At 42.0% G+C, this 70,486-nt stretch overlaps 5 protein-coding genes and 1 long non-coding RNA gene across 16 annotated transcripts in view; 2 read left to right on the plus strand and 4 right to left on the minus strand.

The window, feature by feature from the left end:
* LOC105033450 (eukaryotic translation initiation factor 4E-1) overlaps positions 1-6,900 on the plus strand; it is an 11,285-nt gene extending 4,385 nt beyond the window's left edge. For 2 of the 6 annotated variants that reach the window (XR_012134536.1, XR_012134538.1), the window contains exons 6-11: positions 1-60; positions 5,248-5,413; positions 5,529-5,654; positions 5,814-6,399; positions 6,472-6,537; positions 6,635-6,900. The exon at positions 1-60 is cut by the window's left edge and continues 97 nt beyond it. Coding sequence is in view for 2 of the 6 variants with exons in the window: in XM_029261331.2 (XP_029117164.1) it covers positions 1-60; positions 5,248-5,413; positions 5,529-5,654; positions 6,472-6,537; positions 6,635-6,685 (469 nt within the window). In the remaining 4 variants the exon portion in view is untranslated. Of the gene's footprint in view, positions 61-343; positions 489-616; positions 723-811; positions 1,135-5,247; positions 5,414-5,528; positions 5,655-5,813; positions 6,400-6,471; positions 6,538-6,634 lie in introns of those variants that run through there. The other 4 variants (XR_003798916.2, XR_003798917.2, XM_029261331.2 and 1 more) reach the window with 4 other exon arrangements.
* A 1,384-nt stretch (positions 6,901-8,284) lies between these two features.
* LOC105033451 (uncharacterized) lies at positions 8,285-15,277 on the minus strand. Of its 2 annotated transcripts, XM_010908275.4 has the most exons (5): positions 15,097-15,277; positions 12,502-12,554; positions 10,123-10,296; positions 8,759-8,839; positions 8,285-8,676 (listed from the first exon to the last, which is right to left on the minus strand). In XM_010908275.4, the coding sequence occupies exons 1-5, from the start codon at positions 15,145-15,147 to the stop codon at positions 8,505-8,507; spliced, it is 531 nt and encodes a 176-aa protein (XP_010906577.1). In that variant the 5' UTR covers positions 15,148-15,277; the 3' UTR covers positions 8,285-8,504. The 2 variants fall into 2 exon arrangements, with proteins under 2 accessions (XP_010906577.1, XP_010906575.1); XM_010908273.4 differs by lacking the exons at positions 12,502-12,554; positions 15,097-15,277 and adding an exon at positions 12,020-12,240.
* Positions 15,278-17,576: 2,299 nt separating this feature from the next.
* Positions 17,577-21,822, plus strand: LOC105033452 (PTI1-like tyrosine-protein kinase At3g15890). Its single transcript, XM_010908276.3, has 4 exons — positions 17,577-17,851; positions 17,970-18,120; positions 20,544-20,806; positions 20,908-21,822. Exons 1-4 carry the CDS (start codon positions 17,808-17,810, stop codon positions 21,524-21,526), a joined length of 1,077 nt encoding a protein of 358 aa, XP_010906578.1. The 5' UTR covers positions 17,577-17,807; the 3' UTR covers positions 21,527-21,822.
* Positions 21,823-23,627: 1,805 nt separating this feature from the next.
* Positions 23,628-37,575, minus strand: LOC105033453 (pre-mRNA-processing-splicing factor 8A). Of its 3 annotated transcripts, XM_010908277.4 has the most exons (26): positions 37,076-37,574; positions 36,032-36,155; positions 35,843-35,935; positions 35,071-35,461; positions 34,243-34,732; positions 33,332-34,122; positions 33,090-33,175; positions 32,834-33,016; positions 31,937-32,251; positions 31,541-31,845; positions 31,006-31,460; positions 30,737-30,863; positions 29,796-30,037; positions 29,574-29,697; positions 29,275-29,464; positions 29,076-29,183; positions 27,387-27,640; positions 26,557-27,173; positions 26,362-26,468; positions 26,011-26,265; positions 25,443-25,916; positions 25,197-25,358; positions 24,926-25,123; positions 24,562-24,840; positions 24,133-24,375; positions 23,628-24,016 (listed from the first exon to the last, which is right to left on the minus strand). In XM_010908277.4, the coding sequence occupies exons 1-26, from the start codon at positions 37,360-37,362 to the stop codon at positions 23,825-23,827; spliced, it is 7,092 nt and encodes a 2,363-aa protein (XP_010906579.2). In that variant the 5' UTR covers positions 37,363-37,574; the 3' UTR covers positions 23,628-23,824. The 3 variants fall into 3 exon arrangements, with proteins under 3 accessions (XP_010906579.2, XP_073100065.1, XP_073100070.1); XM_073243964.1 differs by having other exon boundaries at positions 25,197-25,916; positions 37,076-37,575; XM_073243969.1 differs by lacking the exon at positions 37,076-37,574 and adding an exon at positions 36,906-36,930 and having other exon boundaries at positions 25,197-25,916.
* A 2,526-nt stretch (positions 37,576-40,101) lies between these two features.
* LOC105033454 (pentatricopeptide repeat-containing protein At3g16610-like) lies at positions 40,102-43,834 on the minus strand. Its single transcript, XM_010908278.4, has one exon. The coding sequence runs from the start codon at positions 43,338-43,340 to the stop codon at positions 40,872-40,874; it is 2,469 nt and encodes an 822-aa protein (XP_010906580.1). The 5' UTR covers positions 43,341-43,834; the 3' UTR covers positions 40,102-40,871.
* An 886-nt stretch (positions 43,835-44,720) lies between these two features.
* LOC105033459 (uncharacterized) lies at positions 44,721-47,400 on the minus strand. 3 transcript variants are annotated; one of them, XR_012134557.1, is made up of 7 exons: positions 46,583-47,400; positions 46,322-46,501; positions 46,055-46,226; positions 45,829-45,915; positions 45,558-45,670; positions 45,312-45,463; positions 44,721-45,224 (listed from the first exon to the last, which is right to left on the minus strand). It is a non-coding gene; the product is annotated as an uncharacterized lncRNA (long non-coding RNA). The 3 variants fall into 3 exon arrangements; XR_012134558.1 differs by having other exon boundaries at positions 45,312-45,485; XR_012134561.1 differs by having other exon boundaries at positions 45,558-45,692.
* Positions 47,401-70,486: the final 23,086 nt, after the last annotated feature.

The raw sequence follows: 70,486 nt of genomic DNA on the forward strand, positions 1-70,486 counted from the left end.
TGATTGGAAGGAAGGATGGCCTCCTAATTTGCAAACATGTGACTTCTCATCTCAGCAGAGGTAATTCTACACTCTTCCTTTGTTTTTCTTTTTTTTTTTTTTTTTTTTTTAATGTCATGACTAGATTTGGTTGGTTAGTGTTTCATTCTTCATCTACATGATATGCCTTGAACTCCTTATCGGGTGCATATAAGAGTATCCCCAACGGCAACATTTTTTTATTAATCTGCCAGTAATCTCATCATTGGATCTTCTTTGAAATACTAATTCCCTCTGCTTGGGTCTGCTTTTATATGGTGAGTTCCTGACTGTTTAACTATATGAATGATGTCATTGTATCCAGGACAAGATACTCATGGGCCTCATCAGAAATTGAGGAGGCAGAGAGAGCAACACTGCTTTTAGCTGCTGATGTAATTTATAGTGATGAGCTCACTGACTCATTATTCAGCATTCTAGAGAGGTTAATGTCACGGGGCTCTGAAAAGGTAATAGTCGAATGACATTGCATGCAAAAATAATGACCAGTTGGCGGGAAAATAAAATGCAAATAGATGCTTGTGAGCGATGCCTTAAATGATGGTTTTTTTTTTTTTTTTTTGGACTCTGGTTTTAGGTTTTATACTTGGCTATGGAAAAGAGGTACAATTTTAGTCTAGAGGAACTTGATGTCGTTGCTAATGGGTATGCACACTTTCGAAGCTTTTTGAATGGTGATGAAGGTATGCTTCTTCAGACTGAAGGTTTGTCAAATTTAACAATGGTGTCGCATTGGGAGTATCTCACTCTTCTTTCCTTTCTGGTGGACCAGAGTATGAAGGGCATGATGATGCATTGCTACCATGTTTTGTGGGCGAGCTGATCGATCTTGGTCAGATCCCCCAGTACATAAGAGAATATGAAAGAGGAAAAGATCTAGAAATATGGAAGATCACATATTGCTTAAAGAGACTCAAGTAATGTTATTATAATGAAATCCATGTGTGGGACTTCGATACTAGATTTTGTTCACTTGAGCAGCCCACTCGAATGATCTCTGATTGGTAAGGGTATTTTCAGCATTGTAATTTAAAACAAGTGGTGCAGTGATGAAAGTAAGTTTTTTTATGTAATCCAAAATATGTCCCTTTTTCACTTGCTTGGTGATGATACTGCACTATGAATAAATGTCAAAGAGGCAAACCTGATTGGAGGGCGGTTTGTCTGGATATAAGCTTATCATCCACCTTTGAGAGGGATATTGCGGCAGCTCTCTGTTATGCCCCTAAATGATCAGATCTTTTAAGAATTGAAGAAGCCAAAAATGTACTCTTACAATTGAGAAACGCAAACACGATCGTCCAATCCAATTTTGGTCGAGATGGCTTCCCAGAGATGTTTTTAGAGAAAAAAAAAGGCCTGGATCAAGATCTTATTCTACCTTTGATATAATTAGCAAGCATGTTAAGAGTATGCTTTTCTTTTGGCAGTCTGCAGTGTTTTTTGCTCTGGCAACCATATTGTCCAGAGTAGTGAAAGCAATGAATTGAATTGAGTGGCTTCTTGGGGTAACATGGGGCATACTTTATATCATGATTCATGGAGCTACATCCTAATTCATCTTCAGGGCAATAAACAAAGGTAAAAGGGTGGATATAAATTATGGAATTAGACTGACGATGGTGGTATTAATCATCCGCATGGTAGTATGCTGTAGATTTTTTTGGATAGCAAAGATATATTTGATTGGAGAGAGTTAGACTCTAGAATGAGAATAAGAATGGATAACTTCTATTTGAGTGGAGAGTTCTATTCTCATTTTAGTTTCAAGAGCAAATGAAAATGTCTCAATCCCTTTAAAATAGGATCTTATCTTTTTTTTAGTATTCAAATTTCATGCTGGCATCGATTCTAATTTCAATCAAGAATCAAACAGATTAGAGGGTGTGGACATTCTGATTCCTATCAATTTCGATTCCAATTCTAATTTTGGCCTTGCCTTTAAGGGATTGAGATTGCAAAAGTAAATTCCCATTTTTTTAGGGATAATTAAGCTGATTTAAGAGGTGATTTTGTTTTATTTCTTGAACTGGAGAGGGAAGGCAGAGTTTCTGAAACCGGGAAGAAATGTCCTACCGCTTCTCTCTTTGGATGCTTTGTTAAGGAATCCGCCGATATATGACAGGGGCGGGTAGAGGGTAACGGGAATCACCTTTCAAAGGGAATCCAACGACTTTCATTGGATGCCATTCACAAAACCCTCTAATTACGTGAATTATTCTTATACATGGCTAACTAGATCTGTTTTTTCTTCTTTTTTTTTTTTAAGTTTTTACCAAAAAAAAAAACCTGAATAATTGGTTCCGGCATCTCAATCAAACGAGTATTGCTTCGAGCAAGATTAGAGGTCAAAAACCGGCAAACTTCAAAACGTCGTTAAAAGATGAATCAAGGTCCAAAACAAATTGGCTCGATCATCAATTGATGGGTAGTTACCATTATTGGATCCCGCCCGGCGCGGTGGGTCCGATAACAAGCCCTCTCCGGTCTCGGTGGGTAGGGTTCGAATTTGAAATTGGAGCTCCAGAAACAGAGAGGGCGGCGAAGCGATGGTTTTGGAGGAGGAGGAGGAGAGAGAAGGCGGCGAAATGGGCAGGGGGGCTCCGGCGATGGAAGAGGTGGAGGAAGGGGAGATCATGGCGGATCCGAATCTATCGGAGGTGGAGGAGGGACCGCAGCGGCTGCAGCAGAGGCATCCTCTGGAGCACTCGTGGACCTTCTGGTTCGACAATCCCTCCGCCAAATCCAAGCAGGCCGCTTGGGGCAGCTCCATTCGCCCCGTCCACACCTTCTCCACCGTCGAAGATTTCTGGGGGTAGGGTGATCCCTCTCTTCTTCTCCCTTTGTTCTTCTCTGTTCTGTATTTATCATGACGGAGCGAGGTTTTTTCCTGAGATAATTTATATTGGTTAATGGATTTGTAGTTTGTTTATTTTGTTGTGGTTGGTCGAAAAGAGTTTTTAAGCTTTAATATTGTTAGGGTTCATGATAACTAAAGTGCCGTTTCCTGTTAAATTGAACCTGTGAGCTACGGTGATTTTTTTTTTTGGTTTCTTGTCGTTAAAGGATATATTGTAAAAATTCGTAACTGTTGGTTTTTCCTTAGCGCTGCTTTGTCTTAGGTGGGTCTGGATTTTTTTTTTTCTTAGAGATTGTGATTAAGAAACACATACCATTTTATTGTTTAATTGCAGTCTAATGTTTCTGACATTCGAGCTCGCGTGTCCACAAAGTTAAGCTTAAATCTAGGCTGTCCAAAGTTTTGCAACTAGCAATTTAGGCAAACTGCTTCATTTATTTGCTTATTTTTTTTTATCTTGGACATTTGTCAACTGTTTTTATTAGTTTGTAACATCTCTAAACAAATAACATACATATACTTCGTAATATTGCATTATCTCAAGTAATTTGTCATATAGAATAACGCTATGTTTATGCAACTACATTCGCTCATCATGACACAAAGAGTTATCTACCATTGAAGGAAGGACATATAACTAAGTTTGCAAAACAACATAGTATGATGGTAAGCATGGGACCAATTGCATGGAACTGGTACAGTGGGAGGTGGTGTTCGTAGGTGGATATAGTTATATTCTCTCTTTCACTGCTAACGTATTTACGGAAGGACAAAAGGGGGTTTCTGTTGGTTTTCCCTACCAATATGAACTTCCCCAATCCCCATAATTAAAACTATGCCATGAGGAGAGTGTGTTCAGGTTGCTTTCTTCCTATGGGCACTCTTACTCAACAAACTAGGATTTAAACTCAGGATTAAGCAGTTCTCTGTTTGAACACGTAACCATGTTGGCTCAAGGACTGTGTATGATTTCTAAACTTCTAGAATTCATTTTGAAGAAACAAAGAAGTTAGGAATATATTATTGATCATTCAGCTTCAGCTCTCACTGATCTTGTAGAGCATAATGGCAATTTCTTTTGAATTTTAGCAGTTATTGAAATGCATGTTTGCATCTTGAGGTGTTCTTAATAAACTCATCTTTCCATGTGTCTCAGAATGAAAGTTCTTTCTTTTAAGAAAGTAGAAGTTATCTTTTTTTTTCCAGGAAACAAGTAGAAGATATCATTCATAAACTATTGTCGTTATGTATTCCATTTTGCACAGCTTTTCTGGTTGATTGATTTCTTGTTTTGCCTGCAGCAATTACTTACTTACAGATTAGAGTATTTCTATGACCTTTCAGACCATTTTTGTATTTTTCTTTTGAAGATCCACTCAGGTAAAATAGTGATGACTTTATCCATTATGTACTATGCAAAATAATCATCCATAGCATCAATCTGATCTGAAAATATATCGTAATTCAATTTCCTAAGGAATCTGATATTTTATGCTGTACCCATTCCTGAGACCACAAAAATTATGATTGTGGTCAGTGAAAGTATCTTGCTGCAGTTTTTTCCAGTGAGTTTGTTCAGTTTTTCACGTTCAGGACTATTGTTCTAGAGAATCCCTGGTCCCCACTCTCTTTCTTATTACTTAATTGGATAAGACTGGAGCAGCTTAGCTGGTTCCCTTTGGTTATGTTTTCATTCCTTCTAACTAGGGTGTATCACCTGTTATTCCTTGGGACAACCATATTGCTGAAAGAAGAGAATTACTGGTTATGTTCCTTCAATAAACAAAACTTCTGCTTTTAGTCATGGTCTCCTCTACCTCCCTGGTTTATAAAAGGTATTATTCTCCATGATGGTCCTGTATATCTAATGCAATCCATGGGTGAGTATTTTAAAACGTTTTAAAAAGATTGTAGGTCAGAGATTGCACCGATAGCTTCTTGAATATGAGAGGTGAGGATTTTGAGTTATCTTTTATTTGCTGTTTGGCCTTTTATATGTCTATATCTGTTGGAAGTCATATTACAGACAAGCTGGTTAAAATTTTCTCCTGAAAATATACTTTGAATCCTGGTTCATTTTCTAAGAGGTCCTGTCCATCTCTATCATAAATTAAGTGCATGGTCCTGTTATTATTAATGATTTGAAAGTTGTCTATCATTTAATAAAGTTGTGCTTGTTTGTTTTTGTGAATAGTCTCTTTGTTTGACTTGTTTTTGTGTGCTTTATTTTAAATGACTCATACTTTTTTGTGTTCTGTGATTTTAGTTCGTTACACACTTGATTACTCTTTTATACTGATGAAGCAGTGATTACTGATGATCTGTTTGTGAACCCTTTTTCTTGCCAGTCTTTACAATAATATACATCGACCAAGCAAATTGGCAGTTGGAGCGGATTTCTCCTGTTTCAAACACAAGATAGAGCCAAAATGGGAGGACCCAGTCTGTGCGAATGGAGGAAAATGGACCATAAGCTGCTCTAGGGGGAAGGTTGATACTTGGTGGTTATACACAGTATGCTTCTATTCTCATTTCTTTTCATTATTATTGTTATTATTGCAATACAACATGGAGACGTAGCCTGTTGAAGAATTTTCCATTCTTTTTTCATTTTTATTTTTTCTGCTAGTTGTTAGCTATGCTTGGGGAGCAGTTTGATCATGGTGAAGAAATATGTGGGGCAGTCGTCAATGTACGAGCAAAACAAGAAAAGATTTCTATCTGGACAAAAAATGGTTTGGATGAAGCTGCTCAGGTAACCACTGAAGCATGTATTTTAACCGTCCAACTATGGAACAGTTGATCTTAGATGCTAATTTCCAATATGGAGTTATATTACATGTACTTCTGTGGCATACAAATATGTAGGTGTTATTGATTTAGAAGGTTGAGTATTTCATTTCATATCTTTCAGACATTTGTTGTCCTTGACTTCCTAAATTGCTTTTGTGACTGGCATGCTCAAAGATGTGTAGATCTACCATCCACAAAGTTAGTTATAGGCAACAATATACGTGATAAACATATCCTGCCAGCATGGAATCGATGAGGTAGGTTTTTTTATATCTTCTGACTGGCCTAATACGTTTCATTGGATATCCTCTTTGGTTCAAAGTTGCCTTGGCCAAGAATTTTAGAGACCAATTTGGGGTTGGCATCAGGTATAAAGCCAACGGTGATACACTCGTGCACCTTCATGCTTCATGCCTTAATTCAACAGCTGATCCTCTTATAAAATGGGATGACTCTGTGGTTTGAGGCTAATTGATGCATGGCTTCTGCTAGTATCCTGTTGTTTCTAGTTGGTCAGAGGCAAACTGTGAGTCAACTGGGTTGTCTGCATTTTTTATTCTGGGTGCTTCTGGAAGTCAGCCTGATGGAAAGCTGATCGTATCAACACCAAGTGCCATTTGGATCGATCAAATGTCATGCACCATCTGACGTGGATCATGACTAAACATGGCTTGCTGTGTTTCAATTTCTCACAGATCACTCAATGTGTATGCCGAATGACTTTTTGAAGTATATTATTTCTTTTCTTTTCTTTTTCTTTAAAGAAGTATGTTCTACAGGTGAGCATTGGGAAACAATGGAAGGCGATCCTGGATTACAATGACACTATTGGTTTTATACTGCATGTAAGTTCTGTTTTTATTCATCGAAATACTTGAACTCTGTGCTTGCTGGAGAGATTTTTCACCATGTACTTATCCGCACTATTCTTTTTGATTACAGGATGATGCAAAGAAGCATGACAGATTCGCCAAGAGCCGATATCAAATATGATCTTGTTATGTTAACAAGTAGCATGAACCTATGAATTCCTCTTTCTAGCAGCTAACTAGAAGCAAGTGGTGATGGTATATAAATAGTGTATGGTTTCCTTTTTTAGGGTATTTTCGGTGGATACCGACTATTTATTTCTTTTAGTGGTCTCATTCCTTCTTGATCCCTGTATAGCTTTTTCTGATGTCAATCTACCTGCTAACCTCTTTTAAACAGCTGATCTCTCTCTCTCTCTTTTTTTTTTTTTTGTTGCTATTTTCTTAAAGTAATGTTGACTTGATGCTTCATTTGTGCGGTTAATTTTCCTCTTGTTATGTGTTTACCGTGAAGCCTGACGCACTCTGGTCTAGGCATTGAAGTACAAAAGCTCTTCTATTGGCATTGTTAAACACCACTGATGCGCGTACTGATGAGGGAAAAAAAAAAAAAAAAAGAATCGCCTCTGGTGCCTTCTTGTGAAAATGCAAGTAGCAGGAACGATGGAGTTGTTTCAACTAGACGCGGCTTATCTGTGAGGGTTGTTGGGGCTTGGCCTACTTCTTTCTTGGCATCTTGAAACACTGGTGGACGAGCGGATGAGAGAGAGGCTTTGGAACAGTGCTGGCAATCAGGTCTGGTCAGATTGGGTTAGATACGGATCAGCGTGTAGGTCAAAATTCCATCAACCCGAATCCAACATCTTTATTGGACCGATTAAAAATCCAATTCTGAACCTGACAACTTTATTAAAGAAGTGACCAAATCGACCACAACGGTTTGGATTAAGGTAAATGGCTGAAACAGGTTAAGTATTGTCACCCCTATTTCAGAGATATCCGCTGAGTCATGATGACAGTTGTTCACTGGTTATAGAGGCTAAATGAAGAGGTGACACGGGTCTGTTATCAGTTTCAGGCTCTTGGTAGAGAGGAATCCTCCGTCTAGGGTCACAGACTCCCATCACCAAGAATTTTTTAAGTATGATTGACACTCTTGATGCATCCATTTATTCAGATTTCATAATCTCGCCTCGTATCATCATATGCTTGCAAAAACTATTGTTCCTCACAAAACCACCCTATTAGCTTCATATTTAATTAGAAGAAAATCATAGAACCACTTTCCTTGATGTTTACCAAATGACCCTGCTTGTTCCAGAGAATTTATATGTTCCTGTTCAAACTTGCTACTGATGCAAAAGGTAATTTTATCCCTGATTTAACTTGTATAACTCAGTTTTTAATCAGAAAAACTTCATACAAATATGCCATTTTAATAAACTTCCATGCACAAAAAAAAAAGGATTAAATTAATTGGTACAAGTGAAGAGTAGAACCATCTTTTTTGACACCCATTATCAGTGAAATCATAACACAACCATATTTCGTTGTTAAGTCAAGGTAAGGTTCGAAAGGTGCTTTCTTTGATTTATTATTGGTTTTCCTGGGACATTATGTGAATAACAAGGTGATTGTTTGCAAATGTATAATAATGCAGTGTTAAATGCACAAAGGCCTTTTGAAAAAATTCTGCCCTTAAGAAGGCTCGCAATCCCTCTGCACTTAGATTGAACCTATCTTTCTTGCAACAAAGCTAACCTCATCATTTCAAAGGCTCACAGCAGCTAAATACCCTTGTTTAGATTTCAAAATTTCATGGCGTTCATAAATTAACCACACAAGACATGCTACAATGCTAACTCTCAACGCCCTGTGGCAATCAAGCTTTAGATACATATTCCAAAAACCCATAGCAAGTGAACTATATAGTGATGGTGCTTGCAAATTAGAACTTTCAGGGATTTCCAGGAAGGAGCCACGGCCCAAGAGATGGTACACATTCAACTCTTGCTAAATAAGCTGCCTTGTGAGGAAAGGAGGCGCAGTGCCTGATTCGCATTTTTCAGAATGGAAGTTGATCTGGAGACCTGCATCTTTCTCCTCTTAAGAAACCCCATGGAATTCTCCAAGCATTGGGCAGGAGGGATGTCTTTTAAAATAACTGTTTCAGGCCTGTCAAAAAATAGCAGCTGGTTAATAGGAGTTTCACATGTTCTGCATGCTTTTCTAGGAAAATAGGACACGGAATGAGTACCCAGAGGACTTCTGCTTTTTCTTTCTTGTGGTAGGTTTATGATTTATGATCTCTTCCTCTGAGTCTGATGAGAAGGTTTGCCTGCATACAATAGGTCAGTGTTACTTCTATTCTTTGCATATTATTAGTCGGGTATCCAACATATTGGAAGCAAATTATTTTTCCGCATACATCTAGCAATTCAATAATATAATAGAAGAAAAATTGAACTTAATAAAGAGTAGCATGCTATGAGAATTAAGTGCTCAGATACATACATGTATCAGTTATCTGTTCAACATCTTGATATAATATAATACAGTTTGAGTAATGGGACCCTAACCAGGAACTAACTTCTTAATTGGAAGCCATATTAACAGGCTAATGGCCTCTTTACAACAAGAAAGGAGCTAATCCATGGATTCTTTTAAAAAAAAAGAAAAGAAAAAAAATAAAATTCCAAACATCTTAGCCTTGAGATTTTTGACCAGATGTATCTCACTTTCATGCCATTGGATATTCCAAGGACAGAGGCCAGCAAAGAGAGGAGATTATGTGCTTACCATGAAAGTCCAAAAGGATGATAGTTTCATGAAGTGACTAATGTGATACAATGACAGTTTCATTCACTAATAGATTAAATGAAAAAAGAAAATAAATAAAATGATAACCTATACTTGGTATGCTGCTACCAGAGCCTAGCGTTACAGAACTCAATAAACATGCCTTGACAAAGATTTCTATAATGCATAGCAACTTGCTCATCTTCCCAAGTTTTAGACAATATTCCATGGCATTGAAACTCATATTATTATTCATAACTGTTTTATTTTTTATAATAGGTTTTGTTTTATCAAGCCCCACAAGAGGAGGGGAGAAGTAGAAACAAAAGCAGCACAGCCACTAATAAGATGGTGATACTGGTTAAAAATTACTAACGTGTAGAGAAAAATGAGCCACTGAATTGGAAAAAAAAATCATGTAGTCACCACCCTCTAAACAAGGAACTAGCCTTTGCACTATTAAACTAATATTGCACCGGCTTGCATCAACACAAAAGCTACAACCATTGAAGATCCTTGGGATTCTCTTCACACCTCCCACCATGCTGCACAATATTCCAATCTTTTTAAATTTCAAGACCATGTAATTTACCAGGATTCCACATCAGAAGTCACCAAGGTGTACATAACTCCAGAACTAATAACTCAGACATTGCAGGTAGAGATGATCGACAGGAACTAATAAACTTGCAATGGCTCTGTTTCAATTCAGATCCTAACAAAACAAAAATTGAAACAATAGCAACCATCTAAAGCTTAAAATGTCAAGCAAGCCAACAAGCTCAAACAAAGCCATTGATCAAGGAAATAAAGGGAACATACTTCTCGCGGGCTGCAAGAGCTTCAACAATATTGCTTGGAAGCATTCCTGGTATATAGGGTGCCTCCTGCTGTTGCTCCATCTCTTTAATTTCTGCAGTGTGCTCCTTGCTTGATTTTGGTTGAGCCTTTCTTTGTGCCCACTGCCGCCTCCGTTCCTTGCCTTCCCGAGCCACCCTACAAGAACAAGCTCATCCATGTAAAACAATACATCCAACCATTGATATAAGTGCTGGTCTCATGAAAAGTGCCACTTCGGGCTATAGTACGAGAATTTCAAATTAAAAGTAGCACTAGAGTTATATATTCAAAAGTGCCCATCGACTCTGCGGACGTATAGTAGCACTACAGTTTTCCTGACTCCTTATAAGTCACATTTAAGGTACTGAAATACCCCTCAAGGTATCCATTATCATTTAATGTTGCATGAAATATCTCAATCTCTCTATCTATAATATGCTGCAATTAGCATAAAATTGAATTACCTATACGCAAAGCTAATTGCATATTTGTAGCAACATGCCCATGTAAGACAGATATGCTTTCTATGTCAGATATTATTTCATGATTAGCTTAGAAAGTTGGGTCAAAGATCTAGCTCCATTGAGATTTAGGGCATTTGGCACTGGTTAAAAAGAGCTTTTATGACTTTTCAAGCACAAAAACCGAGAAAAATAAGTGTTTGGTCATATTATATGAAAAGTGCTACAATAAGAAAAGTATAAAAATGTGCTTCTAGAAGAATCTAGAAAACCTAGCTTTTGGCTTCTCCTTCTCTTTTTATAAAGCAGAAGCAACACCAAACACACTCTTAAATTGGATAGCTTACTAAACAAGCCTTCCAATAGCTTAAAAATCATGCATATCATAGTTCAATCAAAGAACTTCTGGCCTTTTCTGCGAAGGGACTCTTTAGCTAAATGTTGCTGCTAAAACTGCTGATATATGCACTTCTGCCATCCAGTGGCTGGTCTGACCGAAACCTGAGCTTTAATTCTCTAGGCTGTTTTGTTATCTACTTGGACAGGTTATTACAAGCTAGTGGATTTTTCAGTCTTGTTCCTTCTTTTTTTTTTCATAGTCATGAATCCTAAACAGATAAATTGGACAGCATGATTCCTAAAACTATTAACAATGAAACATTCTATAAACATTCATGTACTGTTTTTTGACTCAAACAATGAATAGATATTTTGGTTTGAATGCTCTCTTGAGTGTGCTTCTTGGTGGTTTGACTTCATCGTGGATACAGTATGAATCCATATTGCCTTGACCAAACCGCAAGTTTCCCTTCTTCTGGTTTGACACCAGAGAAGCCTCACATGACTACCAATTGTGATTCTAGTTTGTGCACAGGAAGCCCTAGAGAAGGCCAATGCGACTCCAGTCTGATTATCCTAGCTTTAGTTTGTTTTTCCTCGCATGAAACTTCAAAAGCCATGAAACAAGTTTGCTTCTTTCTTCATAGCACCTGCCTTACTTTTGTTGCTCAGCAGCTTTCACCAATTCTTACCCCATAATTCTTACCTTTATTTTATCTGTGTTTTGATTTCCTATAGGTTGCTTTCTTCAGTTACTTGTGTTTGCACTTACTGATCTATCATGCAAAATCTAAAAATCCATGCTGTTTGTGAACCCCATGATTTTGCTAGCACTACCTTCCCCATTGATGCCTAAGTAACTTATATAACACTAGCCTTCAAATATTTCCCATGTAAAATACTACTACAAATTCCAGGACCCAAAAGCTACCCTGGATCTGAGAAGAACATCAAACATCCTTATATTCATCATTTGTAACTTTTGCACCGCCTGAACTGTGGTGCATTGACATCCTGATTAGCAGTAACAAGCTTTATATAAATAAAATGTATTAAGAAAATGTATATGGATAGTTTACTTGATCGAAGATGGAAGACGAAAGCCATGAGAGCAATTTTGCAACAACTCAGGCGACGAGTAGTTTGTGTGGTTGGAGAGCAGTTTGAGTGAGATAGTCATCAGCATATACATAGGGAAAATAGAAGATCAATAAGCCAATATAGCATGTTTGCTATCATCAATTTGATGATAGAGGCAGTCTTATTTTTTATTTAGTAGAAACCACGGAATCTATTTCTAAGGAAAATATACAACCAGACAAGGAAAAAAGTTTTTGCAGCAATGATATTAAAAGTTGAACTTCCCAACCAAAAAAGAGCTGAAATGGAAACTCAACATCGCACTGTAAGTAAAAAGGCAGTTCGAAAACTTTGAAACAATATATGGTGCAGATTCATAAGTGGCATATCTCATGAAAAACAACAATGCAGAACTACCGTGAATAAACAAATTTTGGCAAAGAAAAAGTAATGACATCAAATTACACATGGAACAAGATACCTTCTTATATTCTCTCTTCGGACTTTTTGAATTTCTTCATCTTGCTTAATACCCTGGAAAGAAGCATCATCAATTAGCATGAATCCTATCAGGATCATGTTGCATTAAAGAAATGGAAGAAGAAAGAACAAGGGCAGAATATTAGAATGTGTATATAGAAGAGTTCGATACGTAATGAAACCAAATTCCAGGAAACCAAGTGAAAGTTCCAGAGCATCCATTTATAGCTTACTAAAATGACACAGAATATCATTTTGCTGATACTCAATTGACTTCTGTATCCTTAGAAGAAAGGAAATTCCAGATAGCCTATTTAACCAACAGCTGGTAGCTCAGCTGGTTGGTCCTTATCTCTCTCTAGTATCCACAGCCTATTTGTAATCCATATTTCTTTAGGACTACTACATAGTCCGAAGTGGAGTTCGTTCTTTCAATATTTGTAAAGAGCTTTTATGATTGAGAACTCAGAGTGCACATCTCTAGATCCTAATACTAAGAAAGAATCATGAACTCAAAGATCAAACTAAAACCAGAGGCGCGAATATAAGCTTTATAGACATATAAATTGAAGATTCTACATATATCTACTTTGGAGAAAAATAAGCTCACATGACATATATAAGTCATGCATTGTGTCATCAACTTGGCTAAAGTGCACAAAGTATTGCAGCAAGCAACAATGCCACTTACAACTGCTCATGTTTGTCCAGCAAGCTCCAACAAGAAAAACTAACCTTGAGGAACTCTGATTATATATGGAATTGGAGTATCAAAATTACGATGTAAGCTTGTGAAAACCCAAGTGATGAGATTTCTAAACCATAAAGACATTGGAAAAAGTACAGATGATAAATTATCATTTTTATGATATTCACTTCATAACAGATTGCGCAAAGACTTTCAATAAAGCAAGCAAAAAATAAAAAAAAAGTAGTCAAACATGCTTCATGCTTGCACAGGGCAAGATAACTACATTAGATATCAATGTTAGATTCAGAAATCTTGCAACTAAACTAGCTCATTATCTATTTCAATTTGTTTGGGCAGCAAGACTTCATGGTCATTGTGTTCCACTTCTGCTTCTCGCCAAAATGAACATCTAGTCATCCTAGACTGAAATATTAAGTGCCTTACTGCTACAATCTGAACCCCAAATCACATTCCGCTGCCTGACCCCTCATTCCCACATCACACCCTACGCCCAACCAACCTTTAAAACATTCCACACAGGTCCAAAGTAACTAAATAATGTGAGAATTGCAGGTATACAATCACCAAATTACAGCAAAATAAAACAAATAGTTTGATTACGTAGCTATTAATGTAAATATAGCCTAGGCATAAGCATCAATAAGCAAACAAATTTTAGCAAATATGTTATATCTTTTACTAGGACAAATCAAAACAAGTAAATTCACCAAAGATAGTTTTTATAGCCTGCAATGATCAAAACTTTGAGTAAAGCCATTCCATGGATCTCCATATGTTTGGAGGTTTTTACCACTCCATAAGCATGTCCATGTGTCAGTGGAACCTCTCGCCACTTGAAGAATGAATGGCCACCATAGTAGGCCTAGACATCCTCACTGTGGTAGGTGTACTAGTGTGATGCCAACAATCTCGAAATATGTGGCGAATGTTTGATATTTTCGAGAAAAATCTAGACTTTGGGATTGAAATGGACCTCAAGTCCAGCTGAAAGAAAATGAAAACAGCCCATGTTTTCATCTTTTAGCCAGTTGATTGGCCAAAACTACCAAAATCCAATGAGAAATGAGCAATTTGCGCCTCTCAACCTTAGATTTGCAAGATTACACTGGAATCTTGCAAGATTGCACTTCAATCTATCAATTGCAATGATTAATTACTTAAACTGGACACCTAAGTCAACTCAAAAGCTCAGGTTAACTTTACACTTCCACACAACTATTTAACTATTCCCGATATCCCATAAAGATTGATGCAGAGAGGTGTTTTGGTATACAGGAAAAAGCATAATATCACTCACTGATTAACAGAACAAAGAATGTATATCTTCAGTAAACAAATTCACCTACTTTATTCACATACATACATTACCATAACCATACCCATCAAACCTTCTTCAAACTATTTTCGATCGTACATCTGAATCCTCTTTCAGTAGTCATTCACCAATCGTTCCTATTAAGAGCCATCTCTAGGGTTGTCAGAAGATTCTCCTTTCTCACAAATTCCACCCACGTTGTTTATAAACATATCCTCAGAAAAATCCAAAAACTTGGACAAGGAATACCACAGCGAACCATATAACATATAATCTAAGGAGACTCTAACTGCAATCATCGGTAGTTTTTTCCTTTATTTTTCAAAAAAAAAAAAAAAAACCTGTGCAACACTCGAAAAAACCCATCGATACAAGTAAGAAGAATATCTTAAAAAAGCCTTTTGCTTCCACGCGATCGAAAACTAAATCTCCAAAAGGATCTACGAAATCAACCCAAGTTACCATGACCTATTTACGGGAGGAAGAAAGAAAACCTTCCAGCAGCGCTTAAGCTGAGAAAGGAAAAGGCAAAAAGAGGAAAACAATAGCTCGCGATGATAAGAACGGACCTCCTCCGCGGTGATCTCCTCCGGCGCGTCGGAATCGCTGCCGGCTTCCATCTTCTCCCTCTTCTCTCACAGAACGTATCAAAACAGACGTACGCCCCGAGCCGTCCCGCTCCCCCGGGGGATTAATCCCCCCACGAGACGGGAATCCGCCGAACGCGTTGGTTCGTCTCCTAGGTTGTGTTGTCCATACCGTTCGATTAGGGATCTACGGTTTGGATTGCTAATCAAGGGAGCCCGGTCCAAAGAAAACCAAACCCACGAAAAAACGAGCCCAAGCCGCCAAAGACCGTGTTGGGCTACACCGGTGGTCCATGGCCTAGTATTACTGGGCCCACCAATTCGAAAAACAAGAGGGATCCAGCAGGACTACAGAGGATAGATGCGGAGACACCGGGAAAAATGAGTGCCGCTACTGATCACCCGCTAATGATCACGACGGGACGGTGATGGATAAGAGAATTTGAAAGCGATCGAGCACCAGTTTTTCTTCGTATCATCAAAAAAAAAAAAAAAAAAAGAAAGAAAAAAGAAGAAGAAGAAGACGGAGTTATTCTTCTCGTGCCCGACCCGACTTGCCCATCATTAGTGGAGCCTCCCATTGTCAACCAGGAACAAACACTGTGCCTCCACCGCAGCGCAGCACCGCCACCTTTGAGGGAGGGGCACAATTTTAAATTCTTTGCCTCCTTTTACTTGTCAGATAACCGCGCGAGAGCTGAGCAGTCAATCCCAACTCATTATTAGGCGGCTTTGACAATAAAAGGCAGGACTGGCAAATGTAGCGGTAGTACGCTCAGCACGGATGCGTCTAGATGCAATGTTTGCACAAGTCCGATATAATGCCCGATCCTTACCATCCAAAATAGACGGCCATCAACTAAGATAGTGCGCCACTGTTAATATTCATCCATCTTATGTTAGCCATTTCAGCCCATTTGCATAACACACTAAAATGCAAATTATGCACCATAAGGGATCCTGTATTCTAAAAAGAATGTATGTGAGCCATGGTGTGTAAATCTCGATTGAGTGTATGACTATACATCTATTTATTTGCTTGTAAATTTTAATTTTGTGGGAAGATTACTGGTATATTGCGACAGTACAGATAAATTTCGGCTGCATTAGCTAGTGATGGATGCAGAAAAGTTTTTTTTTTTTTTTTTTTAATGCATAGAGGTGAATTATGCATTGGGAAATCCTATCGAACTATTAATTTTGCCAAAAGAAAAGATATTTTTGCAAAATCATATGTATTTAAAGTTCTATGGACAATTTTGTATGTATACGATTTATAAATAAAAATTTAATTTTTTTGCAAATCAATATTTAATTAAGGATGCGTTTGGTTAGCCATTAAAAGATTATTTTTTTTTATTTTTTAATTTTTAAAAAATAAAAATTAAAAAATAATATTTGATAATATCATGAAAAGTAAAAAGTAAAAATTAAAATAATTACTTTATATGTAAAGCAAAAATTTTTTATTTTTCAAAACTTACTTTTCTATTTTTTTGCTTCCGCACATTTAAAACGTCAAATCAAAAAGTAAAGAGTCTGAATCTTTTTTTCTCGTTGAGCTCTTTATCTCTTCACCCCCTTCTTCCTTCCTTCCTAAACCATTCTCCCTCGTCGAGTTCTTCACCTGCCGTCTTTAAATATTACTTTTTGTTTTATAGCAACGTAGTTATCAAACATATATTTTACCTTTTTACTTTTACTCAATGATAAAAATTTAAAAAAATAAAAAATATTTTTTATAAATTAAAAATCAAAAATCAAAAAGTGCAACCAAATGATCTTCACTGTACTGATTCTTGCAAGCCATTGAGATAAAAAAATTGTAAGAGCACCATAAAAAGAAGTTAGGAAATGATACTAGTAATGGCTAAACAACCGATGAGTTCTATCAACATAAAAATTCAGTAAAATCTTAGTTCAATCTATAAAGATATATTTAATTGGGAGAATTAGACTCTAAAGTAGGAATGAGAATGATTGATTTTCATTCTTACCATTTCATTAAGAAAAATTTTATTCTTATTTTGATTTTAAGAGATATGAAAATATACTGATCCTCCAAAATTCAATTGCTACCATTTCTTAGAATTTCATTTGGATTTGAATTATACATGAAGCACATGCTACTCTGATTTTTTTTTTTTCCACTCTTTCCGATTTTGATTTAGTTTTGAGATTCCGATTTCGAATCCGGATTTTGATTGCTAACCAGCCGCACCCTCAGAGTCCGACACTGGGAATGGGATGGAAGGCGCACTGCTCTCACCAAGCAATGTGACGTCACCCCCAAATCCAATGAACAAGTATCCGTTACCGGTGCCACCAACAAACCAATCACAACGAACCAGGTAGCATGCTCTTGTATCTCCTAAAGTTCTCTCGCGATCGACCAGACCACAGACCCGTCCCCGTTTGGTATTGAAATGGAAAGGAAGCCGTCACCATAAAGAAGGCAGCTTGGCTCTCTCTCTCTTTAAAAAAAAAAAAAAAACTCTCCTCTCTCTCTAAATCTCTCTTTCTCCCATCTCTCTCTTCTCTCTCTAGCTCTATGCCATGTTCATTGCCGCAATGGTGGACTAGGTGGAGATTCCGTTGAAGTCCACTCTGTCGTTCTCTCGCTAGAGAGATAAGAAGGATCGGAGAAGGAAGTGATTGGCATTTGGGTTGGAGGATTTCTTAGTGGGCGGAGGATGGCGTTCCGCTCCTTTTTTTGCTGCGGAAAGGCTTCGAACGGGTATGTTTCTAATTTAATTTTGGGGGGAATAGGGGAAGGAAAAGAGGGAATGGTTAAAGATTGAATTTTTGAGGATTTAGATTGGTCGATGACATAAAGGCGGTGTTTTTGATGTAAGAAAGGAGAAGGGAAAGAAGAGTGCACCAACGTGGAGGGTTTTTTCTCTCAAGGAACTGCAGTCAGCGACAAACAACTTCAATTACGACAACAAGCTGGGGGAAGGGGGTTTCGGCAGCGTCTACTGGGGCCAGCTCTGGGATGGATCTCAGGTGCCGTGACATCTTGGATCTCTTGATCTCTTTTGAATTTTGATAAATTAGATTTTGGATCATACGTTTTTCTTATTCTTTCTTTTCTCTTTTCTTCGTCTGGATGGATGCTTAATTTGTAGGATAAGATCATTGGTCATTCAACTGAACGCGACAAAAAGCTAAAAATTTTAATCTGCTGATGGAGAGGGAGAAGGATGGTATTGTCAGTATTTTTTTGAAGATATTGGAATTGAAATGATGACCAAAAAGCGGTCCATTAGGTTTGATAATGTTTTCACTGTTTGAATTTAGGGAAACTCTTTTTGCCCTTGGACTTGATATACTTCTATTGATATTTTGAGCTGCCTTAGGAATCTTGTCTGTGCTGATGGCTGACAAGAAAATGCAATCTTGAAGCTTCGTAAATCAGAAAATATTGTGGAAGTAATCCACAGTTGTGAGATGCATGTGATCAAAACAAACTAAAGACATGCTTCATATATTGTTTTTTTTTTAAAATGGTTAATATAATTTTACAAGCTAAAAAACCAGAAAAGTGTTATAGAGTGGGTGTTAAGAACAGTACTACGAAAAGTTCCTAGTGCATTCTGTTGGCACACACCTTAGATTGAAAATTTATTGATTGAAACTATGATATGCCAAGCTTGAAAAACTGGTTCCCATTTTTTTGCTCGCCACAGTAGTATGGTCCGTCCAAATTCCCATGATCATAATTTAGGTTAAGCTCACTCTTTATCATTTGTTCAAATACTTCTGTAAGTAAATGCTATATATTGTATGACCTTAACCTTGATTAAGAAGCCACATCTAGTTTATATGACGATGGCTCTGGTAAATTCTAATAGCATTGGTTCAATGCCACTTCATGTAGTAGCAACTTGAGGACACTTTTATTGTTGTTTGATAGGTTTTTCCACCTATCAGTATATTATGAAGTTGTTATTGAAATACTATGCTTTGTTTTAGACCATTTAGTAATGAGAAACATGTTCATAAATTAATTTTGCTTTGATAATAACTGCTTGCTGTAAACATGTAATTCATGTGAGTGGAAGTATGCATAGTTGTGGCACTTTGTTTTTTTAACTATCTCTTTGAAGAAATGCATATCTATATCGAGTTGGTGTAAGAGCCAACGATGAATCATGGTAATATCAAACAACCAAATACCGTTCAACTTTAGAACTATTCAACTTAAAAACTGAAGCAAAGGTCTATATGAAGCCACAATCCATCATGTGGGCTTTTCTAATGCCTGACCAAACAATTTAAGGAGTCTAGGATCTTGCGTGCCTATTTCCATGAAATAGTGATCTTATGGTTTAGGAGAGAAACGATATCAACTGGGGTCTGTTGGAGGGAACTAATATCCACAGTCAGCGTGACCTACCATTAAGAATTGTAAACAGCTTTGTGTTATGTTTGTTAGTCAGTATTTTTGTAAATTTTCGTATCTGGAGGCTAGAGATATTGATTGTAATAGGTGCATAATGATGGCAACATTAGTGTATAAGCTGAGAAATGGAATAATGATGCTTAGAGATAGCAGTCAAAGACTCAAGGCTGTTAATTCAATGAAGAAATGACAAATCAAAAGCCACATGAGAAGCATTCAAAGCACATGACTAGTTGGTCTCCCGATGTTCACATAAATAATGAGAACTCTTGGAAAGATGACAGAATCTGGAGGAGCAGAATAAGAAGATGACAAATCTAACAATACATGATCAAAGAAATGTTAGATTATCAGCTGTGAAAGTCAACTCAGAAGTGGAAAAGAATGCGCATAATCTGTAAGGCACTTATGTCGAGAGTTGGATAAAACACAGATTACCCATTTATAGTTTAAATTTAACCTTAAAAACCATGTGGAGCAAATCATCATGTGACAGAAAGTGAGTGAAGAAAATGTTCATGCAAAGACATGGAGATAATATGTATGCAAATGCAAGAGCTGATAAGATAGTACAAATTCCAACACAAATTAGAGCTTAATTAATTACATGCTGCTAAAACTTTTAGACACTATAAATCAAGATAATTTTTTCTATGCAATTATGTTTAATAGAAATTATGTTTGTAAGAGAAAATTAGTCAACCAAATTCCAAATCATGATCGTGCATCAGTGCATGGCCAATTCTCAAATTCAGTTTAAAAGTGAATGCACAAGCATTTTTCATGTGGGTTAAACATTGAACCCAAATTGCTTATATGGACCATGATTGTTCACTTGGTGGTTCTGAGCTTTCAGCTAGTATTATAATATTATTCACTGTTATCTTTTTTAACTTAGTTTCCACAAATTCTAATATGTGATGCTATAATACTTTTATAATATGTTTGTAATTTAGTTTCCACTGGTGCTGCTGTTAGACACCATGATATGTCATCTAAGGTGCCAATGTGTCACATCATGTAGATTGCTGTTAAAAGGTTAAAAGTTTGGAGCAACAGAGCTGAAATGGAATTTGCTGTTGAGGTTGAGATATTGGCAAGAGTTAGGCATAAAAATTTGCTGAGTTTACGTGGATACTGTGCTGAAGGACAGGAACGTCTCATAGTCTATGACTATATGCCCAATTTGAGTTTGCTCTCACATCTTCATGGGCAACATTCAGCAGAATGCCTTCTTGATTGGGGTAGGCGACTGAGGATTGCCGTAGAATCAGCTGAGGGGATTGCGTAAGTCCATGAATCTTGACAAACTTTCTTTTGCAGCATTGCAATGTATCTAACACCTGGGTATAATGTTATCACGCATTTAACTGTTTCTGATTCCACAGCTATCTTCACCACCATGCAACACCACATATCATCCACAGAGATATCAAAGCAAGTAATGTCCTATTAGATTCAGATTTCCAGGCACGGGTTGCTGATTTTGGATTCGCAAAGCTTATTCCAGATGGTGCGACTCATGTTACCACAAGGGTGAAGGGCACTCTTGGCTATCTTGCACCTGAATATGCGATGCTAGGGAAGGCCTCGGAGAGCTGTGATGTTTACAGCTTTGGAATATTTCTATTAGAGCTTGTCAGCGGAAAGAAGCCCATAGAGAAGTTGAGCGCTATGATGAAGCGAACCATTGCAGATTGGGCACTTCTACTGGCTCGAGAGGGGAAATTCAAAGAAGTGGCAGATCCGAAGCTCAATGGGAACTTTGTTGAGGCAGAGTTAAAGAGGGTGGTGCTTGTTGCACTTGTTTGTGCTCAAAATTTGCCTGACAAGAGACCAACAATGCTTGAGGCAGTGGAGTTTCTCAAAGGAGAGTCCAAGGAGAAGCTAGTGACTCTGGAAAATGCTGAATTATTCAAGGCAGATCTCGCTGGGAATTATCAAGGATTGTCTGGTCCAGAAGACAGTTCTGATTGCATTTCTGAGGAGAAGGATTCAAAAAGCTGATATGATATAGGAAGCAGATTCTATAACTGAAAAAATGGTTTGTGATAGGTTTTCCTTTTTATGGCTTCTGTCAATCATCAAAGTCCAGCTTGAAATAGTGATGTTGGATAAGGTTTTCTTTTTTATGGTGGCTTTTGGTCGTTTTGGTTGAAAGTTACCACAAAAATGTGATATTATTGTGGGATTTGGTTTATAAATACATTTTGTTGGCACAGTATGGAGGTGAATGGGTTGTGCTTGGGTTTGCTCATGTAATTTTCTATTTAACAATATTGAAAGATGCATAGGTGAGTGGATATGTGGTTGTGTCCTACACCTGAATTCTCTTTCTTCCGGGCAATCCGAAACATGGACTTGCTAGTTCTTTGTAATTAGAACAGATTCAGACTTCCTAGTACGGTTGATAGGCTGCCTGACATGTCAAGACCAATGCCCTGGTCGTTCCTCCTTTTGTGTCATACTTCCGAGTTATAATAAATTTGGAAGATAACTTCTCTCTTTGGCAGCCTCTTGCTCTGGTTTCACTTCTTCCTGCTTCAAGATTGATTAATTGATCTTCTTGGTTCAAGATTGACGAACTGATTTATCATTCTGAGGGTGAGAGCTATAATCAAGTAGAAGCAAGCATCAGTTAGCACAGTTTGCTGTAGAACGGTATATTATTTGGTGTAGGTCAAACATGTTGGTCCAGGATCCAAACTAAATACCAATTAAATCAAACAACAATACTATAAAAAAAAAATGGAGGAAAAATAAATTGATTCAAAGAAAAAAAAAAATCAAAACAATAGATTTGACCACTCACACAAAAAACCCTCGATCTCTCCGACCAGTACCCAAAGACTGATGCAAATGAACCCTCGCGATAGCTTGCTGCTGCTATTTATAGAACAAGAATCCTAATATAAGATCAATTTCTGTCTTGCATGGAGATACGTTGAAATCAAGACTTGGAGCCGTTATGTCACTATTCCAAGAGACGAGGTGGTCGACCACATCAAACCACAGTACTAGATCTCGTAATACTACACTTTCCGAATTGGACATGCCGGATTTGAGTTGGTATAGAACTTTTGGTCCACTTAATTTTATAATAAGAAGAGAGCCATGTCTCTTTAGGAAAGCAACAAACTCTAGGTCAAAGCATGGTTAAAGAAATTCTAATAAGATGAAGACTTTGTAATGAATCTCAACATTCACGTGCTTGGTCAAATAAGTAATTTGCTTATCAACATCAGCTTACTTGGTCAAATAAGTAATTTGTTAGATAATTTAGATTTGAACGAAGTCCTATTAAGATCGGATTCCCATTCTCCAAATAGGAGACAAACTCTAGGTCAATTTTCCATTGGGTGCATGGTCGAATCAACCACATGACCACTTAAACCCCTAATAAGCGGTTGACTTAGAATCCCTCTCCCATTCCAACTCTCCCATTCCAAGCAATGCTGCAACTCCAACCGGTGTCCAACTCCCATTGCATGTAACCATATGAATTCATGCTTAAAATGATAGTGCTCATTGATAACACACACAAAAGTACATAACTTTTTGATTCGCGGTTGCGATATTACCGGTTAAACTCAGTGCTCATCCCTAATTTTTATATTTTGCTCAAAGCGCCTCGCATTTTGTTCCAAGGACATGAAGCAGCAACGCCCATTGGGCAGGATGTTAATTGTCCTAGAAGAACTCGAAACCGCCTACGATCTTTCAGAGCAGCAGCAACAGCAGCCACTTCAAATACAGTCACAAGGTAACCCATCCTACGAGGCTCCAAGCTTTGCAAACACCTCGACCAACCATCTTAACACATGAAGTTTACCAAGGCTTAGACAATGGTGAGATCTTGAAATGAAAACCATCAAAAATTGCATCAATAGTAAGTTGCGAAATCAAAAACCCGACCATCTTTCTAGCCCTTCCAAGGACCAAATATTCACGGGGTATGTTGAAGGACCAGCTGTTGACCCTTTCTTTTTAAAAGATGCGAGGTCACATTAGAAAGTCCTGTGGTATATGCAACGTCCCAGCAAATATGAACCCTGAATGCAGCCTCCTACAGTCGGTCCTACGTAACCAAAATTAGACAACACATTCATACTGCTTAAATTGAAAAATACAGTTTATCACTGGATAGTTTCTATATACAGCAATCAAGTACATGGTAGAAATATAGAAATCCACCATCACACACAAAACATACAAGCATGCGTCGTCACATGCATAGGTTAACGTGTTCCTTGTTCCAGAGACATAATTAGAAAAAGAAAAAGCTAGAACCTCAAAACCAACCATCTACGTAAAGGTATCCTCTCTGTCTGCATCTGCAGTGTCCCCCTCTTCCAAATTACTGAACTCGAGAAAATGTGTCGGCCTATGGTCTTCGTGATAGTAGTCTCGAGGTGTTCCAAGCTTTACACCATATCGCATACTTACTGTGTGCTTTACCCCCATGAAGTTGTAATTCCAGGGACCATTATCTGGAACCTGAAAAGCAAACCAAGAAAGGCTCATTCAGCATCTACTCTTTAAGTAATTGTGCTGGCATCAAAACAATCTCATCTTCATTCAAGTTGAATTAGATATTGGTACACGTATATTACCATGTAGAATCCCAAGAACCGGTCACTGAGAAGCATCTGCACCTTTTCATAATGTGTTGGCAGGTAGCCATGTGGATTGCTTCCAGTGTCCTTGTTGACACGGCCCCATTCATAACCTGATGGCGTGAGTTTATATGCTGTCAATGAGCAGGATCCTGGAGTGAAGCTACATGTCAAAATGATGCACTTCTCGCCATCCCATTGTTTGTTGTTCTCTAGAATTCGCGCATGACATGTAACATCCTGCAGCAGAACAATCATATAAAGGCTTATAAGAACAACATTTGAATGGCTAATATCAATTATCATCTTTTTACAGACATTAGACAACTGGACAATTAAGCGATCATTTCTGTCATGCATGGCTGGAAAAAAACAGAATAATTTTGAGCAATCAAACCATTTAAAAAACTAAAAGTTAAAAACAACCTGAGGAGAGAGTTGGGGAAGCTCGTTAGGCTGAGTATGCATCCATCCCAATGGCTCCAGGTCATTCAAGAAATCATGCTCTGGAAGAGATGATGGGAGATGGACCTGCTGATGAGTCCCCCATTGTGGTGCCATGACTATGCAACGGATCTCCTTCACCTGTGGATTATCTTGGGGGCTTAACCCATATAGATATCCTGCAATCTGTGTTCGTAGATCTGCTATGCAGATGAACTTCTTTAATATGTTCTTAGGCATGATGTAAGTGTATCCAGTCTCCTGTTCATTAGAAAAAAATTCCGTTGACACCTGTTGTTGACATTGTAACTTCAGAAGAGTAGATAGAAAAGGGTCCAACTGGTACCTTAATGTCATCTGAGTTTACATAAATATGATTGACACGAAGATAAAGATTTGTTGCCGATATAGCCCTAACACGCCAGTCGGTTTTAGAACCAAATGCTTGTTGTTCATAGGGACTGGTTGTGGTGACTATAAGTTCATCCCCATGCACATTTGTTGTCCTTGTTGTAACTGCAGTCAATTGACTAGCTTCTTTGGCCTGTAGACAGAGAGCTTATGTTAGCATGAACTAGCAACGACATCTCAAATCCCACCTAACCAAAATATATCACCTGTTTTTCAATTTCAGCAATCTGTTGTCTCTGCTGTGAGGGTGGAGTTATCTCAGCACCAAGAATTATATCACGAATTTCAGACTGTGTTAGCGCAGAAGTGTTCACGTTGTTCTTCTTAGCATAGTCAGAAAGTATGAGATCTCTCAGTGCAACTTCCACCTGAATCAAATTTGCTATAAGCAATCCACAGTTTTTAATCAATGAGAATAAAAAATCATAGGTTTTGCATGTTTTGTTACATACCTTCATCCACTGATCATCTGTAAGTGTAGGCCAGATATGGTGTGGTTCAGTGATGATTGTTTTGTCAGGCTTCAGTAACATCTTTGCCTTCTCGTTGTTCACATGGAGTGCCCGTAGAATCAAGATAAGACGAGAGAAGGCAGTGTACGATGAAATACTTTTCAACCAATCATCATAAATATTGAAAAGAACCATCTGAGGTTCAGTAGCCTTCAGAATCAAATCGCCAAACTTCTCAATTTTCAAGCAAGCCTGGAAAGGCAACTGAAGCTCACTCCCCTTGATCACAATGTTGGGGAAATCAAGCAAATGGACCTCCAAAGGATCCAACATCCCTTTACGGGTCACAATAATTTGCTTTGGTTGCTCTTCGACTGGCAACGACCGCACAAGAGCAGCCACCTCCTCTGCAGTTTTCCATTTTGCCAACTGCCCAAGACGCTTTTGCCCTGCCCACACACTGGTGTGGATCACCTGCGAAATACCACCGATTCATGTCATGCCACAATTCATGTAGTCAAAAAAGGTTAAAAGTAAAACTAATTTAGAAAAAAAAATGAGTTGGAACCTTGAGAAACAGCTGCCCTGTCCTTGGGTTGAAAATAAAGATGGCACCATTGATGGGTTTTGTAGTGAGATTTCCCTCGAAAGTTTTATGGATTGTAACACGATATACATTCGTGTCATCAACAAACCATATGATTTGGTTGCTGAAGATCTCCCCATAGTTTTGAGATGAAAGATATGGTTCAGTAGGTTCAGATGAATACAGTTGTAGACCCTTCCTTATCCGCTCCCTCAAAACATATAATGCTGGATTTGACTGCACATGGATATAAAATCATGAGCAACAGAAAATAATGGGAGAAAGGCTTATTCGGGAAATGTAGTACTAATTCAAAACCGTGTAGAAAGATACCTTCATTATTTTGTTCATTGCTTGAGCCAGCAAAGGCTTTGAACCAGGGAACCAATTGCCAAAGGCTGAGTGCAGATTATATGCTAAATCAATTCCAATCATCACACCTGTCAAAGAAACAAAATATCATTTACTCAGAATTTCCAAATATAATAATCACTGAATCAACTGACAACCAAAAAAAAAGAAACATACCAGTGGGAGATGGATATATGGACATGTTGTCAGTTGTGTAATCCATAAATTTCGCCCTCGTGTAACGTTCTATATCATGTGAATCATAGTCTCCCCAACGAAGTTGCACATCTATCCAGTATTTATTGCTTGCTTTCTGATCAAACACATCTTTCGACTCAGCAACTAGGCTTGGTTTAGACATTGGCCATCTATGTGCAGCGAAAAGAAGAATATCAGCACAAGAACTGTTCATCTTGTAACTCTTTCTTGGGTGGATGGTCTCTTTCTGTACAGTTTCAATTTCTAATGCATCCAACTCCTGATCCAGAACTTGGCAGAGATCCATAACAACACTCTCATGAACCTTTTGCCAAAGATGAGCACGAAATATCTGAATCAAAGATATCTTCAATGTAGGTATCTTTCCATGCATGAATATTCCTGTAAGATCAAGTTGCACCTGGAAGCCTACATACACATTTGCACGATTTATGGTAGGAGACCACCACAAAGTGAACCTTCGGTTTGGGATTTGATTCAGCCCAGACCGTTGTGCATTTGTAAGCTTCTTATATTTCATGGACTCCTCAAATCCTGATGCCTTCTCCCAAAAGAGACCTTCCCAAGTTGGGAAACTGTAAAACATGACCCAAAGTTAAGGATCGAAAAATTGTTAAGGCCACAAGCATATAGTCCATTAATCTCCGATCAGGAGTTGTCAGGATACATGGTGGTACTCGAACACCCATATCACCGACCACAGGCACAATACTAGTATGGAAAAGAATAAAGCTCGCTGATACACCATCAGTACATGAAACAAAAAAAGAGTATGTTTCAGAACTTACTATGTCCCTTTAAATAATGTGTGTTCTAGAATCCCCTCGACTCCCCCAAGTGCTTGGATGACATCAGTCCGATAATTATTCAAGTTCCAAAGCTTGCCATCATGTCGCTGGTGGGTCCACCAAAATGGATTTTGCTTCAACACTTGATATTGCTTAAAATCAGTTCGTACTCTCCACCCTTTGTCATATGCCAGAGTATGACGATCTTTTTGGAAAAGGGTGTTGATCCGAGGTATCCCCCTATCCCAGGAATCCTGTTAAAAGTAGGACAGTGCCAAGTGTTAGTGGTCCATTTAGCAGCAGAGTGCACACAATTCCCCACTATAACGATGCTAAGCCCTACTTTTCCTGGCATACGGTCAGTGACATCCCACATGCATATGTCCATGCCAAAAGAATACCCTCTGAAAGCAAAGAGAAGGCAGACAAATAGACAAATAACTAGATAAGACATGCACGCACGCATGCACGCGCACGTGCACACACAGGGGCAATGCCACAACAAAGCAAACCAGAAAAATGTCAAATGAAAATACTGATTTTATCATAACAACCATTGTTAGCTGTAAGCCTGTAACAATAGTGGCAATAGACTGTAATCACTCTTTATATGTAAGCAATGCCTTTTCACTTCGAATAAACTTACTGTGTTTATATGAGTAACATAAATTACAACTATTAAAATTATGAAACATTGCAGTACCAGACTATCATATATTACTTTTACAATAAGTACCGAGAGGTCATAAGACTAAAATAAGTACTAATTATATGGCATTACTTATGACAATAACATATTGTGGTTGAGCCAAAACTATGAAAAACAAACACACCGTTGCCTAAGACCACAGTTACTAATTATATATATATGTGTGTGTGTATGTATGTATGTATATTGGTATTTTAATTTGTTTGGACTTGAAAAATACTTGTACTGTACATGTATTATAAGTCTGAGCAGTAACTTTATTTAGACCTATGACTCAGGTTTCTTTTGGACAGAGCTCATGCTTCACTACGCAACGATCTTAGCAGCAGGCCCCCCCAATCAAGGGAATTTTTTTCTCCCTGACATGCAGATAAGTTTGGTGGTGCCTCTATTTTCCTACCCCCTCTTTTATCTCCCCCCTTATCTGCAATTTCCAGTCCCCTAAAGAACCTTTGCTTACCGCAGAACACCACCCCCACTCCCCCCACCCCCCCCCCACAAAAAAAAATCCAAAAAAGAAAAGAAAAAAAAAACTTGCATCCTCCCCAAAACAATAATAGAATGAGATAATATCTAATGAGAAGCCTCGCAAACAGAGAAGAAACACATACCCCTCTCTCTCTCCCTCTCTCTCTCTCTCACAGTCATCTGCACGCACTTGCTCTCATCATCACTCATTTTATTTTCCCTTCCTAGGCTAGGGTCAATAGGGAAGCCATGTCGCCACCCACGGCCCATGTGCGCGTGTTGTGTCATGTCATGTCCATGTGGCACAAACTCTATTTTTGCTGTGTCCTGCACACAGTACTCGAAATCCACCATACAACCAGCTTCTAAACTATGGCTTCAACATGGTCACATTCCAGGTCAAAGGTTTTAGGCAATATACCATGCAATGAAGCAACAAAATACAGCCATGCTGAAAACAAAGTACCAAGATTAAACCAAAGAAAAAACTCGGAAGCAGTTAAAAGGCACACCTCAAGATCTTCAAGGGTTAATCGTCTATTTTGTGATTGTGCTTCCTGCCTCTTTAAAGCGTATTCCGCCCAAACACGTTGTGAATCAATGAATTCGCTCTCCCAGGGCTGAAAATTTGAAGGGGGAAACCCAATATGATTAGAAAATGATAGAGAGTCCACCAAAAAATAATAAACAAAAGCATCTGTTTTTATCAACCTGTATGTAGCGGTAAAGGTTTGGAATAAGCTGATCCTCCTCGTGGCTCATACCACTACGGAAATGTGTAACCCCAACATCCGTCTGTTGACTATACCTTAGATCACTTTGTGGGATCAAAATGTGACCCATTGACAACATACCAAGGCCCCCTATTTCTTTAGGTGTGTAAAAGATGACAGGAGGAAACCTATCAGGCAAAAAAAAAAAAAAAAAATCAAACTCAGAATATTCAAATGCTAAATCATCACAACTGAGAAATGGTTTTTAAGTGACAAAAAAAAAAAGAAAAAAAAAACCTGCTAGGCATCTTCGAATTCAGTCCAATCTTGATACGAGTTTGGATCTTATTTTCACACTTGACCAGCAGATCTAATAGCTCCTGTGTGTGCACAGTTGCTTCACGAAAATAGGTCATAAGACCTGCCAGACAAGACAGTTAATTTCAATAGCATGCATAATAAACAGACTATTATTTAAGTCCAAGAAATATCAAATTGATAGCATCAGTTCTATATTACCAATAAGAGCAGTATTCCATTTGTTGACTATCTTAGTAAATGTTGTTGATCCTGAGGACATAAGAATCTGCCTCACACGATTCTCAAACACCTTCATATGTTCATCATCAACACGTAAGAAAGCTATTGCTGTTCTCTCTTTGGTCTGCTCATTTTGCAAGTTCCAAACTCCATCTTTAGTGTTGCTAAATGCCTCTTGAGTCATTCTTATCTTTGGCAATATGCGGACCTCAAATCCACACCTGCAATCAAATACAGTTTACATAAGTGGAGGAAATGAAGATAACCATGTTAATATAAGCTTCAATGTCAAGAAAAATTAGTCAATGAGTGTGCATGAAGCAAGCTGATTTGGTAAAACAGAAATAATAGGCACAGAGAAAAAGAAGCAGGGAAAAAACTTCAAATCCAAACCACTCCCAAAGATGGTAAAGAAAATGTTCCATTCTATGATAATATGCAAAAGAATTACAGGTACAAACAGAACATGTGGAACAAAAAATCACTAGCAAGATTTCAGGCTCAATTAAGAATGTGGATAGCCAGTTCAAAACCTGTATTGAATAAATAAAGATAACCAGAAACAGGCATTATCTTGAAGGCAAGACAAACCACTTCTTATGTTTATTAAGAATTAAAAATATGAGCTAAAATATTAAAAGGACAAATAAGAGGTTATAGTAAAGAGCAAAAATTGTAGATCTTTAGAAAGAAAAGAAGTTGCAAAAAAACAGATGTAAAAAATTAAAATGGCTGCATATCTTAAGGCCTGAAGAGTTTTAAACACATAAATTGAAATTGTGTAGGTGAAAACATATACGTTTTCATGTTAATTATTTTCAAAAATAATAGTGAAAACATATGTGGAAGGACCTCTGACCTTGGTTATATTATGAACTAAATTATACTTAAAAAATAAAACAACTAAACAATATGCTTACATGCTGAATAGCAGATTGGGGTTATCCTTGCTGTAAACAGAGACAAAGCTGTTTTCCCACTCCAATGTTGTGATACTTCGAGGTAATCGATTCTTCATATCCCAAAAAACACTTCGCCCAAGGTTGACTGCAATGCAATAAAAGGAAAACAAAGAAGTCATGAAATACACTCATACCATATAATATAAGATAGAAAGACAATATCTTCATCAGACACTTGAATAAAGAGGAAAACATATTAAAATTGAAAGAAATGATGAAAAAATTACCATCATGTTTCATCAGTCTCATTCTTGCATCCCTTGGCCAACATTTCTTATTATTATATCCAACCATATTTTCATTGTTTGGATCTGGATGCTCTGTAAGATATCGCTGAATCAGATCTCGTGCCTCCTCATGAGTGAAGCGGAACAAAATATGTACTTTGTCAATGTATCGTGAATATAACCGAATAGGATGCCTGGTCTCAATTTTGGTGTCTGCATAAGTAATGAACTCATTGGGCATCTGAGGAGGACCAGCAATTTCACTGGCTCTAGTTAAACCAAGAAGTAAAAGATCTAACACAAGCCCATAATATTGCACAACAAATGAAGCAAATTGAAGACCCCGAATGAGACCATATGAGTTTGTATGACTCATATCCTTGTATGACAACACCACATTGTTTTTAGCTGTGACATAATCAGCAATATTGTGGTCAAGAACCAAACGAAGAAGCCTGCAATAGGAAATGTCAATTAGCCATCTGCACTTTGCAGTAGAAGAATTATGCACAACTGATGCACAGAAGAAAATTACCTGTTTAACATGGTCAAGTCAATTTTCTCAAAGAACTTTTCAAACTTTGTTTGCAGCATCACAACACACTGTCCATCACTTGTGTCCCATATGCCCTGTAAGTTGTTTATACCTTGACACCATTTGTAGACAAGAAGAGGAGGTGGCTCCGAATCAGCAGGCTTGACCCAATTAGGGAAAAGGTGCCGCTTGTCACCTTCATACCATAAATATTGATCAAGATATGCATCCGTAATTTTCTCCAGAGGTTCAATTTCATACACAGGAATCAGGTAACTATACAAATCCATGAACTCAATGCCAACCTGTGAAGGTACAGATTTCAATTCCATTTCGATATCTTTAAAAGCGAAAGTTGGAGAAGAATTATATGAAAGTTGGCATGACATAATTTACCTCTTTAAATGCACGCTGTGTAAGCAGGTGCCGCTTTATCCTTGACAATGCCTCATGTGGATTGTCATAGGCTTGTTCAATCAGACCCAGTTCTTCCCTTTGTAATTGATTCAATCTCACTGCCACACTATAAGACTCTTTCAGCCTTTCTAGTGCCAGGATAAGAAGTTTAGTGTCATGTTTGTATGATAAAGGTGGAAATGGTATAGGAGAAAACTTTCTTGACTCCAGCCAATGAACTGTTGTAGTGTAGATAGCAACTGCTTCTTCAGGGGTGACATATGGACCATCTTTCAAGTAATTGTGTTGCCTTTCCTAAAAATAACAAATATGATAACATGAGGATTAGACAAACACCTGACAAGATCATGAAAAAAGAAAACAGAAGAAGAAGAAGAAGAAGAAGAAGAAAGAGCACCAGAAACATCTCAACTAAATGACAAAGAAAACACAAGAGCATGAAGGCTGTAAGTAGATAAGTTAGAATTGTGATAATCATGGCACAGATAGGGTATCTATTAACATATTTGCAGATGTAACCATGCAAACAGCACCTTCCTAAACGAAAAGAGGAGCTCATTTTCTTTAAAAAGAAAGAAAAGAAAAGAAAATACAAACTTTCTAAATCTGTGAACTGTATTTGTGTCTGCACGGCAATTTCTGGATAGACGTTGGTAGATCAATTGGTTTAAAATAATTATTCCTCCTAAAGCTGATCCTTACAGGTTAATCGCTCTTTTCCTTTCTTGTATGAAAATTATAGGCAGGAAAAACATGGGCCCACTTGTTTATGCCTTTCACTCCATAACATCCAATAGTTATGCAGTGATCCCATCCATGAATTCAGGGGAAAACTAGTCAGAACATTAATCAATTATAAGAATGAGTTTTGTATACCTGCTCAGCTTTTAGCCACAAACGAGTCAACCTTCCTAGATTCTTTCTACATACAGTCTTATCAACTGTTGCACCTCTTCTAATACGCTCTCGATTGTAGTGAGCAACATTGGTCCACCAATCTGCCTTGGACTTCACATAACGAAGAATCATGTTTTCGATAGGCACTGGCAGTCCTGGAACCTGCAAAAGTCTGTAATGAGAACAAGAGGAGGAGCAAGAACCACTACCAATCAAAATATAGGAATTTAGGTACCTTCCATGGTATGTTGGCTTTCCAACAACGCCATGCCTCACTTAGGTGTTGCAAAATAGTCCTAGCCTTGTTCTGCTTAATGCCCTCTGCAAATGCAAAATATTAATGTCAGATTTGGATTTGCATAGATCCAGCAGGATTACTCTTCTGGACCAGAAAGATAATGCCTTCCTCATCAAGATCACAAACAACATGACTGCAAATCAACATGTAGCAAGAATAAATTTAGACAGCGAACTTGCCTGGCATCGCATCAAGAACATCATGCATAACAGCAGCTCGGAGTTCCAAGTCAAAGTGACTCTCAACACGTTGCTTTGTAACAGTCTTGGCAACTCCTTTGGAATGGCGACCCTCAAATTGGCGTGCAAGCAAATTGCCCAACCATCTTTCTAACAAGGGCACAATGCCACGAAGGAAAAACAACCACACCCTCCACATAGGGGCCCAAAAGCCACAGCCAGGACCTTTCCCAACAGGACCAGTATTGAATCGGTAGTAAATCAGGTGCTTCAAGTCTTTACACATTCTGATCTGCCGCATCAGTCGGTATTTGTAACGGTACATTCCAGTCAGCTGGCCAACATGTGCAAATATATACTGCAAGCCATCAGCCAACTGAAAGGCATCAACATTGCCCAGACGGAACTGAATATTGGCATCAACGACAAGCTTTGTCAGTCGCAAAATTTCACGACATAGATGGAATGCATTTCCAAATCGCGACTTCTTCCGCTCCTTTGTGGTCAGTGTCTTTACAGGTTTCAAATTGAAATTATAATCAAGGTGAAGATAGTTAAGATTCTTTCTGTGAATCAACAGATTTAGCATATTGTATCCTTGCTTACAAACTTGTAAACCTGCTTCTGCCCAATCCAGTTCTGTTGTTTGAAAGAATTTAGTTGCTTGGAGTGATCGGAACAAGTGTTTCTTTTTTTGTGCCTTTGGAGGTCGATGATGCAACTCATTCAATACAAAACACTTCAATAACTTTTGATAACTAACACGAACTTTAACTGGGTATGATGGAGGGCTGCACATGAGATAGTATTACATAAGCAGAATGTAGACATATTTAAGGAGAAAATAACATAACAGGAAACATACAATAGGACAATGACCAAACATAACAGTAGCAATAAATGAGGCATACCAGTGCTCCTTGTACCATTCTGATACAAGGGGTATATCTTCAGCTCGCCTAGTACGACCAGATCTCGTGTTGAATGGGCGTGGTGCAAACAACAATGAGATACCAGCAGCCGTAGTATCAGTATATAGTTGAGTGCTTTGCAGTAGAGGTTCAACTCCATCTGGAAGACAAAAATCATCCTCATCATCCTCTTCATAAACTTTCTTCTCCCGTCGGTCAACCTTGTTGATGGAAGTAATGGGGTTAATCAGAGGATCATAGTAGAATGCAGGTAAATCAGGATCCTCGGCTTTAATAAACATTATCATAGGAGTATGATATATGCCAAGCTTCACTTTCCTTGGCCTATTGTTGTATAGATGAGGAAATGCTATTCTGTATTCTGTTCTGAGTGGCTGGCGAATAATGAGTTTATTAATGTCATTAAATTCATTCCAATCCTCATCTCCTTTTTCCATATCACGGTACAGTGGCTCAAACTTGGGGCCTCCTGCAATGCATACAATAAGCAAAGGGAGACAATTTTCAGTAAATTCAAACCATTAACACATTTTTGAAACATATGCAACTACAAATTATGGAAGCATTTTCTACTAAAATAATGTTAAGCATCCAGCATTCCATATTGCACTGTATGCATATGATGGTGCTTTGAGGGGTTCAATTCAAAACAGTACATAAACCCATAAGATGGGCAATCATAATTGTTCCTAAATCAAAAAAAAAGAAAAAAGGTTGTTTACAAAGACAAATGAGTGATTGATGTTCTAACAAGATCCCAACTGATTATATAGGATTTAAATCAAGTACATATAACGAGAAACATACCTGGTATGCACATATTCAGCGCTTTGGCAGTGAAAAACGACTCCATATCAAACAAGTAAAAATAGTTTCGATCAATCAAATCGGAGAGCAGCTGTCCTGCAAGCCGATGAAGAGTTGCCATGATTGGAAGTGAAAGATGCCACTTTCTGTAACTTGGACCATTTATAAGCTTTGTTTTTACAAGAGGTTTATGATCATAGAACCATGTATATACGGCAGAATCTTCTTCTTCATCTAATTCCAGCTGAATAGCCTCCAACGGATCCACATCTAATAAATTGTCTGCATAATCCAATGGAGGTTCCTCATCATCAAAAGGAGGAAATCGCATTCTTTTGAAGTGCCTTCGGTCTCTCTTCTCTCTTCGCATCATAATCCACATTGTACCCCACTATAGAGGTGAAATCAAAATTAGATTCATTGAGCATGCACAGAAAAACAATTGAAATGATAAAACTTTGTTTTACAAATTATCTACTTCTCACACTATGAAGCAAGATTTGGCCAACAACTCATTAAATAGAGAGGCATGTAAACGTCAACTTACGGCCATAAAGTCTACCGGTTCTAATGCATTTATGACTAGCCTTCAAGTTAATGACTACTTATTTTTCTTTATATCAGAAGTCAAATACACTGGCTATAGAGCCAAATTGCAACTAATGAAAAAGCTCAATCTGACCCTCTTCTGAAATCATCAGTCACATGAAACTATACTATAGACCAGGTCACTTTAAATACACATAACTTTTACCAACTTGAAAAGGCATACCTGTGCTAAATATATGGGTTCAACCACCCAAGGAATCTCATTCACAAATGTGATTGCACCAGTTATGTGATACAAAACTTTCACATTACGAACCTAAATACACAAAAGATTATGTGAGAAAAATCAAGATAGAAAATTTTCTGTAAGAAACAATGCATGCAAAACATTCCAATAGGCTGCAGATATTACCTGCTCCCAGGGCATAGGCATGTTTTCAAGAAGCTTGTACACTGCATGAGGAACAAATTTCAGAGCCCCAAGATAGACACGTTTGTCATGACGGTACTTCTTGGAGGACATGTCTCCATGATCTCTGTTCAAGTGAATAAAGGGTCAAATATTCATCAACTTTAAGTTAGTTTTTTCTCAAACTCTGCAAGCAGCAGTCCTTTACCATCTAAATGTAAGCATTTCTTCAACAGAATTAAAAAAATTCCACATTGATTTACAACAGCTGAAGGAAAAGCAAATAATATGGCTAAAGGTTCCCAGTAACTGAAAAAGCTCATTCAAGAACGTTATACTTGTAAGAAAAATCAAATTTTTAATAAATTTACAAAAAAGATTATGAGAACTTTCTCAGAAACAAAGCAACCTCCATCACACATTCAGCATAGCTATGAAACACATTCACATGCTTAAATTGGGCAGGGTACAGTTTGGATTACCAACATTCCTTATAACAACAACCAGCTCCTAATGAAAATTCATCACGCATATCTGTTCATTTCCAAAACATCTTGATCTTTTAATCAAATTTTACCATACATAAACTTATCCGAAGAGATACCCCATGTATTCTTGCATAAGAATCAGCTACCAAGTAAATGAGATTTGACATGGACGCCAGTCCTTTTTATTATTTTTTGGGGTAAAACATAACTCGAAGCCAGAAAATAAACAACACAAATATTACATAAAAACATCACTGAATGGCACCAAATTAGTTGCATATTAGGAGAAGTGAAGCAGTTCATCGAAGAAGAATCACAAGTACTCGTACTTATTATTCATTAAGAATTGATAGAACTTTATTAATGGTGACCCACGACCCCTTCCGCACCTGGAGATATATCTTGATTATTGCCAATGAAAAGGTCCTCTCTCTTTTTCATCCAAATCACTCCCAGCCTCACATCATCGAAGTATTGCAAGAAAATAAGACACACCAAGAAATCAAGCAAACGCAACATGAAGATAAGAAGTCGAGAACAAAGAAAGGAGAAGGACTACCTGATGATCTTCCTGACGTGCTCAGGGGGCATGTCCTCCTTCTGGGCCTCGACAAAGCCGAACTTTCTCTTGTCCCCGTACCTCTTTGAGTTGAGCTGGTGCCACTTCCTGGCCTTCTCCACCAGCTGCGCCTCCAGCTCCGCCGGAGATGGTGGTATGCTATAGGAGGGCTGCACTGCAGGCGGCGGGGGGACGCCTGACCCTCCCGTCGTCCCGGGAGGCGCCACCGGCGGCGGCGGAGGCGGCGGCATCTGAGACGACGACGACGCCGCTCCGCTATTCCACATCTCTTTTCTTCCTCTTCTCTCCCTCTATACTCAATTGGGAGTCGATCGAGAAGAGATCTGGCGCTCTCTCTCTCTCTGTCTTTTCCCTAGGAGAGCTGCTCTAGGGTTTGGAATGGAAGTGGGGACGAAGGATTGGGAAAGAGAGAGAGTAGGGTAGCGAGGGTTTTTTCTTCTTTGGTTCTTCCCCCGAGCGAATGGCGGAGAGTGGGGGGGGGGGGGGGGGGGGGGGAGGGCAGTGAGGGTGTGCGGAAGGGGGAACGGAAGTAGGGATTCGCTGGTCTCTTAATTTATATAAGCAGGGCCGATTGCGTTCGGGTCTCGTTTCGATTCGGTCTGCTGATCGCTGAGGCGGTGATAACGGTACTGCGGATGGCGGTGCCCGACAAGGGGAACGGATACGATATGGGTCGGGCGAACCAGTGAGAGGCGGTGACGAACCTGTGGTAAGGACCAAATCGAACCGTGGGATCGCCAGAACTCTTGCAGGCTGCAGCGGATTAGCACGTGCAGTGCACGTGAGAAAAAAATTACAGGTAGTGTCTTCTCACCACCGCTTGGAAATTAGGGCATAGGATTATGTATCTAAATTAGGTGTTCAATAACCTAATCAAATTCTATATACAGGGTATGATTTCTTATTGGATCGAAGTCATATCTAGGTACGTTTAAATCTGAAAATTAGATAACCCGAAAACATATATATAAACATATATACGGCATATATAACAGAGAAATGTTAAAAATTAGCAATATGACTTGCAATGGATTTATGCTTTTTTCACATGCATGCTCTCCTTAATTCCTACTTGATGGTATTTCAGCACCATAATACTAACCAACGTAGTAGATTTTGATTATCTTCACTCAAATTATAAATAAAAATAGAAGTTTAAAGCTGTATTATAAGTAATTAGATTTTTTTTTGAAATCAGTCATTCACTTCTTAAATTATATTCCTTTTCCACTCCAATCTGTGGCAAATTCACTATACATAAAGAATTATTGTGATATGAGTCCTTTCAATTTTAGAAGTTGTTGATCCTTATTTAATTACCCCATAAAATAATATGCTGAATTAAATGCCATAGAAACTCATATCCAAAATCAAATCTAAGTGTTCATTGAGATTGGATGCGAATTTGCGATTATGGAGCTTGCTCATCTTGATGGATCTGAATTTGAATCCAAACTTAACATTTTTTATGGAGTTCAGATGCAGATAGACCTTCTAATCCAAATCCACTCCATCTACAGCCATATATTGGAAGTCTATAAAATTAGATTGGTTGAAAATCTGTCTTTCGAAGAAAGCTGAAAATGAAAACAAAAATTGATGGCTCAGCTGAAATGCATACCCAGTTTTATTTATAAATTGCACTAGACTTTGATTTGTATAGATTGACCAGGTTAATATGATTAAAGGATTAGTACCATATATAAATCTTGTTTTTATATTTCATATCAAACGGTGGGCATCACATGATTTAGTTGATAGGGTTACTAAAATTGTTATCAATAATTTAAGTTTGAGTCTTGTTGATAGTATTTACTAATTTATTATTGTGATATATAAATGTCACTAGCATCCTGCACATACAATGCTTTAAACATCACTGGCAACTTGCCACATGGTCAAAAGTTGAATAGAGAGGGTTAAATTGGGCATTGGCCAACATTGTGACACCACCATAAGACGACTCAAATGTTTTCGGACTTTTTATGCTCGACCTTGTCTATGCTAGTTGGAACGGTGGTTTATATTACAGTATTCTGATCATTATCTTGGTTTATATTACAGTGTTCTGATCATTATCTTCTCAGGAATAAAAAAAAAGCCATCATATTCTCTCCCCCTCCCTCCCCACCCCCCCCAACACACACAAAAAACATCCTCTTTGTTTTTATTGTTATCATTACTGGTGTTGGTATTACTATAAGAGACCATTGATGTCGGGTTAACAATTGGCAAAATGTGCCCCAATCAAATTAGTCTTTAATGCATTACTTGCAACTACATATGTTTCTGAAATCTTTTCTTAGATGGGCAACATAAACTTAAATGTAAAGGATGTCCACTTGTTTGTCACATTTAACCAATAGTAGTAAAATATTGTTTGAGCAAATGATCAATTTTAATGATTTATTTATTTATTCATTCTTTATTTGAATGTTCAAATGAGAAGTTCACATAACTCATCTGGAATTGCTCAATAGACTCACTCGAATTAAACGTGTATTAGGGTATTAGCAATCCAATTTATAAGTTTCGAGTTTCAGACTTTGACTTCACTACCGAATGCAGATTTTTATATCTACTAATAATGAAACTTGATAAATACAATCCGAAATTCCTAATTCTGGTGACGCAATTCTCCTCTCTTCAGAGAGAGGGAGGGGATTGAACCAAAAGTTGGGCATGCATTAAAGTATTTATGTGGCATACAACTGGGGCTGTTGATCTGTGCATTTTTTGTTAAGAGTTATTTTGTTCTCAAGTAATGCTCTTTTACCCTACTACTTATCTCCGCTGAACATGTGAGGCTTTGGAAAGCTTTGGCTTGGGACAATGTAGCATTTCTTATTATTTAGTGATGATTTTGTCCTTGTCACAAAAGCCTTTGTCTTCAGAAACGAGCAGCAGTATTGGCACTTTAAGGAGCATGGCCAGTTTAGACATAAATGTCAAGAAATCTGCGGTCAGAATGGCAGCTCATATTGATCATAAGACTCAAGAAGATATCCAGGAATGCAATCAAGATGAGAGAACATAATGGGATATGAAAACATTTGCCAGTTCCTCTACACATCAAAAGCATGAAAGCTTAGTAATTTTACTACCAAAAAAAGGTTTAGTAACTTGATTTAGGAGACTGTAGCACAGAAGTGCTGGGTTGAAGATGGCGCCATATGCTCTCATTCACCCTCTGACAAAAATTGAACACCACACATGCCTCCTGACAAGGATGACTACAAAACAATAATTTACATATCATGCACCCTTAGCAACAATGGTGAGCAAAATTTGTGGAGGCACCAGAAAGTCTCTATCACTGAGCACATGCCACAAATATCTGAGACTCCAATACCATATCAGATTAGCTGCAAAACTGCCATCACTGCCAACATATTATCCCTGCTAATCAGGAAATGTTCTCTGGATTCCTATGTGGCCTGCAATCTCATATGCTTAAAGGTCCATCTTAATTTTCTTCAGATTAAAATGACACTCAAAACCACCAAGTGATTTGCGTAGTATTTCCTCATCACCCAAGCAGAGGATCAGCAGACTATTAGTTCATTACACAAGATCTCATGTCCAAAAGCCACAAAGACTTTCATACCCAATAAAATTTCAATGTCTGTGAACTCTGAAAAGTTGTATCTATGATGGATGATGCAGGTTCTGAGTCATTAAATTAGACATTCAAATAAATAATGTTCCATGCTGAGGCAATGACATCTATGTGCATGCTCTGTAGTTCCAGGCATCTCCTTATTCTCCTCTCTTCTTAGCCAACTGTGATGCCTTTTTTTAAAAGTTCCTGGTCAACAAATCTGAATTTGGAGTCTACAACAGGGACATACCCCTCATCTTTCAATTGTTTTGTTAACCCATCAAGAGCTAAATAAATATCGATACACTGTTTATGCAACTTATCAGCAGTAAGGAACCGATGTAGCTCACCACCGCCAACCTCAATCCAACTGAAACCTGGGTTCTTCTTCACACCAGCCTCTTTCATGGCTGCTCGGACCTGTGACTTATCACTCCACCTGGAAGCATCTGCATATATGTTTGATAGCAGCACCCAATACCCAGAATGATGGGGGTCCAACTCAATCAGATGCTTTGCCGCAACCTCAGCTAGTTCAGTATTGCCATGGATCCTACAACCACTAAGCAGTGCACTCCATATGCAGTCGTCGGGCTCTATAGGCATGTCTTTGATAAATTGATAAGCTCTATCAAGCTGGCCCGCTCTACCTAAATTATCTACAATACAGGCATAGTGAGCAACATCAGGAACAATACCATGCTCGCTGGTCATCATCTCAAAGTAATGGAAAGTCTCATCAAGCAAGCCTGCATGACTACAAGCTGAAAGGAGTGCAATGAAAGTGATACGATTGGGCTTGCACCCTTGCTCTTGCATACTGTGAAAGAGCGAAAAGGCCTCATGAGGACATGCACCGAATCCACAACATGAGATAATGGTATTCCATGAAATCCTATCTTTAAAATCTATCTCCTCGAAGACCTTCCAAGCATCTTCTAAACTTCCACATTTCCCATAAGCATCCATGAGAGCATTTTGGACCACCAGGTAAGATTGACAAAGCCCACTCTTTATCAGATGACCATGTACCACCATTCCTTGTCTAAGATATGAGGAGGAACCGCATCCATTGAGCACAGAGCTAAATGTGTATTCATCAGGCCTGACATCCTCAGCCAGCATTTGTTGGAATAGTTCAAACGCTCCATCAAAATCATGGGTCATAGCATAGCTAGCGATCATGGTATTCCAAGACACCACATCCTTCTCAGGAGCCCTCTGAAAAACTCTTTCTGCTGATCGTCTGTCTCGTTTCCGAGCATACATGGCCATAAGTGCATTGCTTACAGATAGATGAGATTCCATGCCGTTCCTATAAGCATAAGCATGGATCTCGAGTCCACTTTTCAATATCTGACCACACTCTGGGAGGACAGAGGTCAATGAAACTATAGATAGAACTTGCCCTTGATGGCCACGTTGAAAAGCCATCTCGCGGAAGATGGTGAATGCTTGGTGAGTTTGCCCAGAATCTAGGAACCCCGAAATCATTGAATTCCACAATTGGCTAGTTTTCAACTTAACTGCACTAAATAATGCAGAGGCACAATCCATGCACCCATGGAAGGCATACCCAGCAGTGATTGCGGACAACAACCTATCGATGGCTACGGGGTCAGCCACTACTTTCTGTCCATTCCTTAAACAAAATCCATGCAACTCCTTAAGCCTACTTAACAAGGGGATGGCAGGGATCACCGGAAGGAGAGTGTTGAATGTGGCTGAATTGGGTTCCATTGAACCAGATGACATCATCTCCCCGAGCATCTCCAATGAGAGCTCCACATCACCAAGACGAACGCAGCCAGCGATGATCGAATTCCAGCTACTCACATCAACTTCTAGTCCAGACTCTACCATCGTATGGAGCAATTCCAGACCTTTTTCCAAAAACCCATTCTGGGCATAAGCCGAAATCATGGAATTCCATGTCACAGCGTTTCTGTGTGGGATTCTGTCGAACATCCGGCACGCTTCGCCCAAAGGCGCCAGTTTTACGTAGAGATCCAAAAGGGCGCTGGCGCAGAAGACGTTTGCCAAGAAAAGCCCCGTCTTTAGGAGCATGGCGTGGAGCTGGCGGCCGAGGTCGAGGAAGCCGAGGAGGGCGGAGGACTTGAGGACGAAGGGGAAGGTGAATTCGTTGGGCCGGAGGCCGGAGGCGAGCATCTCAAGGAAGAGGTGGAGGGCGGGCTCGTGGAGGGACGAGGAGGTGTAGGCGCGAATGAGGGAGTTGTAGGCGAAGGGGGTGAGGAGGTGGGGAGGGGTGGAGTCGAGGAGGGCGCGGGCGGCGTCAGGGCGGCCGCAGGCGGCGTAGAGGCGGAGGAGGCGGGCCGAGAGGTCATGGTCGGAGGAAAGGGAGAGGCGGAGGACGCGGGCATGGATCTGGGCGCCTTCGCGGAGGCAGATGGCGGCAGAGCAGTGGTCGAGGGCGGAGGCGAGGGCGGCGGGGGAGTCGGATTGGGGCGGGTGGCGGTGGGTCGGAAGGGGGTTCGAGGAGGAGAGGGAGGGGTTGACGTGGCGAGAGGAAGAAGTAGTGGAGCGGGTGGGTGAGGGAAGGAGAAGGGTTTTGGACTGGGGGTAGATGGGAGGACAGGCGAAAATGGGTAGGGACGGGTAAGGCGGAGAGGTGGAAGCGGCCATGGGATGGGAGGGACGAAGAGGTTCGGAGTAGTGAACCGTTGAAGGGACTAATACGGTTTGCAAGTGAGCTTGGTCGGATTGGGTTCACCGGACCATCACAGGGATCAAACGTTGCACGACTAACAACTTCTTCCGAATAAAAGAAATAATCTATAATTTTTTTAAAAAAAGAATTCCCGGTGGAAGCAGGATAGGAACAGAAGTTTCTAATACATTAATCTCGAGATTTGCTAATAGACTAAGCTCAAGGTTTTACATTGGAAACCTAAATGTTCAAAGTGGGAAATATGCTGATTAGATATGGAAACAAAAGCATGTTCACCGTCGAAGATATGATGATTAGATATTGAACCAAAAGCGCAGCTGGCTAGGGCATTGTGAGGACTGTATGATGCACACAAGCACCTCTTATCGCCAATGTCAGCTTGACATATTATTATTGGGAAGGAAAGCAAACCGATTACCTGGATTTAGGAACACAGGTCGTGGTCTGTCGAGTAGTGAAGATTTCAAGGACAAAGAACAGCTTCTAGCACCGGCCAACCTTAGCCGAGAGAAGACAGCTGATACTCAAATGACGACTCAGCTAGCAATCAAATCCAAAAAAAGGGAAGAAACTGACAGCAAAAATATAGTGGTGTCGTGACCCAAGCAATCATTCTTGCATAATTATATTCGCGACCGACTAGTGCACCAAACTTCGGCTGAAGAAGGTTACAAGTCGAGAAAGTTTGGTCATCCCCCGGTACCTTAGCCAAATGATCGGCGGCTGTGAAGAAATTAAACTCTAAACGATCGCAGCAGGGAGGGAAAAGAAAAAGAGGGTAAGGCAAACGGTTGAGATTTATGTGATTTATAAACTAATCAAGGTATCCTATTTCAAATAAAGAATTCTTGAAGAGTTTTTCTAAAATTTCCATCATATCATACAGCAAACCAGAGAACCACGGAAAAGGTCAGTAACATGCACACCTGAATGAAAATTTTGAACAAGTACACATCCATACAATGTAAAACTGAACTTCAATCTAAGAAAAAAAAGAAAAAAAATCTAGACAAACTTATCTCTACCCATATCTAACACTGGACCAGGGGAGGGATGCTAGACCTATAAAACAAAGTAACCAACTCCAGAATTCTCAGGATTTCCTCCTGAAAACTATTCTATTTTTTGCTCTTTCAGTTTAACCTTTTTCTAACACTGGAGAATGATTATGTGCCTCGAGTGACTTAGCAAATATTTTGGAAGTATTTGGTTGAGGAGAGTGAGGGTCTGGAATCAGAATCGAAATGGATGACTCCCATTCCAACCATTCGGTTGAGAGAAATCCCATTCCGATTCCAGAATGAAATGAAAATGGCCCAACCCATATAAAATTTAATCCCTACTCTCCTCTATGGATTCAAATTTTCATTCCAATTTTGATTCCGATTCCGGTCACGAACCAAGCACTTCAGGAGATTTCGCCATTCCGATTCTGATTCCAAACCATTCTGATTTCGATTCCGATAGCAAACCAAGCATCCCCTTTGTGTCAACTGCAGTCTGTCTTCACTCTTCCGGTGATCCGCATATCTGACAAATTGAGGAAACTGCAACCTCCAGATGTTTAAGGGCAACGTCAAGAAAATGAAAATCTGTGTTGCTTAAGCTCTTGGCATTTTTCATCATTTTGATGATTCATCTGGAGCAGAATTTCCAACAACCAGACTGCAGCTAGCACTTGATAAAAACACCATTTTCTGCTGGCGATGTGGTTCCCCATTTCCCTTCTGATTCTAAAAGCTCCGGTATTAGGACAGACACCCCCATCAGTCAGCCCCAGCACAAACTGACTGGGTTCAGAAGGATGGGCAGCAGCGACGAGTGGATGTATACTCGAGCTGAAAACAACACACTAGAGTAAGTTTGGATAAGCTGGGCAGAAGGTACACATCCAGTCAAACACTCATTAGTAAACAAAAACCAACCTCGGTTGGGAATTCAGATAGGTGACAGGCTAATTCGACATCTCAATCGAATTAGAAATAGTAGTAGGATAAGACAGAAGCTTTGCAATCAGAGATCAGCATATGCAAAGGCATTGAGCCATTGCAGAATCAAATTCGAGAATGCAATTCTTCTGCATACATGGAACATAAAAACTGCTGCAAATGTGATGCAAAATTACATGCAAAAGGAAGTGCATGGTCTGTGCAAGTACTACTACAACTCACCTGTTTAAGGCATTCCAATTTTGCTGCATCATATATTGCTAGCTGTCTATCATGGACAATCAATAGTTGGAGCTGCTCATGGTGAAATTGGACTTTGGTTTTTGCAAGAAGACCTGACATTTGTCCAATAGGTATCTGTAAAAATTTGTTAGCTTGTTGCACCGATCCATTTGTTCCCCATATGCACAACTGGGGTAAAAAATTCAAAAGAAAACACAGAATTATTTGTTTTTCAGAAAACTGTAAAAGCGGAGAAAGATATTTCTTGCACCTGAGAGATCTTTAGTGACGACTGTCATCCACAATGTTCACGAGTTCAAGATTCTTTTCATTGTCTAACATTCCTGAGCACCTGCTCCTCATGAGACAAGTATATTTAGCATGTAGAAAAGGCAAGACCGGTAATTCTCTTCTGGTGGTCTCTGAGCTTGCTTTTTATCTGTAACACAATGTTTGAAATAACAACAAGAACAACAATAATAATATAATCTACTTACTGTTATCAGCAAGCAAGTTTTCAATTCAAAAAATGAGGGCAACGTCATAAATGCAGACATGGTAGATTTCGATTGTGAAATCTTCCATGCCTATGGCAATGATGTTATTGTCTTGTGGATGAAAAGCAAGAAAAGTGGCTGCTGGAGAAGGGGACCTGAAAGTTGTCAACGTCTGCAATATTCAAAATACGTGCTTTATAAGCACCAACAAGTAGATCAAGTGATAATAAACGAGCAACATAAAGATATAAGCATGATGCAAATTACCTTAAATGTCAGCATATTGAAAAGGGAAATTTTTACACCTGATGCAGAAACAACAAATGAATCATTCTTTGACAGAGCAAAGCAACGAACAATTTCTTAGGTGCTTGCATCACTAATCTCATTAGTCATTAGTATGTTGCTTGAAGGTTGCCACAGCTGTGGTGGTATGCTCGTTGTTGCCTGGAAAATCCAAGCATCTAGATACCATAAGGTTTCAGAAAAGAACATTATGCACAAGTAACAGCAGCCAAAATTCAGAACCTTCAAAGGAGTATTTCTATCAGTCTTCTGCCATTTCCATAATTTGTGAACAGCAGTTGATGCCAGTGCCAATATAGCATGTCCTGAATTTGTATGGATCAATATGGAAACCTAGAAGGGACCACTAGGATGCGTAAGAACCTCAAACACGAACCTCCTGCTGAGCACATGAATTATTTATTCTCCATAAGAAAAATGATATCTGTGAACCTTGGAAGAGATATTGCATAAACAAAATGAAACTATTGATATGTCCTCTTCAAAATATGACTTTTTTAGGACTAGCAACTTTTGATATGTTATAAATGGTGACCTGACCTACATATCTACCACAATAATATTGTATATGACTATATGTAGGGTGTGTACTTATTGTACAATGAGATTTTGCATCTCCTACATGGATTTTGTACTCTCAGGTAGCAATCTTGATCATTTTAGAGTGATCTAGATGAGGTGGTTGCACATTTACCTCTCAGCAAATCTTATCCACATTTGAGAAACCAAATTCAAAAACCTGAAACATGTTATTGTTGTGCCAAAAAGCCGCTAAATATATCATAATAACAAGAAGCTACAAATTCTCTCATAGAGGTTGTTTTGTTTCTAGTACACTCTTTTTCTATCAAATTGCAGAAATACAATCCGCTCTCATATCCAGGTCATTTCATAGTCTTAACCAAGGTTCGCCGACTTGGAATCGGACCCCGTGCCGACCGGCCAGTAGTACGAGTTGGTGTGCCTCCAAACAGGACCGTACTAGATCCGAATCGACACGAAAATGAGGGAGAGCTAGGGAGGAAGAGAGAGATAGAGAGAGGGAGAGGAAGGCGGGTGGAGACATTGGCGGTGGCCACTAGAGAGCCTCCAAGGCTCCACAGACCTTCGCGAGAGGGATTAGAGAGAGGGGGGGAGGGAGAGAAATGCAGGGAGGAGAAGGTGGCAGAGAGGCCGTCGGACAGTAAAAATATGCCCCGTGAACACCATGGGCCGAAAAAGAGGTGGGTCCCCTATTCATTGTATTTTCTTTAAAAATGTGATTCACAATGAAGCTGGCAATGGATTTACCAGTTTCACTTAAGTATAGTTGACAAATCTATTGTCGATTTCACTGTAAACTGTATTTCTTAAAAAAATACGATGAACAAGGGTGGGTCGCCCATGTTCAAAGCTACGACATCTGTAGGGTAGATTTTCGCTGTCCAGCAGCCATAGTGGCAATCTGATGGCCCTCCAACGGCCTCCTTGCCATCTTCCCCTCTATTTCTCTCCCTCCCTCTCTCTATCTCTTTTTCTAATCTCTCTCGTGGAGGACCGTAGAGCTTCGAAGGTCTCGACGGCCCTCTGTCAGCCTCGGCATACCACCACTGGCCTTTCCATCTCCTTTCCTCTCCTCTTTTTTCTCTCTCATCCTCTTCCTTCTCTCTCACTCTGTTTTCATCGATATTCTGAATCGAACATCCGAACCGCACCAGTTGATCATCAGTATGGTTCGGCATGCTCCGAACCAGATGGTTTGGGACAGTTTCCAATTCGGAGCAGTTCGATGAACCATGATCTTAATAAAGCCAAACCATAATAACAGGTTATGCAACCTCTAAAAACTCAGTGTAATGTGAAAAGCACACTTTCGGCACTCCCTAATTAACCACATATCAAACTTAACACTCATCTTTGTGGTTTCTCATCTTATATCCATGCATATTTTGATCATTTAATCAGATCTTATTCATCAATAAAAGCCCTATGATATTATCTTAATTCTTCAGACGACAAAACTTTATTACATGAGAATTAAGTTCAACATGACAAGGAACATATAAGAACTATATAAGAAACAAACTACATCTATGCAAAATAATCAGCTGCCCTGATAATTTTGTTTAATATCTATTCTCCGCTTTTACACACTTTTTCCTCTTTCAAATTTTTTCATTTTTTCGTCTTCCTGAAACACGTAAAAGCAAAAAGGATATAAATTTAAATTGTTAGACGACTATCACTTGCAGGCAAATTAATTAAAACCCAAACCATTTATTTAACATAATAAGCTGAATTAGCTGACGTAGGTCGAATGCTTTTAGTGAACAGTTCTTTATTGTGTTTTTCTAGTCTTGGACTTTTCTTTATATTATCAAATTCTCACCATCTGGTGGATTTGAATTATTTGGCTTTTAAGTCAGCCATCGATTATGGTGGATGGGTCAAGCTTCAAGTCAATATAGGCCCAACTTTCTGAATCATACAGCTGAAGTCAAGTAAAGGGCATAAGTGTCAATCACTGAGATTGAATTCTATACTTTTCTTAAATTTAATGACTAAAGGATGAGCATGATTGTATATATTAACTCAGCTTTCTTGCTATTTTTCTCCAGATTGTTCCCAGGTCCAATGGAATCTTGGAAGATCACTCTATAGACACATTTGATTAATCATATAACCAACTGTATATGTGTGTGCATGCATGACTATCTATAGATGCAGGCATGCAAGATAGTTAATATTTATACAATAACCTATTTGTATGTCAATTTTCTGTGTTGTTTTATATAGGAATCATATGGCTCATTCATTTCAAACTTAGTGTGAGGTTCCAGCAAAGACTATCTACAAGATACTAATCTATTCCTAAACCAAACAACATAAAACCACAATTCTCCCTCTAAAGTCTAAACCCTTATGGTGATATCTTTGGACCTATATCTTACCACTCTTGACATAATGATACAAATTCTCCTCCTCAATCAGAGACATCAGAGAACCAAAAAAAAAAAAAGAGAGGAATGATTATATGCATTGTTTCAGAATCTAACCATCCATGATCTAGAGCTTACGAACTAGAATAAATTGGCTCAAAACACTTGTTCGTTGAACTATGCCGAGCCAAGTGGTTTGGGGCATAGCAAACCAGATTGACTAGTAATTGGCATGGTTTGGCCTTTCATTTCGATCCCTTTTTTAAATATATAAAATGGGTGAATAGCCTCTCAAAGCTTCTCTCCAGCTCTCTCTCTCCCTTACTTCTTCCCTCTCCAGGTGACCTCCCTCTCCCAACAATATCTCTCCTAGTAATCTACGTCGATGGATGCCAAAACGAATGCCCTCTTCCTCAATTGATGGTTTGAATATTCTCTCCCTTGACCAATGTAAAGGCCCACTCCCTCGATCCAGCATGATTCTCGGATCCTCGATCAACAATAACACCATCACCCTTGATCCACGCCAACACCTCTCCCTCGGTATGCCTCTCTCTCCCTCCCTCTCCTTTTCACTCTTCCCCCTCTCCCTCTCCCTCACACCCCTTCGTCTTCTCTCTGCCTTGGTTCTCCTCCTTCTAGGGTTGGGTCTAAGTTTATGGTTTCTTCCTCTCTTCTCTCCTCCTGATCTTTTGTCTCTAATATACCTCGGCTTAGAACAAAATGTACTAGTATTGTACCAAACCAGTTGCCGGCCGATAAAGGCACTAGTACCACTTTTGTGAACCATGCGCTAAACAATATGGATCTCATCCTTGGATCAGATTAAAAGAGGTTGGTAAGGTTCAGATCCACATTATGGATCATAGGATCCCTTAAAATAATAAGATCCAATATGATAATGTCATTTATACTAAATCAAATAAGAAATCAGTTTCTATGATTTATACAATTTGTAGGCTTTTAGAATTATTTATGTTTTCAATAACAGGTCTTGAAAACATAAAACAAGCTATCTAGATACTGTTTTCAATTTCTGAAAGCCAAAGATGCAGAACTGTTGGAATTCACGAAGTTAAAAGCATGAGGTCTTCATGTTCTTGCAATCTATTAAAACATATAATTCTTTCTTCCTAAATATCTTCAATATCTAGACATGATGTTTGTTCATTGCACATGCTATGTACAGCCTTAGATTAGTGGAATTATACTTTGTCTAAGATTATTCATTCAACTACTTTACAATTAATTCATTTTATTTAAAACAAATCATAATTTACTTTTTTTTTGGAAAAAACCGAATAAAAGCTTATGATTCACAATTTGATCCATGGTTTAATCCATTCTGAATCCCTCTATGATTTAAGACTCCATATCAATCCTAATGACATTAGGCACTAGTCTGACATCATCAAAGCAAAAACCTATATCCGAGCACCTCTAGTGAGAAACAAGCAATTTGGAATGATGTCTTACACTCCTAAGTTCTTGAGAGTTACGAGCAAATTTCTTTTCTTCCCTGCAGTACTCAACATCTCAATACATCTTCACTAGAACTTTTCAGTCTGGTTGAAGAAAATGTTGTTCTAACATCAATGGAACAATATTTTGATGAACTTAATGAGGGATACTCTATTACTTAGCAATTCAAAAGTAGTTAGAATTTGTATACATCTTATCAAGAGTTAGAACAAAATCTCTAGGAGGGAAACTGAGGGGGAAAGGCAAATTTTTTAGATCGTAGGATTTCCACAAAAGGGCTAAGAGTGCGATTTTCAGTACTTTTTTGCTTGGAAAGGCAGACCTTGCTAACATGGCCAACTACACAAACTTGCGGATCAGGTTCCTCCTAGAATTTTGGATTTTATCTGTAGGTAATATCATATCTTAACAACCAAGGTGAAATTTATATCCTCAAAGGCAAGCAGCTAGTCATGGTCATGGTCTGGAATATGTTACATAATTAAGACAAAAAGGAAATACCTTTAAGAATACCCTTCTTAGCTCAATTGTTTTCTCATGACTATGCTTTCCACCATGGCCCATTGTCCAACATTTTTGGAATATATCAGGGGCTCATGCAGCAATTTTTAATGGACTTGGATCTAACCCAAGTTCGCAAAGCATGGCCTAACAAAAACTGGATATGGATTGTAAGCAACATCTGATGGGTTGGACTAGAACCATAGATTAGGGCCTAGAAGATGCCAATGTCAGACCTAGACTTGCATGAGTTTTATTTTAGTATGATACTACAATAATGATTTAACCTATTTCACACCAAACGGTGCTAAAAAAGACCATGCTAAATCAAAACCCTCCTAGTCACTCCATTAAAGCTCTCCTCTCTCCATTCCCATCATAAGCTCACTTTTATAGATCTCAAAATCTCCACCATTGCCTTATCCAAGTTAGAGGCTTCGACTTTCAAAATGCGACACCTCTTTGACTCTTCTTGCAACGATATTTTTTTGGTCAACAACAAATCAGTCTAAGTTTTCCCAACCTTGGAAGTTGGGTAGATCCTCTCATGCCCCTCTTCTCCATTTACCTATCCTTGACGCTGCCACCCCCTCCTCCCTCTTTTCATGAATTTCCTCCTGTTGGGTATAAAATACCCACAGCCGAAGTCCTCAGCGGAATCGACTACATGACAACTCCGCCCGGACTCCTACGGGAGCCGGACTCCGCCAACAACTACAAACCGCGAGCAGACTTCGTCCGGACTCCTACGGGAGCCGGACTCCGCCAACAACTACAACCGCGAGCAGACTTCGTCCGGACTCCTACGGGAGCCGGACTCCGCCAACCACTACAACCGCAAGAAGACTCCGCCTGGACTCCTACGGGAGCCGGGCTCCGCCCTCGATGTCAACTGCTGGTAAGCCCTGTCCGGACTCCTACGGGAGCCGGACTCCGCCTTTAACTTTGATTGCAGGAAGACTCCGTCCGGACTCCTACGGGAGCCGGGCTTCGTCCTCGACTCCAACAGCTGCAAGACAGACTTCGTCCGGACTCCTACGGGAGCCGGACTCCGCCGACAACTCCGACCTCAAGTTGACTCCGCCCGGACTCCTACGAGAGCCGGGCTCCGTCATCAACGTCAACTGCTGGTAAGCTGTCCGGACTCCTACGGGAGCCGATCTTCGCCTTTAACTTTGATTACAGGGAGACTCCGCCCGGACTCCTACGGGAGCCGGGTTTCATCCTCAACTCCAACAGCTACAAGCAGACTTCGTCCGGACTCCTACGGGAGTCGGACTCCTACGGGAGCCGGACTCCGTCAACAACTTCAACCGCAAGTGGACTCCGCCCGGACTCCTATGGGAGCCGGGCTCCGCCCTCGACGTCAGCTGCCGGTAGGCCTTGTCCGGACTCCTACGGGAGCCGGACTTTGCATCTGATTTTGATTGCAGGGGATTCCACCCGGACTCCCACGGGAGCCGGGCTCCACCCACTACCCCGACTGCAAGGAGGACTCCGCCTGGACCCCTACGTGGGGTCAGACTCCGACCACAGCCGAACTTCAGCCGACAAATCTGCACTCCCAGGCCACAATCACGGCCATGATTCTGCTACACTTCCTGCGGCGGATTCCGCGCAGCTCCACTACTCCCTGACAGGCCGCAGTAACGATCGCAGTGCTGCTCCACTCCCTACGACGGATCCCACGCGGCTCCATTACTACCTGACAGGCCACGATAAATGGCCGCGATCCTGCTCCACCTCCTGCAACGGATACCGCGCGATTCTCCCATCCGCTGGCAAGTCACGACAACAAACGCCGCCCCACTTCACGTGGCAGACTCCACGTGGCACGCCCCAGTGATAGCCACGGGTCCATTCCACTACTCTTCGCAGCAAACTCCGCCTGACCCTGGGCAGCCCACTGCCAGACGGTTACAGATACCGCCATCAACCCGTTATCTCCCCCGCCTATAAAAAGGAGGACCCAGATACGTTATTCTCTAAGCTCATTTCTTATCTCAAAACTCTGCTAAATTCTCCGTTCGAGCGCTCCATTCTTGTTGAGGCAGAGAACTGACTTGAGCGTCGGAGGGTCTTGCCGGAGCAACCCCACCTCCGGTTTAGACTTCCCTTGCAGGTCCCGGCGGCGACCGCGACTTCCCCGACTCCAGCTTCTCCGGCGCAAGCGAATTTTTGCACCAACAGGATTGGCGCTAGAGGAAGAGTTCGAACCTTCGCAGTACCCTTGTTCTTAAAGGAGCGTTCAACGGAGCCGCCTCCGATCATCTCCTCCTCCTCCGACACCCACTCCTTATTTTCCCCCGCTAGGTCCACACTCGATGCCTCCACGCAAGGCGTCCACGCGACGGTCCATAGCCTCCGCGGCCAGGTCTCAGGCTCCAGCCTCCCCTCCTATTTCTCAACCTCCTCCTCCTCCTCCTCCAGCGGCGGCGGTCGGCGCGGAGCAGTTTGACTTGCTGGCACAGCAGGTCAGAGGCCTCGTCGAAGCTGTGCAAGCAATGCAGCAGCAGCAGCCGCAGGCGTCAGCGCACCCGAAAAGGGCATCTCCGGAATGCCAGAATCCGGCGGCGGGGCGGGCCACCTGGGCCAGCCGCCCCGTCCTTCCTGGAAAAACAAACCCGAGGGTAGAGAGCCCTCAATCGGACCATGACTCCACCCCTGGAAGATCCCTGCCCCCGTTCTGCCAGAGGACCCTCGAGACTCGAAGTCGAGAGGATTTCCTGGATCGGAGGCTCCAGGAGATGAACCGGCGGATTGAAGAACTCCGCCATGCGCCCCCCGCTTATGGTGAGGACATTTGTACTGACCCTCCCTTTTTCCAAACGATCATGCAGGAACCGATCCCGCCAAACTTCAAGCTTTCCCAGTTCGAAAGCTACGACGGGACTTCAGACCCGGTTGATCATCTGGAGGCCTTCCGGACGATGATGCTGCTTCACGGTGCTCCTGACGCCATCTTATGCCGGGCTTTTCCGTCTACTTTGAAGGGAGCAGCGAGGAACTGGTATTCGGCTTTGAAACCGGGTACCATCTTCTCCTTCGATCAAATGAGCCACCAATTTGTGGCCCATTTTGTCAGCAGCCGGCGCCCCCGGAAGGGTTTGGAGTCCCTCATCAACATCAAGCAGAGGGAAGGGGAGTCCATACGGGCCTACATCAACCGCTTCAACATCGCGGTGCTGGAGGTCCGGAACTTGGACCAATCAGTTGCCATGGCCGCCCTGAAAGGCGGCCTTCAGAAGAATGATCTTTTGTTCTTCCTGGAGAAGAAGTATCCCAGGAATTTTGCCGATTTGCTGGCCCGGGCTGAGGGATACGTCCGAGCGGAAGAAGCCTTCAAAATGAAGGATGAAGAGACAGCAAGGGAGCGGCAAGCGGGAGATTCGAGTAAGCCCGCAGTGGAGAAAAGGCCAAAGGAAGTCCGGCCGCGTTCTCGATCCCCTCCTGGGCATAAGCGCGCCCATACTCCACCCCGGGCACGCAGGCAGAGAAGCCCGGACCGCGGGGTTCGGCGGGGTTTCCCACCAGGGAGATTCCGCAACTACGCCCCCCTCAACGTCTCGAAGGCCCAAGTATTAATGGAGGTCAGGGAGCAGCTCCCTAGGCCGGAGAGGATGCGCACACACCCCGGGAAGCACAACCCCAACAAGTTCTGCCTCTACCACCGCGACCACGGCCACGACACGGAGGAATGCATCCAGCTCCAGGATGAGATCGAGGAGCTCATTCGGCGAGGTCGACTTGACAGATTCATCCGCCGCAGGCCTGAGGGTAGGAGAGACCGACCAAGAGCCCTTCCACAGCCTGAACCGTCGAGAAGGGAGGAGCAACCCGAGGACCGGCCTCCCATCGGGACCATCGACTCCATCACCAGAGGGCCTCAAGGAGGGGCGGGCCACCCACGACCAAGGAGCTCGAAAAACCTGTAAATGTATCACTTACGATTTCGCCTTGAATCTAATTTTCTTTCTACTTAACGTACTGGCATGGATTTATTATGACTGGATACGACCCCACCGAATGCTTAAAACATAGCCATGTCAGGAACAGGAGGAGAACCTCATCCTGACATGAGCAAAGTCAAAGGCCCGGTTCTTTTAGACCGGATGGGGGGAGAGGCCTTACAACGTCCTAATGTGCCCCCACAGCCGTGTCAGGAACAGGAGGAGAACCTCGTCCTGACATGAGCAAAGTCAAAGGCCCGGTTCTTTTAGACCGGATGGGGGGAGAGGCCTTACAACGCCCTAATGTGCCCCCACAGCCATGTCAGGAACAGGAGGAGAACCTCGTCCTGACATGAGCAAAGTCAAAGGCCCGATTCTTTTAGACCGGATGGGGGGAGAGGCCTTACAATGCCCTAATGTGCCCCCACAGCCATGTCAGGAACAGGAGGAGAACCTCGTCCTGACATGAGCAAAGTCGAAGGCCCGGTTCTTTTAGACCGGATGGGGGGAGAGGCCTTACAACGCCCTAATGTGCCCCCACAGTCATGTCAGGAACAGGAGGAGAACCTCATCCTGACATGAGCAAAGTCAAAGGCCCGGTTCTTTTAGACTGGATGGGGGGAGAGGCCTTACAGCGTCCTAACGCACCCCCACAGCCAAGCCGGAAACGGAAGGAGAACCTCACACTGGCTCGAACAAAAAGGAAGACTTCATCCGGACTCCTATGGGAGCCGGGTTCCACCCACAAGGAAGACTTTATTCGGACTCCTACGGGAGCCGGATTCCGCCCACAAGGAAGACTTCACCCAAACTCCTACGGGAGCCGGATTCCGCCCACAAGGAAGACTTCACCCGGACTCCTACGGGAGCCGGGTTCCGCCCACAAGGAAGACTTCACCCAGACTCCTACGGGAGCCGAGTTTCGTCCACAAGGAAGACTTCACCCGGACTCCTACGGGAGCCGGGTTCCGGCCACGACGCCAGGGAAGACTTCACCTGGACCCCTACGGGAGCCGGATTCCGTCCACGACGCCAAGGAAGACTTTCGGCACCGATTAGGAAGACAACGACATCCCCGAAATAATGTGGGACCCAGACGGCCAAGCTCGGGCTTGCGACCACGCACGACGAGAAAGGCGAGCTAACGCATCGACGACCGGGCGCCCCCTGACGACGTCTACATCAGACAAGTCAAACGACAAGAAAGGTTCGGCAGACGGCAATATTAGTGCAACGCGCAGACGAGGTAACACAAAATGCTCTTTTTATTCCATTTCCGATATACACACTACAAAGCCAGGAAGGCCAAGGAAAGAAGGGCAAAACGACAAAAAGGAAGTAACTACATGACAAGACAGAAAGACAAAAAGAGCTCTAAAAAGGCCCTGCTCCCTCCGACCTAGAGTTATCTATTCCGTTCTTCAACCAGGACTGCCTCAGATTCTCAATCTCCTCTTCTAGCTCTTTCCTCTTCCGCAGCGCGTCCTGGAGCGCCCGACGAAGTTGCTGGCTCTCAGCCTCCGCCTCTCGATGCTTCTTCCTTAAAACTTCAGACTCCGCCTCCGCGTCCACGACGGCCCGCCGCTCGAGTGCCAGTTGGATCTTCACTTGCTGCAGCTCGACTGTCTTTTCCCCGAGAGAGACAGAAATCCCCTCCACGGTGCCTCTTAGGGCTTGGAGCTCTTCAGAATCTTGGGCGGAAGTAAGCTGTGCCCTGCTAGCCAACTGTCTCCGGAGACGGACGACTTCGTCGGCTGCCGTCCTGAATCTCCCTTTGTATTCTTTCACTTGCCTGTGCCAGCTAGCCCGTTGCACGTCGTGGCTCACCTCGGCATCCTGAAGCTGCTGCTGAAGGTCGGAAACCTTCTGCGACCATCTCTGGTCATCGTCGACCCGGGCTAAGAGCCGGGATGAATTTCCTTCCAGCTGGCCGATCTTCCCCTTCGCAGCTGACAATTCCACCTTGAGGGCGCTGATCCTAGCGGCCTGGGCCCAAATCCGATCGCTGGAGCTTTTCTTGCATTCCTCGAGCTCCTTTGCGAAGTTCGCCTTCCTCCGGCTATACTCCATGATCCCCTTCACATGGAGACTCCGAAAGTGGACGGCCTCAGCGGCGGCTTCTGAGTGACCTTCTCTCAATTTGCGGAGCTCGGCTTCCGTCTTCTTTAACTTCTTCGTCAGGTGAAGGGCCTCCTTTTTCAACCGCTGGATCATCGATTTCAGCGGGACCCCCAAGGACAGGGGGAGTGCTTCTGCAGGACACTGCCATCGGAAGGTAAAGGCGTCAAGGAACGATTCATTGCAGGAAGAAAAACAGAGAGAAGGAGGGAGGAGGAAAGAGAAGCCATCCGCAATGAGAAATTCAACTTTATTGATTGAATGATTTTTAAAGACAAATGGAAAGGAAAAATTGCGACGAAATAAAGGTACAAGATCGGAGGTCTCAGACCTCAAGGGCGGAGGGTGGAGAACTCGGCGCGGGGGCTGCGACGGCAGTGGCGGCTGACGAGGGGCCGGCCTCGTCCTCAGACTCCTCGCCTAGGAAGCTGAGATCGAGCTCTGAGAATTTTCTGGCCACCTTCTCTTGGCAGAGCTCGAACCCCTTAATGAACGCTTCCTGGCCGAACTGGATATTCAGGTCCCTCATCTCCGCGGAGGCCTTGAATTCCTCCACCGCAAGGGCTCTGGCCTCCGAGACCAGGACCGGAGTTTGCTCGACCAAGTGGGCGACCTCGGCCTCCGCCTTCCTCGCCGATTCCTCCAAGATTTGCCTCTCCTCCTCCCGGGCTTTCTTCTCCCTTTCCAGGGCCTCCTGGAGGGCGGCTACTTCGGCCGTCTTTGCTTGGAGGCGAGCAACCTCCGCCCGACAGCGTTCCTCCACCTGGAGGATGTCCCTCCTCGTGCGGCTCATCGCCTCGATATAGACGAGGAGCTGGTGCCCAATCTTCAAAGACAGCTAGGGAATCAGTACAAAGGCCGAATAGCCATGTAAATGAAGAGTCACTCACCTCAAGGAAGGACCCCAAAGAATTCCAAGCCCGCTGCTCAGGATCGGCGCGGTCGATCCTCTCCACGACGTCAGGCAGAATGCAGCCGTCGATCAGCCGCCTGATCAAGTCCCTATCATTGAAGGAATTCTCTAACCCCTCCTCGGAGCAGAGGGACTCGTCCGCAGCATTTCGGCGGCTACTCGCCCTGCGGGCCATCGATTTCCTCCTTTTCCCCGCGGCGGGCGCCTCCGTGGGGCGGACCCCCGGGGCGGGGGCCCCAATCGGCGGACTCCTCGAGGAGGCCCGGGGAGCTGTTGGCTCGGCATCCGAGAGAATGTCGATGGCCGGAGCCGCCTGGACGGGTGCCGCTGAGCTCGTCTCCTCCGCCCTGGCCCTCTTCGCCGATCCGGAGGTCGTAGCGCCCTTTCTCTTGTGGACCCTCATGCCCCTGGCGAGCCTCCGCACTGCTTCGGCGTCCATTCCTAAAAAAAAAAAAAAAAAGAGAACAAAAGAAGAGAAGAAAAGAAGAGAGAGAAAAGGAAAGAAGAAAAAGGAGCAAGCCAATCAGTCAAAAAAAAAAAAGAAAGAGAACAAAAGAAGAGAAGAAAAGAAGAGAGAGAAAAGGAAAGAAGAAAAAGGAGCAAGCCAATCAGTCAAAAAAAAAAAAAAAAAAAAGAGAAGAAGAGAAGAAAGAAAGAAACAGAGGGGAGAGAGAGAGAGAGAGGGAAGAAGAGGTAAAAAGAAGAAGAGAAGGGAAGTATGAAAAGAGAAGATAAGGTAAAAGATGAATACTCGCTGGATCCTGGGGACTCAGGCCGATGTTGAAAAGAAACTGCTCCCTCAGAAGATTGGGAAGGGAAGGAGCGGAATAGGCTAGAAGCTTCTGGGCGGCCTGGAGGTTGTCCTCCCCCAGGCTGGGAGCCCGGCGGACAGAATCCCTCAGAGAGCCCCAAGGGGGCAGACCCAGTCTCAGGATCGGGCAGTGGATGAAAAGGAATTTCCCCTTCCAATTGTGGATCGAAGAAGGGGCGCCTTTCAGCAACCCCTTCTTGCCGAACTGGGGGAAGAAGTACCACCAGTCCTTCGTCGAAGGATGGCGTTTGAAGGTATAGAAGTGCCTAAACAAGAAGAGAGACGGCTGGACCTCGACTACGTGGCAGAGAGAAATCCTATCAAGAACCTAAAAGAATTCGGGGCCACGGAAGCCAAGGAGATATCTAGGAAGCGGAAGAGGGCAACGACAAAGGAAGGAAGCGGAAGCCGGAGTCCGGCACAGAATGCTTCCTGGTACAAACAGAAGCGACCGGGTGGGGGAGTGCTGGCCCGGTCAGAAGGGCCTGGCAGTTTCAAGTCGTACTCCGGAGGAACTCCATACTGAACCCTTATTAGAAGGAGTTCCTCCGAGGTCAAGGAACACGGAATGGCACCCGGCGCGAAAATCGGGCGGGGCCCAACCTCAGATGCAGGTTCGTCTACAGAGACGGGGACCTGGGGGTTTGAGGCAGAAGAGCTCTCAGAACTGCCGGGAGCAGAAGAGCCAGAGGACATTTCGAGTGGTTTCGAAGGGAGGCTCTAAAGGACCCTAAGAAGACGGACAGAAAGGGGAACGAGAGATCACAGACTAACTCGGAGGAATGCAAGAAAAACAATGACAGAAAAGAAGTTCCTAGGTGATGAGAAGAAGGTTGGCAGTGCTGGAACTAACCTATTTCACTCTGAGGGACCTGAGGGATGAAAGCAGGAGACGCCTACGGCTCGAGAAGACGCTCACTGAAACAGGGCTCTCGAAAAGAAGGCAGACGCTGGTGAGAACTCAGGAACGGAGTGGGACACCTAAAGGTGGGAGGACGGGTTTAAATAGACCCTGAGATCCGGCGCCATAATGATCGCGAATCCCCCCAGGCCGGTCCGCATCCGACACGTGTCCCACTCCCCCTGGCAGGCGGCTAAAAGCGGCTGGCGGTTGGCAGGATTATAATTACGCCGTACCTAGGCCAGTGTACCTGCGGGAATTTCGAAGCATCCCCTCGTACCACTCCAATTCGAAAAGACTCCGGCACGCGCACATTTAATGTCGAAATATTTGGAGGCGGCAGTGCGCAGGATTCGAAGGGACGGCTTCGACTGTGCCCATCTCTCTCTCTGTACTTCCATCGTTTGAAATTCAAACTCGAAAGTGGGGGGACTGGTGTTGGGTATAAAATACCCACAGCCGAAGTCCTCAGCAGAATCGACTACATGACAACTCCGCCCGGACTCCTACGGGAGCCGGACTCCGCCAACAACTACAAACCGCGAGCAGACTTCGTCCGGACTCCTACGGGAGCCGGACTCCGCCAACAACTACAACCGCGAGCAGACTTCGTCCGGACTCCTACGGGAGCCGGACTCTGCCAACCACTACAACCGCAAGAAGACTCCGCCCGGACTCCTACGGGAGCCGGGCTCCGCCCTCGACGTCAACTGCTAGTAAGCCCTGTCCGGACTCCTACGGAAGCCAGACTCTGCCTTTAACTTTGATTGCAGGAAGACTCCGCCCGGACTCCTACGGGAGCCGGGCTTCGTCCTCGACTCCAACGGCTGCAAGACAGACTTCGTCCGGACTCCTACGGGAGCCGGACTCCGCCGACAACTCCGACCTCAAGTTGACTCCGCCCGGACTCCTACGAGAGCCGGGCTCCGTCATCAACGTCAACTGCTGGTAAGCTGTCCGGACTCCTACGGGAGCCGATCTTCGCCTTTAACTTTGATTGCAGGGAGACTCCGCCCGGACTCCTACGGGAGCCGGGTTTCGTCCTCAACTCCAACAGCTACAAGCAGACTTCGTCCGGACTCCTACGGGAGCCGGACTCCGTCAACAACTTCAACCGCAAGTGGACTCCGCCCGGACTCCTATGGGAGCCGGGCTCCGCCCTCGACGTCAGCTGCCGGTAGGCCTTGTCCGGACTCCTTCGGGAGCCGGACTTTGCATCTGATTTTGATTGCAGGGGATTCCACCCGGACTTCCACGGGAGCCGGGCTCCACCCACTACCCCGACCGCAAGGAGGACTCCGCCTGGACCCCTACGTGGGGTCAGACTCCGACCACAGCCGAACTTCAACCGACAAATCTGCACTCCTAGGCCACAATCACGGCCACGATTCTGCTACACTTCCTGCGGCGGATTCCGCGCAGCTCCACCACTCCCTGACAGGCCGCAGTAACGATCGCAGCGCTGCTCCACTCCCTACGACGGATCCCACGCAGCTCCATTACTACCTGACAGGCCACGATAAACGGCCGCGATCCTGCTCCACCTCCTGCAACGGATACCGCGCGATTCTCCCATCCGCTGGCAAGTCACGACAACAAACGCCGCCCCACTTCATGCGGCAGACTCCACGTGGCACGCTCCAGTGATAGCCACGGGTCCATTCCACTACTCTTCGCAGCAAACTCCGTCTGACCCTGGGCAGCCCACTGCCAGACGGTTACAGATACCGCCATCAACCCATTATCTCCTCCGCCTATAAAAAGGGGGACCCAGATACGTTATTCTCTAAGCTCATTTCTTATCTCAAAACTCTGCTAAATTCTCCGTTCGAGCGCTCCATTCTTGTTGAGGCAGAGAACTGACTTGAGCGTCGGAGGGTCTTGCTGGAGCAACCCCACCTCCTGTTTAGACTTCCCTTGCAGGTCCCGGCGGCGACCGCAACTTCTCCGACTCCAGCTTCTCCGGCGCAAGCGGGTTTTTGCACCAACACCTCCTAATAAAAGGCCTTAGCTAATGTTGTGGGGGGTTTAGTCCCACATCGATTGTGAGTCAGGGGTATTCTACCTTATATGAGATAGGAGATCCTTTCTTTCAAAAGGTACCTTTTGGGCCAAAGCCCAGAGGACAAAGCCATGAAGTCCGACAGCCGCAAACGTACCAGCTATGGCCCAAGTGCCACAAGCCTATAAGCTACGGCAATTGTAAGCATACCAGCTACGGTCCAAGGGCCGCAAGCCTTTAAGCTACTGCATATACGCGGCCAAAACAGACAATACTTCTTACTGGGATGAGCCCTCCATCCGTATGAGCTCCAGAGTCCTTTGACCACAATAAATGATGCTAGAGGAAGGGCCCTCCAATAAGACAGAGTCTCCCTGACTGGGGGAGGAGGTCCTATTGTTGTGGGGTGTTTAATTCTACATCGGTTGTAAGTCAGGATACTCTGCTTTATATGAGATAGGAGATCCTCTCTCCCTCAAGAGGCATCTTTTGGATCAAAGTCCAAGGGACAAAGCCGTGAGGCTTGGCAGCCGCAAGCATACCAGCTACGGCCTAAGGGAAGAAAGCCTATAAGCTACGGTATGCACGTGGCCAAAGCGAACAATACCTCATGCTGGGATAAGCCCTCCATCCGTATGAGCCCCGGAGTCCCTTGACCACAATAGCTAGAGTTAACTCAGACCCAAAGTTAGGCATTGGACAAAGAAAATGCTAGCCTGGACCCATAGGAGACTTGGATTTTTTGAGCCCATGTGGTTCAACATAGGACCAATCCATCTAAAACCTTGGCCAACAAACTCACATGCTTGATACCTTCTCCCAAAGGACTAGAGATGCCAATCCTGTTCATCCTTCAATCTACCATGGTCAAAAAGATCTTGCACCTTTTCACCTCTTTTACAAAGATGGTTCAATACAAGTCGTCTCCTTCCCCCTTGGCTTAATTCATGACCTAGTAATATGCATGTTTTAAATTTTAAAATGGTAACAATATATTTAGTGAAGGAAAGCATGAAGAAATAAAAAGGTATAAACAAAACAGTAGATTAAAAATCCAAACTACATGGACTGAAATGCCCCTGTAACCATATACAAAGCAGAATTATTTATAATTTAATCTCTGTTTGGAATATCAAGTTCAACATATATCACCAAATCAAATTACATTGGCTACATATGATGAAATTAAAATGAATATATATCGGATTGGTGGAGAGTCAAATTATTGCAATGAATTTGACATAGGCCTCACATGATTTCCATGATAACTTGTCTTTGGTTGTTCTCAAAGCTTGTGGAAAAACAAAAGATGTAAACCTATGTATTGTTATACATTTTTTGTCCTTAAGCTTGATGAGAATCATGTATCTTGTTTTATGACAGTAACCTATCATCTATATTTTAAAAAATATCAAACTATTCATTCTAGTTATCGATATATTCTAATGTGGTCCAACCATCTATCTTTATTAATGGAATGATGTCATGTGACCATCGTATAATACTATTATTTTATAAAATAATAAAAATACCCTTATCTCTACCTTCTTCCTCCTCTTTTCTTTCCAATTAATCCTTTTCTCCATCGTCAGCATCCCTCTTTCTCCCTCCTTCCTCCTCCCCTTCTCATCCATTTTTCCTCCTCCATGGTGATTCCCTCCATCTCCACACATTCTTTCATCTCCTTCACTTCCTCTCATCCACTCCTCTTCCCATCCTCATCCTCTTCCAAGCCGTCCATAAACCATCCCCCTCCACGATGGTCCCCTCCATCTCCATCCCTTCTCGTCGATAACCCATCCTTGCCCCTCCCTCCCCATCCTCTTCTCCTCCTCCAACCCATTCCCTATCGGTGATCTCTCTCTCCTTTCTTCTCATCTACTTCTATTCCCTTCCTCCAAATCTACCCATGAACCCTACCCCTCTACAACGGTCCCTTTTACATCTGCCCCTTCTTACCGATAATCCATTCTTCTGCCTCTCCTTCCTCCTTATTGAAGCCACAACGGACGTGCATGATGTGCATGGCAACCATGGTCAAGTCAACATGCATAGCACAACGACTAGGCTTACAGCAGTTGGTGAGAAGGATGGAGGCTCTACGTCCAATGGGTCAACTTCTGTTCAGGACACTGCAAGACCCTCAACTATGCACCCTCCTTGACCGATTCATGTGCTCAAAGCTGTAGAAGTCAACTTCGGCTCACCCCTATAACAACTTGTAGTTTTTTTTTTTTGAGCTAATTCCTACTTTTGAAGGATCTATTGTATCTACACCACCTCTATATACCGAGAAGAAACCCGTTAGAGGGGAATATAGTCGTTCACACCATCTTTGGCTGGTTCATTCATAGTATCAGAGCTTTTCTGCTCTGAAGTCTTTAATCCTATCGAGATGGGCCTCCTTCCCACCCCCTGCAATATGGCCACCACCGCTGCTCCACCAGTCTTCAAGATCCTATCCTTCTTATCTCTCAAACTCACCAACGACCAAGGATTTCGAAATCGATACCGAGCCCTGTACACGTTTCAGTGTGGTACATTATGGTACTGCATACCGTATCGTACCATGTGTCGGTATGCAATGGCGTACCAGTTCGATATCGGTACACCATCAAATTTTTTTTTGATTTTTTAATTGAATTTGATTTCTTTTTTTTTGCTTTTTAAATTACTTTATATCCAAATTAATATTTATTTATGTCATATAACAATTGTACCATCCAAAAAAAAGTCTAAAAGACTAAAATAATGCATTAAATATATTTAAAGTGCAAATTACAAAGAATAATATGCTAACCTCAGAATTTCTGCTGATCTAATATCTCGTCGAGTGTCTGTGTCGCTCGTAGATATCCGGATCATCCACATACTCCGAAAGAATATCAATCCATCCCTCGAACCAAGTAGTATTGTAATCCTAAATATTTATTCCATAAGGTATCCTCTCTGGATTGTAAGACATATCAAATCACTCGCTCAAACTCTGATTCTGAGAGGTATCCTCTGGATGATGGTATGGCTATGGAAGAGCCCATCCAAATATGCCAGTAGTAAAATTCGATCTATAAGATGCTCCAGACTACATAGAATAGTAGTCATTGAAAGTCGATGTCTCAGATATATGATATCCATATAGATCATAAGCTACCTGCGGATGATAGGATCCATAATACGAGGATGATGCAGATACATCCATGGATCCTACTCTACATGCAAGACCATCTGTAGCTGTATCATTCGCTGGACAACCTCTAGGAAGCCATCATCTATATGAGATTGTCTCCTTACGGGGTCTATCAGGTCATCCATTGTGGTCCCTATCTGATGTGACATATATAAATTGAGACTCACCGATGAATTGAATACCATCCTGCGACTGTATCTCATGCATAATGGTCTCGTATCCTCCAATCCCTCCCTGATCATCAGATCTATGACTGCTTTCTGATCAGCGAAGTACTTCTTCATAAATTATCGGACCTCCTCTAGACATTTCCGACACATGACCACATCCCGATAACCACCAATCAAATACTGTTTCAACCTAGTCATCCCTCCTCTTTTGAATTCTGTGTCACACCATTTGCATCTCCAATGATGCCAAGCTGAGAGCATCTCACCATGCTCCCAGTCAATGTCATGCTTTGGATCTTTCTTCTTACTCATTTCTATAAGTTTAATAAACTACGACAGTTTAATAATTTTTTAATATTATATTTTTTTAAATTTAATTTTTTAATAATTTTTTAAAAATATATATATTTAAAAAAATAATTAACAAAAATTAATGATTTTAGTGTCATCATGTAGATCATCTAATGATCTACAATATATAATAAAATCATACCAAAATCATAAATTTTGTCATATTTTTTTTATTTTTTTACTGTTTAGCAGTTATTGACCAAAAAAGATGAAAAACAAAATATTTAGTGACGGAACGAAAGATTATCTTTTTTTTTATCAAAATTTATCGCCCTATCGAAGGAGTTGTGGAATTTTTTTTGAATTTTTTCTCATTTTTTTAGGGAGGCCATCGCATCCATCGTCGAACTCTGTGAACCTGAGAGTTTGCTCTCGAATTTCTCAGGGTCTTAGGCTGAAGGGAGACAAAGCCATCCCCCTTAGTCCCCCCAGCCCCCACTTCCCTCCCCCCAACCCCCCACATGGTGATATTGGTACGGCTCGATTTCAAGCCATACCAACCCGAATCAAGCGAAATCGCTCAATTTCGAGCGATTCGACAGTGAACCGCACCAAATTGGCTCGGTTTGGTTCATTTACTGAAAATGAGGGGTGAACCTCATCGATTTCCCTTCAATTCGGTTTAGTATGCCCCGTACCAATCAATTCGGACCGGTATGGAAAAGCCTGCCAGCAACAACTACCTATTGTGGAAGGCACAATATCTTCCTATACTTCGAAGCTGTGATCTGGTTAGGTTGATTGACGGAATTGACCCTTGCCCACCATGTCACCTTCCTGCTCCAGCAGTGATACAAACAACACCAATGGTGACATCTGAAGCCCCTCCTCTGGTTCCTAACCCGACGTACCTACTCTGGGTTAAGAGAGACCAGCAGGTTATGGCATAGGTCATCGTGTCCCTCTCTGAGTCCCTACTACCCTTTATCGTCAGCCTCGACTCTTCTCGTGCCATGTGGGGCATCTTTGCCAGAGTGTTTGAGTCCCAATCTCGAACACGTCTCATGTAGCTGCGGATTGAGCTATAGTCCTTTAGGTGTGATACGAGCACTCTCGCCGACTACATCTAGAGAGCTAAGGTGAGAGCCGACAACATGACGGCCATTGAGCATCCCGTCTCTTCCTCGAACTTGGTGCTTCAAGTGCTCGCAGGGTTGGGATTCGAGTTCGAGTCCATCGTGGCCACACTTGCAGGCACCGAAGACCTTTCTTTTCGTAAGCTTCTAGCACGTCTTATGGCTCATGAGAGCCTCCTTCAACATTAAGCACAGCTGCACTCAGATGCCCCCCTTCCTGCTGCACACCAAGCCTCATGAGGGTGTGGTACATTCCGTCAGCCTGCCAACCCACAACAGACATCGCAGAACCACCCAGCTTCCAACCAAGGGCGCTCAGTTAGAGGTCGCGGATGTAGCCGTGGGTGCTCCAACCAGTGTCAAGGACCCTAGTGTCAGCTATGTCGTGAACGTGGCCACTTTGTTGCAGACTGCCCATAATGCTTCAACCCCAATTTTCATGGTGTTACTCGTAATAACAGCCAGCAACAAGCCTCTGCTCCTGTGCCTTCAACGCCACTATAAAAGGAAACGGCACCGCATCAGCCTCCTGGTATCCAAATTCAGGTGCCACCAATTATGTGACACCGGACTACAACCAGCTCAGTAGTGTGGCTCCATATCAGGGTACTGATCTTCTCTATGTTGGCAATGGTGCAGGTTTGTCGAAACTCATATAGGCTCTACTACAATTTCACATTCTTCACATCTTGTCTTTCACTAATCTTCTGCACGTACCTACTGTCACTCACAATCTCTTGTCTGCGCAACAATTTTCTAAAGATAATCAAGTATTTTTTTGAATTCCAACCCTTTTATGTTATCGTGAAGGATCAGGTAACTCGACAGCCACTAATCCATGGTCGGCTTGAATGTGATCTCTATCAGCTTCCTACTTCCAATAAGATAGTGCCACTCAAGTTTTTCTTGACGAAAAGACATCCACCTCCATTTGTCATGATCAACTCGATCGTCCTACCATGCAAGTGGTGTCGTAGATCCTTACCAAGTTTGGACTCCCAATTCATCCCATCACATCGTCTAGTTTGTGTGTTGCTTGTCAAACAGCCTAGAGTCATCAGCTTCCTCTTCCTTCATGTAGATCTGTTTCATCTTGTCCTTTGGACTTAGTATTCTTCGATATATGGGGTCCTTCATCAATAACCTCTACTTCTGGAGCTCATTACTACATTTGCTTTATTGATGATTTTAGCAAGTATCTTTAGATCTTCACTATGCAAAAAAAAACTGATGCACTAGACATTTTTCTTCACTTTCAGCATCATGTTGAACGTCCGTTTGATCGAAAGATAAAACAACTCCATAGTGATTAGGGTGGCGAGTTTCACTCTATCTCATCATCTTGATGCTTGCAGCATCTCTCATCGTCTCTCATGCCCGCACATCCCTCAGCAAAACAGCATTGTAGAATGTAAGCACCATCATATAATCGAGACTGCATTGGCTCTCTTAGCTACTGCCTCTGTTCTCCAATGATTTTAAGATGATGCCATTCGCACAGCTGCCTACTTAATCAACTGTATGCCCACACCTCTCTTGTTCAGTATTAGCTCTTCTGAAAAACTTTTTGGTTCCACACCGAAACTATACTTTTTTATGTGTATTCGGATGCACTTGTTTCCCATATCTACGATCCTATTCCAAACACAAGCTTGAATTCCATTCCGACTTGTGTATTTTCACTCTTTATTCATTTCTTCTCTTCCATAGTAGCTCCCTCTACTTTTACCCATTCCTTTATCTCCTCCTCTTCCTCGTCCATTTCTCCTCCTCATCTTCATCCTCCTCCAAGCTGTTCATAAGCCATCCATCTCCATGGCGCTCCCTTCTATCTCTACTCTTCATCAGAAAATCTATCCTTCTTCCTCCCCTCCTCCAACCGCTTCTCCTTCTTGCCCTCCTCCTTTAACTCATTCTTTTTTTTTTGGGTAAAATGGTCACTTCATACAACTTTTGTACGAGTACAACCCAAAAAATGAGAAAAAAAAATCTCGAAAGCACATCGGCAAAAGAGAAATATCACTCCAAACTCCATCAGAATGCTGAGCAATAATCGAGGCCACCCAGTCCATCGCACTATTTGCCTCACGATAAGTATGATGAATCTCGTAGGAGAGACATTCCCGCATTAGACTCTGGATATCACGCACTAAGGAGTTACAAGTAGCAGCACGATCAGGAGACCCCTGCATCCAAGCCACTACTACCAGTGAATCCCCTCCACAACCAGTTGGTCGGCCTCAAGAATCATCCTCACATAGACGATGCCTTCCTAGGCCGCCCTTAACTCTGCAGCAGGCATCATAGTATCCATAAGCCGAACATCTCCAACCTCGATGAACTGAGAGTCAGGGCCACAAATCACAAAGCTGGTGCCTCCTCTCCTATCGGCCACACTGCCATCAAAATTGACCTTCAGAAATGAAAGAGGTGGGGGCTCCTAGGAGAAAAAGACTCTCCTACGCGCTCTAGGAGTAGGAAGGAAGATCCAGGTGTCCCGAGTCCTCAAGGTCAAATCAGAAGACACAGCATCCACAATCTCCGCAGCCCGGGTCATAGCCCTCTTAAAAACCACTCTTGTTGGCTGTCAAATCCCCTCAAAGGCACCGGCATTCTGAGCAAGCCAGATATGAAAAGCAATATAAGTTGCTCTAATGGCAGCAAGTCTAGTGGCCTCAGACTCCATGCTCCGCCTCAGATCCTCTAAAAAAATCTGGGTAGGTTGCTCCATAGAAGCACCCAGAATGGGGGGTAGCTAGCCGCCACACCCGCCGTGCTCTGAGGCACAAGAAAAGCATATGATCAAGGATCTCAACCTCTAACTCGCAGCAAGGGCATGCAGTCGGAATGTCCATCCCTCTGGCACTCAGCAAAGCTCTGGTAAGCAGTCGACGCCAAGCAAACTTCTAAAGAAAAAGACACACCCTGAGATGAATTCGGAGCCTCCAAATCCACGCACCATCCATCATCCTCCTCGGCTCATCTCTATAAATCTCATAAAGCTCCCTAGAAATAGCCCTAGAAGTGCATGAAGACTACCAAACTCGGACATCCGGGCCTGCCAGGATGGGAATCACCTGAGACAGCACCCTCTCTACTAACAAATCGCCAAAGAGTCTAGCAACCAACTACGAGTTCCAGCTCCCCTACGGTTGGAAGAGGTCAGACACCCGGGCCCTATCGCCCATCTCAATGCTGAAGAAGGTCGACCACTGGGTCAAAGGAAGCTCGGACAGCCACGGGTCCTGCAAGAGGTCAATCGACTATCCATCACCCAGAAGCCACGTCATCTGGGCCATAACATCAGGAGCACGATGACATATCTCCTTCCAAATGCTAGAGCTGCTCTGACAAGCATAGATCTCACCCTCACGGCTCCAGCTGCCATGCCTTGCGTGTATCATCATACTCCATGGGCTATCAGGTTGCAACAAAAATCTCGCAGCATGATGGATAATCAGAGCCTCACACTGGACCTGCAGAGACTGCACACCCAGTTCTCCCCTTACAGATTGGGAGGCACACCACATCCCAAGCCACAAGATGAACACCTGACCCCCCGCCCCCTCTCTGATGGGAGCCCCAGAGGAAATTCCTAAATTACTGCTCCAGCCTTTCCAAGATGATCTTCGGCACAATGGTATAAGACAAAAGATGCACGAGAATAGTACTGAGGACTGATCTGATCAGGATAACTTTGGCCATCATCGACAGTGCCCTGGATTGCAAACCCTCAAGCCGTCCTC

Source organism: Elaeis guineensis, chromosome 1, assembly GCF_000442705.2.
Source record: "Elaeis guineensis isolate ETL-2024a chromosome 1, EG11, whole genome shotgun sequence".
Taxonomy (NCBI): Eukaryota; Viridiplantae; Streptophyta; class Magnoliopsida; order Arecales; family Arecaceae; genus Elaeis; species Elaeis guineensis.

Bases quoted from the DNA above. Each gene is read 5' to 3' on its own strand.
- LOC105033454 (XM_010908278.4), bottom strand. From the start codon at position 43,340: ATGGCCGCTTCCACCTCTCCGCCTTACCCGTCCCTACCCATTTTCGCC.
- LOC105033451 (XM_010908273.4), bottom strand. From the start codon at position 12,132: ATGTATATGCTGATGACTATCTCACTCAAACTGCTCTCCAACCACACA. The intron at 10,297-12,019 runs GTAAACTATCCA...TTGTTCTTGTAG, and splicing joins CGTCTTCCATCTTCGATCAA to GGTGGCTCGGGAAGGCAAGG. The intron at 8,840-10,122 runs GTATGTTCCCTT...TATTGTATGCAG, and splicing joins GCTCTTGCAGCCCGCGAGAA to GCAAACCTTCTCATCAGACT.
- LOC105033452 (XM_010908276.3), top strand. From the start codon at position 17,808: ATGGCGTTCCGCTCCTTTTTTTGCTGCGGAAAGGCTTCGAACGG. The intron at 17,852-17,969 runs GTATGTTTCTAA...TTTTGATGTAAG, and splicing joins TGCGGAAAGGCTTCGAACGG to AAAGGAGAAGGGAAAGAAGA. The intron at 20,807-20,907 runs GTAAGTCCATGA...CTGATTCCACAG, and splicing joins GAATCAGCTGAGGGGATTGC to CTATCTTCACCACCATGCAA.
- LOC105033453 (XM_073243964.1), bottom strand. From the start codon at position 37,362: ATGTGGAATAGCGGAGCGGCGTCGTCGTCGTCTCAGATGCCGCCGCCT. The intron at 29,465-29,573 runs GTTTTTTTTTTC...TTTGCCTGATAG, and splicing joins AATTCGAAGATGCCTAGCAG to GTTTCCTCCTGTCATCTTTT. The intron at 26,266-26,361 runs GTATCTTTCTAC...ATCCATGTGCAG, and splicing joins CAATGAACAAAATAATGAAG to TCAAATCCAGCATTATATGT.